This window comes from Mangifera indica, chromosome 17 (genome assembly GCF_011075055.1).
Source record: "Mangifera indica cultivar Alphonso chromosome 17, CATAS_Mindica_2.1, whole genome shotgun sequence".
Lineage (NCBI taxonomy): Eukaryota > Viridiplantae > Streptophyta > Magnoliopsida > Sapindales > Anacardiaceae > Mangifera > Mangifera indica.
The window spans coordinates 5,364,436-5,436,524 of record NC_058153.1 but is presented as its reverse complement, the minus strand read 5'-3'; the positions used below and the strand labels follow the sequence as shown (position 1 = coordinate 5,436,524).

General features: G+C 30.2%; 3 protein-coding genes across 5 annotated transcripts; 1 reads left to right on the top strand and 2 right to left on the bottom strand.

The window, feature by feature from the left end:
• Positions 1-13,955: 13,955 nt before the first annotated feature.
• On the bottom strand, positions 13,956-22,916 carry LOC123201071 (UDP-N-acetylglucosamine transporter UGNT1-like). Its single transcript, XM_044616522.1, has 10 exons — positions 22,722-22,916; positions 20,639-20,715; positions 20,007-20,168; positions 19,773-19,906; positions 16,418-16,548; positions 16,267-16,311; positions 16,097-16,194; positions 15,227-15,334; positions 14,346-14,402; positions 13,956-14,242 (listed from the first exon to the last, which is right to left on the bottom strand). The coding sequence occupies exons 1-10, from the start codon at positions 22,855-22,857 to the stop codon at positions 14,168-14,170; spliced, it is 1,023 nt and encodes a 340-aa protein (XP_044472457.1). The 5' UTR covers positions 22,858-22,916; the 3' UTR covers positions 13,956-14,167.
• Positions 22,917-51,556: 28,640 nt separating this feature from the next.
• On the top strand, positions 51,557-55,395 carry LOC123200522 (cytokinin riboside 5'-monophosphate phosphoribohydrolase LOG8). 2 transcript variants are annotated; one of them, XM_044615711.1, is made up of 8 exons: positions 51,557-51,826; positions 52,206-52,303; positions 52,410-52,440; positions 52,838-52,937; positions 53,109-53,179; positions 53,268-53,411; positions 53,997-54,099; positions 55,048-55,395. In XM_044615711.1, the coding sequence occupies exons 1-7, from the start codon at positions 51,713-51,715 to the stop codon at positions 54,075-54,077; spliced, it is 639 nt and encodes a 212-aa protein (XP_044471646.1). In that variant the 5' UTR covers positions 51,557-51,712; the 3' UTR covers positions 54,078-54,099; positions 55,048-55,395. The 2 variants fall into 2 exon arrangements, with proteins under 2 accessions (XP_044471646.1, XP_044471645.1); XM_044615710.1 differs by lacking the exon at positions 55,048-55,395 and having other exon boundaries at positions 51,558-51,826; positions 53,997-54,270.
• Positions 55,396-56,840: 1,445 nt separating this feature from the next.
• On the bottom strand, positions 56,841-67,889 carry LOC123200520 (probable magnesium transporter NIPA9). 2 transcript variants are annotated; one of them, XM_044615708.1, is made up of 9 exons: positions 67,542-67,889; positions 67,147-67,245; positions 66,760-66,889; positions 66,410-66,502; positions 65,296-65,348; positions 65,111-65,169; positions 58,297-58,417; positions 57,842-57,990; positions 56,841-57,437 (listed from the first exon to the last, which is right to left on the bottom strand). In XM_044615708.1, the coding sequence occupies exons 1-9, from the start codon at positions 67,650-67,652 to the stop codon at positions 57,218-57,220; spliced, it is 1,035 nt and encodes a 344-aa protein (XP_044471643.1). In that variant the 5' UTR covers positions 67,653-67,889; the 3' UTR covers positions 56,841-57,217. The 2 variants fall into 2 exon arrangements, with proteins under 2 accessions (XP_044471643.1, XP_044471644.1); XM_044615709.1 differs by having other exon boundaries at positions 65,296-65,352; positions 66,414-66,502; positions 67,542-67,886.
• Positions 67,890-72,089: the final 4,200 nt, after the last annotated feature.

The following is a 72,089-nucleotide window of genomic DNA, read 5'->3' as shown; positions in this document are numbered from 1 at the left end:
TATGATTTAATTTGGCTTAGAGTACGGTTTAAACTTATTAAAATTATTTATTTTTAAATATATATTATTTGATAAAATTAATTAAATTATAGTTTTTTAGAATATAATATAAACATATAAATTGAATATGAAAAATATATATAATATGTGTGTATGGAAAATAACAAAATAAATTAAAAAATAAGTTATACATCTAATTGTTTATTGAAAAATTTTATTAAATATAATTATATATATGTATTTAAAAAAATACGATTTATAATTTGGTTTGATTTGAAAATTATTTAAATTGAAAACTGTTTTTTAAAGATTTATCAACTTAAACCACATCATAATTATTAAGTGATTTGGTCTGATTTTGAATCAAATTATGCACATGTCTCCTTGGAACTTAATAATTCTTAAAACCATTTCCAAGAAGTCACTGCAAATTTTGTAATGTATGTGGGATTACCATCAGTGAAATTTTCAACAGTGTTGCCACAAAACTAGGACATTGTGCTTAGACCTTTGTGCTTGCCACCAAAAAGTTTAAGCTTCAATTTCATAAGGGGACAAATATAGTTAGGCCAACTGGGAATTGTTGAGATGTTAAGTTGAAGACAACCAAGTTAAACAAAACACCACCTCTATTCTTGAAAAGATTAAACTTGTCATTTCATCAGCAGCAGCAGCATTAGGTTTGATATGAACAAAATATCAGGTGTAATTTGAAAGAATTAATTAACATTGTAAAAGAATCTCATAATGCTTGAATGTTGATAGAAAAAAATAAAAAAGGCGCAGGATTAGGTGAATGTTTGCTGGAGATCATCAGTCTTAGCAGTAAGATTCTCATATAAGACATGATTTTATTGCACTTAATTGATTGTGTCTTCAAATATAATATTTAATAAGTCTCTTGAGATACAAGTTAATGGGATTTAACATGTCTAGCGGCAAAGGTGCTACAAATGTTAGATTAGAAAGCATAACACCATAATTTGGCTGTTTTTTCATCAACTTTTAGTATTTGGTCATTAATAGAAAACAATCAAACTATATATACCTATTTTTTAATACCCAATTGATTATTCTGATGAAATATCCTCGTATTATTAGATGATGTTAAGTTAATATTCATAACTGGATATACCACGTTTCTCAATAGGAAAAGTTATTCATGCCATGTAAGTATTTAAATGAAAAATCTTGAGTGGGATGCCCAAATCTTATCATTTGTATACCTGTCTAATCATATCTTATTATATATAAATTTAGTTTCATCTTTGTCACCTGACTGTCATAATGATTGACATTCAACATGCCAGCCAAAATTTGATCAATTTAACATGTGAATAGTCTTTGGCATACGCATTGAAGCTACATGGGTCAACATATTTGAATTACAAATATCATGTGATTGAATAGACGCCGCAAATGTATTTAAGTTTGTATACCCTTCACCTTTAACATGTTTTTAAGTGTCGTTTGTGAACATTCTTATACATATTTTACTTCAAAATTCAGTAGAAGTATGGCTACTGAAACTCGAAATATTTCTTTGTTCTTTCTGAGTTTCTCCTACTTTACAGAAAGCTCATACAGCGTGTACAAAAATTTAAATCAGAGGGAGATGGATGCTATGCTACCCATTTACATTTACAGACATGAACCATATAACAATAAAAAGTTCGGAGTTAGCCCAAAGAACAAGTGGATTGAATTAGACTTAACTGGCCGAATGGTGAAAGGCAATTAATATCCAGTTGAAAAGGGGAGAGAGTCTATCTTTTCTTCTTTTTTTTTTTTTAATAATTGGAACCGTAGGATAAAGCTCGGGAGCCCACAACCACCTAAATCCATTACTGCGAACCAAGCAAATCAGGGGCATTCAAACCCTTGCTATTTACGAATGACCCTTGATCTTCGAGACAATCTATCTTGTCAGATTGTGTTATTGTAAATTTACTTTCAGAAAACTAATATAAAGAGAAATAATTGCACAAACTGAAACAAAAACTCCAACAGTTCAGCACTAGCATAACTCTACATCCACGAAATAGGCCTAAAAAAATGGAGTAAAAATGCACAGGCCTAAATTGTTACATGAATATACTGAATTTGTATATGGGATTTAATCAATCCACCTATTTTCTCGGAATATTAAACATCAAAATTACTTTCAGTTGATCCTTGGTCAGGGTTATGAAGAAACATCACAAATACAAAACATCAATATGTACCAAGGGCTTGTAAATATTGTTTGTGAGAAAGTTCAATTTCAATAGCGCAAATATTAATAAGATATGCTAAATTTCAGAAGTACAACTGAACAAATGCAATATCTTCTTTTTTTCGCTTTACTGTTTCAATAGAAACTTGGATTAAAGACTGTTCAGCATCAGTAAGCTCGGATCATGGTTTGTGATACAAGTAAAAGAATACCTGTTGTAACTGCACAGTGATGTACAAATATGACCAAAATATAGCCAATCACAGCAGAATTAAAACAGCCAAGGGATTCAGCAATTTCGCAAAAGGCCTGTTCATCATCTAGGTTGAAATATACTATCAAATGTCAATAGAAGGATCGATCGTGAAATCATGCATGCATGCACTTACTGTTGTGGAATATGAAAATGACTACATTGGATAATTTGCAGACAATTCAAATGCTATTGAGTATGAGTAGATTTAAACAAATATATCAGGAATATTAAATCTGCATCAGCCTCATATCCTCCGAGAAATATTTAATTAATTCTCAAAATATATGTATAGTGGTGCAAGCGTTCATACTTACATGGACATCTCTTAGAGACTGTTTGGGATTGGAACCGGAAAATCAGCAACACCGCTTTCAGCTGTGAGACAGGGGAGAATAAAGAAAAGAAAGCTATGTATACAGATAAATTATACAAACTTATATGTAAAAAGAACTGATTAGATGATAGTTTATGATTGAATGATAGAAATGTAGTATTACTCCATTGGAAATAGGGTTCGTAGTCATATAGCCCAAAATAATCAATCAACATAAGATAATCATGGATAAAATGATAACAGTAATTCCTAGGAAAGCAAATGGATTTCCAACACAAAGTGATATTGGCGCGGCTCAATCTGAGATCGTATTTACAACTTCCATATGTAAATCCGTCTTGGATTGAACCTCACCAATATCGCTTTCTTTGCTTCCTAATCAACCAGAATATTCTGCAAGTAAGAAACCACTTGAAGTTCTTCCACCATGAATGCAACAAAGAAACATATCCCATGTAGTAAGAATAAGTTTGAGAGGGTATTTTGGATTTATAGTTGCGGGGTTTGGTACCACTGACAGAAAAAGGAAAAGAAAAAGGAGTTAAATAAAGAATCGGAGAAAATAGATACGGTCCCATATGTTGTGGCTAATAAAAGACATAAAAAATGCTAACTCTTGTGGTGTCCCAAAGGATAATCAAGATGTTAACTTAGTGGAATAGAAGGTGGAAGTGGTGCTTCTGTTGACTGTTGGCCCCGGCCATGGTGGCGATGTGGGATCGCCTAATAATTAATATCAGCATGAATTAATCGAATCAAAACAAATAAATATCTATAAACGCCATGTTATCAAGATGGATTCACAATCAATCCATCATAATTCTTGTACATAAGAAAATAAAACAAAAGTAAGAGAGCATGAAGAAATGAAATTTGCTTAGTTTGGTAAAGCAAACATAAGCAAAGAGAGAGAGAGGAATGGATGAATGCGAAGGGCAATGGAGGCAGAGAAGCAAAGAATGAATGTAAATAGAGGAGGGGTTTTGCCTCGGGATGGGGAGGTGAAGAAGGTGAGTGGAATGATGTCAAAGGGAGCATTTTACTTTTAGGGCTTGCCATGCTTGGTTTCTACTCAATCAAAATCAAAACTCATTCATTCCTTTGCGCATGCATCTGAAATATTCTCCTTCAAATAACGCAAACAACTTCTTTCAAAATCTTCCCTTTTTTATAATTATTATTTATTTAAATACTTGCCTTTTCCTTTCATGTCATGCTTGCATTTCATTAATATATCTAACCCTAAACCTGCTCCCTAACGCAATCACACACTTGGCTTATATGTATACGTATAAACAAATCCTTCCTTATCAATTCATGTATTCATTAAATATATATGTTCAAATAAAATGCATAATACTTAAACAGGATTTAAATTAATCCACATAAAGCATTTGCTTATGTTCTTTTTATTCAAATAATTTGAATTGCGTAATTAATTACAATCAAATTAATTAAGTTGCTCATATATTGTGGAGAGAATTTGCACTCCGTCTGATCTTCATAGGGCTTTTAATTCATAGAGCTTTTAATGGAGATTATTGAAGATTAAAATCTCACATCTAATAAAAACAATATAAGTGAGTGATATATAAGTATGATAAATTAGACTTTAACATAAATGAATTGGTTTTGTATAATATGAGTTTCGATCAAAACCAAATAGGCGGACCTAACAACCTAAAACAATTTAAACCTAATAGCCTAAAGGAAAAATCTCATATATAATAAAAACAATATAAGTGAATAATATATAAGTGTGATAAATTAAACATTAACATAAACTAATTGGTTTAGTATAATATACAATATATTTCAACAGAGAACTTTAGATTATGTATTGAGTATTTTCAATTAGATATTAACAGGGTGTGTACTGTAAAATAAGAGAAACGATATTAAATGAGCAATGACCCATTTTATTTATTCTTCAATGAAATGACACCTTTTCAGTTGTTAAGAAATTGTGACAAAATACCTTTGAATATGATAATATCTCTATATATTCACTTTATCTTCATAAAATCTTAAGTTTTTCCCTAAGGATCTTAAGTCTTTTACCAAATCCCTTTGTTCTTATTGCATCTCAAGTTTTTAAATTTAAGGTAACATCCTTCAACTCCTATTTTGAAAATAGTAACGATGTTATAGAGTTTATTGTTCATGGTTTAATTGTTGCATTTTTAATCAGATCCATGAGTATTGGTGCAATCTCCAAAAAAACTATGGTTTTCAAACCTTTGTTATTGGTATCAGCTAGAAAAATTAGGTTGTATGTATTATGAAAGTTGGCTAAAAAAGGGGTGTTGGCCAATTTTTATTTGATATATTTTTCACATTATTTGAGCCAAATCAAATATACTTCTCTTATTGTGTTGTGTTAATGTTTAGTATGTCATATGATTTGAGAACAATAGAGGATTATACATAATGTTATGAAAAGATGATTTTTAGTTAATTGATTATGTTGATTGGGTATTAGACAAACTTTTTTAAACATATATTTGAATTATTTTTAGTCAATTTTCTCTTCACTTACTTGTTGGTGTGTATCACGGACTAAAAACATCACATGCATAACAGAAGTGTAAAATTAAAACTTTAAACATGATATTCATCCATGAATTTACTAGGATTAGATTATGTACATAGTATGCATAATTTACAAACACAACCATTGAATGTTTGAGCACTTACTCACGTTTGGAGGTTCTTTTATCTTTAATGGTGATCTAATGTGAAAATTGCTCTTTAATTCAATGTTGGTTGGCATCGAGGTGAAAATTGCCCTCAACCAAGAGGTTTTAAGGGCACTAGGGGTCAACTAGAACCCCTTAAGAAAGGTGAAAAACGTATATGAGAATTTTTTAGAAGTGATAAAAATTATACAACTTGCCATACAATTTGTTTATATACAACCCTCAAAATAGGCATTCCAAAGGGGTAGAACACCTATTACATGTGTGATATAGTTAGAACAACTATATGACACATCATCCAAATGATTGTTCTAAAAGCATGAACGATCATTCATGTGATAGTCTATCAATCAACACTAATTCAATTATTAATGAATGAGATATACAATAAGATATTGAATAAGGTTAACTAGGGATAAAGAACGATCGTTCCTTTGATTAGAATGCTTGTTCATGCTAACTTGACACTTATCTAATATTCAAATATCCTTTATCAAATTTGGATAAATTTAACTCTCAATTATTCATCCTAACCCCTCCATTTTTTGGTTATTTTAGTTTGACCCCTTAAGTAGATAATATCTCATTTAAGTCTAGTAATCTAATAGAGATTCTGACACATTCACTCTATATGACCCAAGGCTTATAGACCTCATGATTGACCTTTTGTGTGTAACCCATAGGTTCTCTATCATGTTGACAATGAGCGAATTCATGAAGTATCTATAATTCATCAAACATTCATATATAAACCAAGATTGGTTTTTAATAAGACATTATAATCACTCAAATGATAATTTGTCAGTGATTGATAAGAACTTATTAACAATACAATTATTATACAATTTGATCTTTACATCAATTGATATCTTATTAAGGTCGAATCACAAAAGTAGTGTCTACCTTAAATTATCTTTGATTTCCATTACCTAACTTATATAGCAATGGCCAAATAATAATTGATTGAGTGACAACTAATGACCAATATGACATAGATTCAAGTAGTCATCAACACTTATCAATGATAGAATTATTTAATTGTATACTAAGAGTAATGAATTCTTTATTGATTTACTATAGTCTTTATATATCTTTCAATATAACTAATCACCACCATTTTAATAATATTTTCTAAAAGACTATGTTTGGTTGGTATCAAATCATCTCGATATATGTACAAGACAATCTAGAAATTTTAAGTCAAAGGATTACATGTATTATCATTTTTTTGGTGATGTGTTCACAAATACTAAAATTATCATCCATATAGAATCCTCTTGGCATTTCAGTCTGTTGAACATGTTTGTCCAACATATACCTATGTGTTAAACCAAGTTGTCACTAAACAATCTTGACACATGAGATTTGTCACTATCTTTTGGTAGAATCATTCAACACTACAATAGTCCTAATTATATTATATGTGTGCTAGGTTAAAGTAATACCGAGATTACAAATGATTTTAGAATAGTCACCATATATGCACATAAGGTCTTCACGATTAATGTTACGCAATGATTTTCTTGTTATGGTTCTACAATCTTAGGGATATTTATCTAATTACATAAAGGAAAACTACAACAAACAATGGTCATTTTCATTGATATACACATGGCACAAGTTACACAATAATACTAATACATCAACTAGACTATTGACCTTAGAGCACCTACTTTAACATTACTATATTGGGTAGTGAATGTTTAATACAACATATGATTTGAGGATAGTAGAGGACTGTAAACAATGTTATGGGGAGGTAATTTTAGTTATTTATGCTGGTTGGTTTGGTTAGTAATGAGGGGTTGCATATAATGTCATGGTAAAGTCTAACACAAGCACCTTTTGACTCTAGTCATTAACTAAAACTTCACCCTAACATTGTATGCAACCTTACCCTAATTGATATTACATTTCCATGTTATTTAATCACACTCTTGATATCCATTTGTAGAATGAAATGTTTTCTTTGGATCGATTTTGCCATATCAAGGGATCATGCCTCATTATAGATATAGTACATTTAGCTTATTTTGCAAATTTAGTATTTTTCCCATGAATGTCATTATATTGAATGTAACATGTCTAACAACACCTCTTTTGTGTCAGATAATTGAATGTGATATCAACTTAACATTCCCTACAGAATACAATAAGAGAAATAAACCAACACATACAGACCATATTAAGCTTAGTTGTAGTCCAAATATATTAAATAAAAGTTGATTAAATTTGAACTCATTTGGTTGAAACACCCTATTTAGCCAAATAAACAAAACTTTGTTGGCCAAAAGTTAGCTAACACCTCTTTTTTGGCCAATGTTTTCTTGTAATACATAAAATGTAGTATTTTTTTCTTTTGCAATACCCATGTAGCCTTTATTTATCTGTTGAGATATATTTTTTAAGCTAGCATTTTTTTATCAATACCATTGGTATTGATTAGAAAAATAAGTCTTAATAAACGTTAGTTTTTTAGACAATACTTATGGATCTAACCGAAAAAACACATTGAGTGAACCCTAAACAATCTTCAAAAGTTTTGAATAAGATTTGAAAAATATTACTTTAAATTGGATAACTTGAGATCTAATAAGGATAGAGTGATCCAATGAAATACTTCAAATTTGATGAATATGGAAAGGAGTGAGGAACTTAAGATTCAATTTTGGATGGAGAGAAGTGGAATGTAGAAATACAAGGACGGTGAGGAGTGAAGATGGAGAGTAGTGAAGATAGAATGAATCTAGAGTGAAGATGGAGAGTAGTGAAGATAGAATGAATCTATAGTGAGGTTAGAGTAGCATTATATATACAAATTTGTACACAAATGATGATATATCACAATGTGATTAAGTGTTATTTTATCTATAATTCAAAGTTACTCAATCACATAATGACATGTTATCATTTATATACAAGTTTGTTTATATTATTTTATTGGGCAAGTTTATTGGATAAGTTTATTGGATTTGTCATAAAACTTTGTTAACAATGGGGAAAATGCTATTTATTTAGAGAAAAAAAATGTATTATTTTCAATAATTTGTCAAAAATATAAATTTAAGATAATATTACACTTCTACAAAATTTACACAAAGTCTTACTTGCTTATAAAGTGACTTGAAAGAATATGTTGGGTAAATTAAAATAAAGGCCAAAAGACTATTTCCCACCCAAGGTTTGATATAAACCAAATTTCTCATTTGTTAACTATCAAAAATTTAAATATCCACTCGTCTATTAGATTTCATTATTGCTGTCAAGAGTAGAATTGTCATTTAGAAATTTTATTTAAACACATATTTTGAATTATTAAAAATTTTTTTTTTTTGCCCCCTAACCTCATATTTTTCAGATTTGAAAACTGATATTTTCCCCCTAAGTCCAGGTTTTAAACTCTCTTTTTTTTTTTTTTCCAATATAGTGGCCCCCCAACGTTTTAAAACATTTCAATTTCCCCTTCTTTCTCCCTTAGTTTCCAGATTGGATAATCGATGACTATTCGTTGTCTCTAACCATCGGCTCTCTCCCTTTCGGCCACTCTCCCTCCCTTCTCTTACTGTCTTTGTCTTAGATGAAGATAACTGGAGTGGCAATGGAGAGCAACCGACAAGGTGGGAGGGAGAGACTGACAATCAGTGGCGGCGAATTGTCATTGGAGAGAAGGAGAAAGGAAGACTAGGGTACAATTAAAAATTTTTAAATATTTGGGGGGCGGCTATAATGGAAAAAAAGGATGATAATTTAAAATCTTAGACTTGGGGGGGGGGGGGGCAGGGGAGGAACTCAGTTTTTAAATTTGAAAAATATGAGATTAGAGAGCAAAAATAAACATTTTAAAACTTTATGGTATCCTAAAATATGAGTTTAAATAAAATTTCAAAATAATAATTTTACTCTTAACAATAAATGTGAAATTTAATATATGAGTGAATATTTAGATTTTTTATAGTTAGCGGGTGGAAAGGGGTTTGCATCAAACCTTAGGTGGGAAATAATCATTTGCCTTAAAATAAAATGTAAGTCATGCAGAAAAGTTTTCAAGAAGTCTTAGCGTAGAAATGGTAATAATCATGTAGGTTAACCGTTTTAATGTATGAGAAGAAGTGGAAGTTGAGGAAAAGAGAAAAAGAAGAGAGAGAATCTCGGGAACAGGAGTGCAGAATGTCAGCGAAAGGATTGTCTAGAAAGAAGTTTCCAAAAGAAATTAAAGGGTACGTATAAAGTTTTAGTGGGCATCTTAATTTGTTTTCACACAAATTTAACATCACCAAATTTATAGATTGCTAGGCAAATGACAAACAACACCGGAGACACCGGCGATAAAGCAGCCCTGCCTTGGGCCTGCACTGGGGAACATACTCCTTGGTTTTGCTTCAACTTTTTTACCACCAAACTTATATATTCACTCTTTCTTTTTTCTTAATTTTGAAGATTTTGGGAAGAGTAAAAGAACCCTTTTCTTCTTTTTAGTTTAAAGTTTTTGTTTCTTTGTTTCCTCTCTCGTTCATGATTTGGGGCGATAAGTTCGCGTGCCACTACCCAAATAGATTCCCCCACGCCTTAAACCATTCATTTCACTCCTTATTTCATCACCAGATCCTAGGACTTTCCTCGTCTTGCATTGCCAAAGGTGGAGTAATGCTTAATTTACGCATGCATGTTGTCACCAAAATGACTTTTGCAACCTATTCTTGTTGATGGATGAACAAGAATGTGCTTAATTAATGGTAAACTATGTATATAGATTCAAAAAGGATAATTTAAGAATTATTTTTAAAATTAAAATTAGATAATTAATCGATGATAAAGTAGTATAAATTTTTCAGTATGACTTATGGTAGCCTAGAAGCAGCAAACATGAATAGTGGGGGCATAAACCAAGTTGAGAAGAGATATTGATTAAAGGGGTGGGCAAAGAAATATCCATGTTCCACTCCTCCGCATATTTCTTTGAGCTTTAATGGGGCCATCTTTGCTCTTATTTTATCAACAAAGATAGCAGAAATTCCTATCTTAATGCTCATAATTTTTTCTTTTGGTAAAGAAGTATGTATAAACAGTAGAAACAAGACGGACCTCGAAACAAGAAACCCCGAAAAATAACCTATGCTCATCTCTGCCAGAAAGGCAAAGATAGTAAATCTCCATACAAAAAACCCTAAGTCAACAAAAAAGTAAACTCCGATCATATCGTAGGACACTTCTCAAGGTTATGACCGATCCAAATCAACGAAAGCAAAAGATTACCCTCTTTGGAAGATCTATCAAAGTTCCCACAATACTTAGAATTTATTACATAGACATCATGCACTTTTGAATTATAAGTTTCCTCTCCATTGTGATTTGCCATTGTTTTTTAGTAGCTTTCTGGGGTTAGCGTGCTCGTTCTCATAGTACGGTATTGCATTTTTTTTTCCAATTAATCTGCTTTAAAAGAGTGTTGATTGATTATAATAGGTCAATGGAACTGAAGTGAAGTTTGAACTTTTGAAAATGTAATTAATGGGTATGTTTCATTTATGCATGGCAATTTGGCCAAAATCATTAGTCAGCTTGTGGAGACAAGACAGACTCCAGTGATCTCTTGGACCTCCCAAAATATTTTCTCACCAACAAAAGAAGAAACCCTTTTGCAAAAGGATTCAAATTCACCTTTTTCGGGAGGCATTAACTGTGAGAGGCAACTGAAGCATCATAGGTCAATCTCAGATTCAAAGGTATTGCATGCTTTACACAAATTGAAAGAAAGATATGATATATAATAATACTGTCTCAAATGTCAGGCTATATTACTTTTGACGTACATTCTACTTTGAACAAAACAGTAACTTATCCACTGATGGACAGGCATTAAACATAATGAAATAAAATAAAGCTGTGAAAATCTTCAAATGGTGAAAAAAAGTTAATGGATTATGTATACAGTGTTCACTATCAGTCATTTCTATAAAGCTTTAATGCTGAAAGCACCTCTCTCATTCATTATTCCATTTCATGTTAGCATCAATAGATGGTCCTAAGATAATCAAACTTGAACCTAGTCTTTGTCAAATAGAGAAGGAACATTAGAAATGGTTCTGAAATACCTTAATCGATACCTTTCTACACATGGTCCAACCTTGCATAATTTGGTTCGGACAGTGACTGGATTCAATGCTCATTTGAAAAAAAAAAAAAAAAAAAGAAGAGAGGTCTTGACAGCAGTAAAACCCAATTTTAGAATTAAATATGATAACGTATGTCATCAGATAGTATTTATATCATATCAGTTCAACTTTCAGATCAGAGACTCACAACTTCAACTTGGCCTAAATTAGAATTGTGTTAAAATTTTTCAACCCTAATAAAACTTGAACAATATTTTGGTTAATCTAAGACAACTCGAAATGACCTGAAATCGTCTATTATTCCACTTTTCTAAGTGTTTTTAATGTTTTAATTTATTTATCAAATTACTCTAATTTATTATTAACAAAACACACAACATAACACTTTTCTTGTTTATAAATAGCCCGAAAAATTATATATCGATGACTTTTAAAACACATCAACAATTTTAGCAAACAAATGTCATTCTCACTATTAAAAAATAAAATTAATTTTAAATAAAATAAAAAATAATAAAAATAACTACAATTATATAAAGATACAGTTATATATAATATGTAAGGACTTCAACTGCAATTAATACTTGTCATTTTGATAATTTTTTCAATTTACGCTTAACAAATTCTATTACAATAACATTTTTTAAACATTTAAATCAATTTAATTGGTTTCGTATCAACTTAAACATGACATGATCTAGTTTTGAGTCATGTTATGTTGATTTGATCTAAACTTTGTGCAAAAAACAAAACACTCAATCATTCTGCAAAGTTCTTGTGGTATTTTAAGTTGGGTTAACTAGTCATGTTAAAAATGGTAACACAATTTAAAACTACACGCGATTCGATATAAGGCCTCCAGTTTTGGAGCTAGCCAAACTTAGTGGTGGCTCAAGTACAGGATTAATTGTAGATGCCGCACAGGTTCGCTGACTCTACCAGCAACAAAATGCATTAGACCATATAATTTGTGAGGACAAGAGTATACATATACAGATAATTCTAATTATCGGTAACTGAAATTAGTTTTTATAGTTGTCATAAATGTAAAGACAAAGGAATCAATAAGTTTAATTCCAGCACTACAACTTTAATGTACTAAGATTTGCTATGTTGTTATTAGCTCAATAAAGATAACGGGTCCATGGAAACAATTAGATTGAATTAAATTAGAGAAGACAATCTCAATTTACAAAGTCAATCGAATAAATCATTGGCCAATGGACTTATCCCCACCTAAAGTTCATTGTATTCTTAAAGTGATATTTTTTAACTATTAAAAATTCAAACACCTGTGAGTGATTAAATTAAAGGGCATCAGTTAAGTTTCAAGGTTAAAATCATTATTTAATATTAAAAATAATAAAATATTTTCATTTTCTTTCTAGGTTTAGAAAACTAACAATTCATTCCTATGATTAAATTTTGAGATGTTACATTTTTCCTCCTAGGTTTTTTTTTCTTTTCTCCCCCTTTTTTTAGGTGTCGTCACCGACCAGTTCTCTCTCCCTCCCCTTTCATTGTAATTTTTGACGTTTTTTCCTCATTTTCGTCATTGGATGTATTCGTCTTCTTCCAGTGAAAAATACGTCTTTGTCATTAGACGAAGATAATTCATCTTCGTCCGGTGGTAAAGACGTTGTTTTCATCATTGGAAGAAGACAAAAACAAATCATTTTCATCACAAGAAGCAGTGACGAAGACTTTTGGTGATGATGATAAGGAAAAGGTGTTGAAAATTACAATGAAAGAGAGGGAGAGAGAACTAGCCGGTGACAACACTAGAAAAAGGAGAGGGAGAAAAGAAAAAGACCTAGGGGAAAAATTTAAATATTTTAAAGTTTAATCATAAAGATAAATTATTAGCTTTATAAATTTAAAGGGGAAATAGACAATTTTAACATGAGCCGTTAATTATAATCACCCACAGGTAAGTGTTTGAGTTTTTAATAGTTAAGAGATACCCCTTTGGACATACCATGAAATTTGGGTGGAATAAGTCCTTTAACCTGAATCCTACTTGCCTGGTAAACTTATGCTTTTACACCTTACTCAAACGCTTGTTAAGCAAAGTCACAAAAGAAACTCAATAAAAAAGTTGACTCAATAATTTATATCTGCTCCTGAGACATTTAGCTCCATTTATGCATAAATGCAAAGGAGGGAACGGTTTAATTCTCAAACCAAATAGAACCCATGAAGATAATGTTGGTTAGACCAATCAATTCTATACTCTATAGAAGAATCAAGTATAAAAAATAAACAGAAATTAGGCGAAATAAAAATATTCGCTACTTCCACTTTCACTAATAAAGTTTTTGAAGAAGAATCTTATCATTCAACTAAGAGTAAGAGGGTTTCTAGGATCATTGAGATCCCGGATTTTCTGTAATGAAAACACTAGAAGAGATATCGATCCATCCTCTAATAAATCGTTGCAGAATCTTTGATAATATGCATTTATGCAGAGAATCTTGGTCCTGAGTCAAAATTTGGCAGCCAATGCAGCTAGCAGCAGCTGTACAAGGCTCTCTAGCAATAGCATGACATTTATATTCCCCACAGCTTACAGAAAGCATACAAACAGGAGCCCATGAAACCAAGAGATTGACCGATAACATTCAACTGAAAGCAAAAAAGGGCAGTAGTCGGCACAAGAAAATAAGTGGTTTAAGCTTGTTACGCAAAGGTATCATATACTGTAACAACAAATACAGTTTATACTCACCAAATCAAATGGAAGTCCTCCAAACAACAGCCAGCCCAGAACTATTGTAAAAAAGTCCTACAGTAGCAAAAATAGAAGCTCACAATCAGTCATGAGATGAGCAGTTTAAGGGCAGAGATCAGGAAAGAATATTTAACAGATGTTTCAAAGAACGATAATAAATGGTTACACTTTATTAAAGAGAAACAAGCTTAATATTGGTAAAGTTTCCAGCCCTCCTTGCCTACTTTAGGATCTATTCCTCTGTCGGAATATACTTCCGTCCAGCAAATATGATTTGCCAGGACTACTCGTTAGTTATGATACCGAAATTTAATAACAAAATTGTCAATGTAACTCAGAAGTAGCACAGGCAAAATCAATTGAGAATGCTAAAATGTCACAGAAATCTATGAATAAGATGGTTAATGTTCAAGCGACTTGACTTACTAGAACAAAAACAATATTATTCCAGCAAATTTAAAGATTATAATTTTAAATTGCAAAAATAAATAAGGGTGGAGATAGGGCTGGATTCAAGCCAAGCCGAGCCAAGCTAGAGCGAGCTCGGCTCGGTTCATATATAGTTGGCTCAAGTTCAAGCTCGAGTTTGGCTAAGGCCGGCTCGAATTTGGCTCGAATTCGATTCGGCTCATTTTTCGTTATCAAAACAACGTCGTTTTAATACATATTGATCAAAACGACGTCGTTTTGTATCAAAAATTTTAATTAAAAAATCTGACGAGTAGCTCGAGCTCGACCGAGCTCAGCTAAGGCCAGCTCGTTTCGGGCTTGATCGAGCCGAGCTCAAGCTATCTCGGTTCGAATCCAACCTTAGGTGGAGGGTAGCTTTCACATCTGCATGTTTGTAGGATAGCACAAGCTAAACATGCATTACAAACCTTCAAATTGCCGCAAATTGTCTGTGTCAGTGCTGAGTTGAGGGTTGTGTTCAAAAATACAAAATAGTTTATTGAGAAAGCCATGATACAGGAAAGAAGCATCACAACCTGCAGACATTTCAACACAAAAATGTTTAGTTAGACCAAGGACTCAACCTCTGATTCAGTAGTTATATTGAATGTCCCAAATTTAGTAAACACTACTATGTTGGCTCCTGATGACGGTGCAATAGAAGCTTAACGTCTTCAACTTGAATTTCTAAAGTTGAAGATATCAAACATATAGAAGAAAAGAGTTGATTCCAATAATGCTAGGGTAAAATGGCAATTGTGGTAAACTTCGATATAACAAATTAGACAAAGGAGAGATAACTTTTCAAAAGAGAAAGCACAGATCTTTTTAGGGTTTGTTATCATGATGGTAAATCTCACAATTGAGCAAAAGTAGATATTTACAAGAGTCAAAGAAACAATATCTTATACAAATATGCAATACAGAATATTGAAACAAGAGTAAACTGCAATGATACCCTTAATGTCTAATTTTAGAATAACATGCTGTATAGGCAGATAAAGTTACAGTTACAGAGTCATCTCTTTTTGTCAATGACAACTGGTTGGAAGGAACAACAGTTTAAAAATAGTTAGGACAAATACTTCAACAGATGAAATACCAAAAAGGGGGAAATAGTAGGAAAACTAGAAGAAATGCTAGATAAATAAATGCAGGCATTAATGCACACAATCAGTTCAAACATTTGATGCACCAATTGCTATATCAAATTAACAAAATCAAGAAAAGGGGAGCGACCTGGTTATGTGTAGAAAAAAAATGAGAAAAGCAGTTATCAACTCCAGAAAAGGAAGTACCTGAAAGCCTGGGTAGAATAGAAAGGGAAAGTTCATAGTGACTTCCAGATCACCTTTGAAAGATGTCCAGAACAGCAAAATTGGTGCACATATTAATCCTATAAACAACAGGTAAGTAGATTAATCAACTGAGCTGCGAAGGAAAAAATATGTTGGACTTTACATCTTACCATTGCACCACATAAGGCCGAAGCTATTCAGGCCACTGGATTTACCTGGAAAACATCGAAGATTACACCATAAATTTATGTGAAAAGAAGAAAAGATATAATCCTTCAAATAAGAAATGATATGTGAAATAGCATAAGAAAAAAATAGTACCAATACGAGCAATGGATGCAAGATATATTGCTGTACAGATGTTCGCTATGAAAACAACAGCATAACCATAGGCATCAAATGACAAGTCCCGAGCTCCAGCAATGATTGCACCAAGTATAATAGTCCCCACACTGATGAAATCCTTGAATTTATTCCACTAAGACGGCGACCAGCCACATGTATATATAAAAGATAATTCTATCATAGATAACAGCATATGCAATGACATTCTAAGCCATGCAGTTGAGACTACTTTATTTCCCATCCTAAGATAGTACAAGAAACTGACAACTCTATCTGTGGATACATAATATAGGCCTTCAGAATTTTGACTGACAAAGCCAATTAAAAATCCTTTTGGCATCCAAATTGCATGACTTATTCCATCATCAAATTCAACTTCTGAGGATGATGTGACTACTAAATCAGGAAACTCAAACTTATAACAAGTTTGACAATGGGTAAAGAACACAAAGGAACAACTTTACTTGGTTTTTGTATTCCAGTTTGTTGAATTACAGCTTTTGGCACCTATACAACGGCCAATGAAAATTGCAAAAACTTGTTGCCCCCTTAATTCCTTTTCACATAAGTAATCGTGGGTAAAAAATGAGAAAACAATGTGTAAGCAAAGACTCCTAACAGAATACAGGTTATGACATTTGTTTTCCCTCTAAATAAAGACTTATTCTAATAATCCACAGATCATACCAAATGGAAACCATCTTCCTGAAAATAAACTTAACAAATTAATTATCTACTGTTCTACATTATATTTGATTTCATATTTAACAATTAATTTTTTAAGTGGTTATTTTAGCTATTATCAAGTATTTAATTGTAACTGTTAAAAACATTATAAACATTACCCCATGGCAAGAAATATCATTATGATAGTAGTAATACTTCTTTGTCTAATCTGGAAAATACCCAAAAGATATAGCGTGATCCTTCGTAGAAAAATTGTAATATATAATTTTTTTTATGTAAAAAATTTATTGAGGGATTTTACATTGAAGAATTCTTGTCCTTACAAATTTCAAAAGGATATGATTAGATAAATATGGAGGTAAAATTATATTAAAGAATTTTAAGATTAAAGGAATTCTTATTCTTCAAATTAAGAAAAAAAATAAGATATATATATATATAAAATGAATTAAAGGGATTTTAACATAAAGGAATTCTTATCTCTATATTCTGATTTCATTAATTCCAAGAAGTTTACCATTCCAACAAAGACTAAATTTCTACATTTTTTGCAGTTGGAGGAAAGGTAAAAGGGTGTATCAATTCAATAAGTGGCTTGGAATTTGAGTAAATTTAAGAAATTTGCCTATTTCTTTTATTGAATTTTGATGATTTAGGTTTTAATTGTGTTGGATTAGTATCAAGGGTAGAATTGTGCATGTGCATATTAGACACTAAAATTCTGGATAGTATTTATATATGGATTTTGTTGAATTTTTTGAAAATGGAATTGAATTAAATTAAATTCTAAAATTTTTCTAAATGTTCATTGATAATTCTTATCAAATCATATAAAAATTTTTTGATTTTATTATGAGTTTATAAATAACTAAAAATTATAGAATAGGGACTATCCAACAAAGATTCTGAAATTTTAATAGTTCAATACTATGCCTTGGTTAAGCATTTTAAAAATCAAATTGAGTTAATTTATGTTCGAAAATTTTGGTGGAGGCTTACTAAGATGTTTATTAAATATCATAAAAATTATTACACGTTTGAATTCTGAATAATTATATAAATTATTAAAAATCTTAGAATAATGACTGTTTAGTAAAAATTCTAAATTTTGGAACGTTTTGATCAAGTGGTTTGATTCAATTATTTCTTAAATTATTTCTAAAGATTTTATTATATGTCTTTTCAGTTATAGCAAAATTTCATTAATTTTTTATATTTATATAAATTATTAAAAACGTTAGAACAGGGTCCAGTAAAGATTCTCAAATACTAGACAATTTTATAATTTGACTTGGACAAATATTTTGAATATGAAATCGAATTAAATTAGATTGGAAAAATTTTCTATAGGTTTTCTTATGTGTTTGCAATAGGAGTTATCCAGTAAAGAGTTTGTAATCTAGACAATGTTGATATTTTGTTTTTACTGAATGTACATTTTGGAGAGGAAAATGAATTTTGTTTGTTTTGAAAATATTTAGGGAATTTTAATATAATATGTAATGAATTGTGTTTTATATTGAAAATGTTCTTACAATGAACTATGTTATGAAATTCATTTTATAAAGTTACATAATTTATGTTATGATTTTAACATATGACGATATGCTGGGATTATCCAATGTTTTAATCTAAAATATTTTGAAAAGTGTTTTTTAAAGATATTTTCTATAAAATAAACTTATGTTATTTTATATGTTTTCAAGACAAATGAATAGGATGAATTTCTTGAACAATTTTTTTCATATGTTTTTCAGAGACAAATGTTTGTTAGTAAGAAAAGATTTATAAGATTTGTTTGGCCAAATGTATATAATAAAAATGAATAAGACAAATTGATAAATATAACGATATTATAAAACATTTAGGAGCATATAATGAATAATGAATATTAATGATGAAAGACCTACGAACCTATGATAAATATGAATACGATGAAAAGTTTATAAACCTATGATGAATATGAGTATAATAAAAGGTTAAAATTTAATTCTTGGTTTTTCTTATGATTAATGATCAAGAAAGAAAAGAAACTTGTATTTTATAATATATTATTTACGAAGTTATAAATTATGTTTGCTTTTACTTACCAAGTTGACGGCTGACTCTTTGTTTCTATCATTTTGTAGAATAAGTTTTCTAGAATAACTAAAATGTGTAGAATAAATTGAAATCGAGACAAGTAAAGAGATTGAAGATTCTGATTCTTAATATCTAGAATTTACTGATTATGAATTATGTAATTGTGCATGATTATTTATAAGACTTTGATCGTCTTCAATTATTTTTTTGGAATTATTATCTAAGAGGAATTTAGAAACGGTTATAATGTGGAAATATTCTTTTTCTTTAAATAGTCATGAACTTGGGGCGTTACAAAAAAGTTCTGCAAGTTATAAAAAAGGGACTGAACAGTTTCTTTTAGATACTAATAATGTTTGATAGCTTTTAGATAATCATAAGAGAACTCTTAGTTATAAGCACTACGAGGAACATGCAATACACTAGGACTAGGAGTTAAATAACTAGCTATGGAGCATTCTGCAGATCCACAGGGACAGTATTGAAACAACAGATGAAGTTCTCCTACTTCCGGTAACATATAAGGTTTAGCCATCAGAAGAAAGTTAAAAAGGTAGTGTACCTGCCAACAACAGCGAGTGAGTGTTTCTGCCCTGTCAGCAGATACTCCACAATCATCGTAAAAGCTACTGTGGTCCGCCTGAGGGTGGTGTACATGGGAACATTTATGCCTCGCACAGCTTCCATTGTGATCAGCTTTCAATAAAATAAGACAAATATTGAGAGTATTTCATAGATATATCTAAGCCTTCACCAAAGAAAGCTTGTGAACTATTGTATACCAGAAGATACATACCATATATAGCAAATATGCTATTGCTAGAGGAAGGGTACCGATTAATGTCTCCAATGGTACTAGGGTAAATGGATTATAAGTGATGCTCTGTGGGTCAACATCTGTGAAAGAGATGACCTTCCAGCATCTCAATGCATAAAGAATCGAACATGAACATAGCATCTAGCAAACAAAATATAAAATGCACAAGTCAACTAATGAAGTAGCCAGAGATAAGAAATACCAGATATAGGTATCAAAACTTGTGACAGGTGGATAAAAGTGAAGGTTCAAACTAAAAAGCATAGGGTGTACAAAATACATGCATAAACAGGAATGATGATGTTTGAGGAATTGAACTAAATATGCACATGTAAATGAAATATATAAAAAGCAAAACAGATAATTACACCTGCTAAAGATCAAGATAATAGATTTTAATCTAGCATTCCAGCTTATTTAGCAAACAACATCCAGAATCTTGGAAGAAAAAGAAGGAAAACTATTATGCTAAAGTGGCAAAAGCATTGCAGTAAGTCATCACTTGTTAGCTGGACAGCTAACACCTTAGAACTTGAAAATATATCATCTAGTAAATGACCCAAATTTAATACATTGTCTACTAAATGAAACAAATTTGGCGAGTAGGCTACCTGAAAAAGTGTGATGACATTCACACATGGGAAACTATATGAAGAAAGAGCTGCTTTGTTGAACATAACCAAGAGAACTGCAAATTGGAGGAAAAAGCAAGATCATACTAGTCATAACTGTGATGTGTTAAGGACAGTAATAGAAAGCTTGTTCAATAAACAATTTAACCCAGTAAATTATCATTCTCATATCAATCTATATTCTATCACAAGGTAGAAAAAAAACAACGTGAACAACTCCACGGTGAACAGGAAGTATAAGGAGGTAAAAATTGAGACTTATTAGTAACAATTAAATAGTGAATCATTTATGCTTATAACTTTTTACTGCTAACTATCTGCAGCAGTCGTTGGTTTCTTTTCATGCCACGTGTAGTGTTTATGTGGATGATGTCATGCATTTTGGATCTTCACTTTGTATTGTCGAAGTACATAAATATGGGACACGCTTTGTGAAGAGAAGTCTGCAACTGCTGCAGAGCTCTCCTTTCTATATTAATTACAAAATTTGTAATTAAAAGAACAGAATAAAATATAAAGTGAATAGTTGATGAACCATTGTGGCATTGGTATCTTTTTTCAACCAGCATCCCCTCACCCAAATCAAGCCCAAAAACTTCAATCTTAGGTTGAGAGACCAATTAAGACAGTGAATAGCTACTCATGGCATGGGTGCTCACCAACTGAAAAATCAAAACTCAAGGAAGAGACAGTTGAACAAAACACAATGAAAAAAATTACAGAAAGGATGATAAAAATCTCTTCCAGCAAGGGGTTCTCTTATTGTTATTTTAATGATAAGAAACCAAAACTGCCTGCACTAAGATTGCCTGTTCTCAACACAGATTTTATTAAGGATTAACTTAATCAGTAAACATCCGAATTCACCAATTTAAATGAATAAGGCAAGTAAACCTAGAGGAGGGATTGTTTATCACACTGTTATTAGACAACCTAAGGATGCTTAGTTATAAACAAAGTACTCCTTGGATAAATTAGACTTTCTCTAATTCAAAACCATTTAACAGTCATGCTTGACCTCAAAATAACATCCAACATACTGCTGTGCGTAATACTTTCTTAATCTCACATTCTTATGGATAAATGGTTAGAAAATCAAAATGGTCATTGTTAGTCTTGGGTATTTCTTCGGTATTTCGATTTACCTGTTCACTTGCATTGCATCCTAGCTTTGATGTGAATTTTTCTGAATCTTCTAGCTCCATAATAGTTCTAAAAATCCAGCTCTTCATATCTCCAATATTCTTGCATCTCATATACTGTTTTATCAACAAAAACTACAATTCACGAGATATCTCATGTAATGCTCTTAACCACACCTCCACCTATGTAAAACAATAGATGCTCAATTGTCTGGAAAGTAAGAGCACATTGCAACTGAAAATTCATCTGTCTAAAATTCAGTTCTGTCTCACAATAATTTTCTCATTTGTCACTCCATCTCAAATGTCCCCAATGACATCAACAAATTCACTAGACATTCTAACTCATATTAAGAGGCCAACTGCAACATCTCGCCAAAGATCCTACTCTGCAACATGAAAGATTCTACCAATTTCTTTCTTCTTCCAAGTTTAGAACCATTTTCTTCTTGCCCAAGCATACCAAAAAAATTAAGTATCTAATCCTCAAAATTCTTAAAAATCTCCCCTTTAATTATTCACAAACACACCTATATATGGCTGAATGGCAGAATCAACAGTATATTTAACAAATTAAATACAGACAGGTCGTACTTTTACCCAATCACTCTTTCAAAATTGAAAAATACAGAGTCATAATTTTAAACAACAAAATTAACACAAACAATAAATTTAAACAACTTCACTTGCTTTCTACATTTCATCACTCATAAGGAACTTAAAACTCTCCTCTTCCCCACATTTTCTCATCAAACAAATAAAGCATAACCAAACATAATACAACAGCAACATTTTCACAGAAAATCCCACCAACAATACAACAAAAAGTTTTCATTCCATAGCAACTTTCAGGGTATAAAGTACATGGAAAGTCCTTTCATGAAATGACTCCAAACATATAAAAGAAAAAAAGGTATTACCAGCAGAAGCCATGTATGAGACTGCTGCATAGACTCCTTTTTTAGTCATGGCAGAACCCTTTGACTGCTCTTGGCTTTTCAATGAACCGTCGTTTAGTGTCACTGGTAATCCTTCAATTTTAACTGAAGAAGCCATTATTTTGTTTTATTTCTTTCAAGTATCAAAAATATACAATTTTTGTATTTCAGAATGAAGCACAAAAAAAGAAGAAAAGGCACAAGAGTTTCCCAGTTGTGTAGTGAGTGATCAGTGTCTGAGTGGCAGAGACACATGGCTTGCCTTTTGGAAGTGAGGGTCCACTTATATTAGGTAAAAACATTAATATATACTTTTTTTTTAATTACTTAATTAGGTAAAAACATTAATATATACTTTTTTTTTCATTACTTAATTAGGTAAAAACATTAATTTATACCTTTTTTTTGTCATTTCTTTTCTCTTTTTAATATTTCTTCTTAATACACTTGCCAAATAAATTAATTTCAAATAACTCTATTATTAGCATAGATTGAATTTCTTTTCTCATCATATCGACACAGTGTGAAGTTTAAAAAAAATAAAAGAGCAATATTATTTTTTTATAACTGAGATTCTATCTGTATTTGTTCAATGAATAAATCTAAAATATAGTGATTAGACTTGCAATTACTGTATCAGATAAGTTAAGATTTTACAAGAGTTATAAAGGGTCTAACCCAAACTTTTACTTTGGGTGTACAAATAATATATTATCATGTGATTGAGTATTACTTAAATTTTAATTTAAAATTATTTAATTATATAATGATATATCATATTGATTAAGTGTACGCATAATTTTATTAAATTAAAATAGGGATGATATTTCAATATTCATATAAGTTAAAATATAATATGGGGTTGTATTAGAATATTGGAGAAGATATGTTTTTAATTTGTATGAGGTTATATACCAATTTTAGATCTTTGAAAATCAAATATATAATCAAAATAACTAAAAAGGAATCAAATCAATGGAATAAAAAAAGGATATTCATACCATATTTTAATAGGGAAGATATCAATATTACTAATATGATATAAATTAAAGAATAATGTGTTATTTCATACAATTATTTTCAAATTTGTTGCAAGAGAAATTAAATGTTGAAACCATTTTATGATGAGTAATATTCATGTGTAAATAATAAGTCTAAATTTGTGCATAAATAATAACATATCATTATATGATTACAAATTATTTTAATTTTAATTTAAAATCACTCAATTATATAGTAATATGTCGTTATTTGTAAACAAATTTATAAAAATTAAGTCACAAAATTGGATAGATGAAATGATGCTTGTGTCAAGGTTGTATTAGTTTTTGTTTAAGAAACATCTCTCACATATTGGGTGTTTTTTTGTATATTTACGAAATATTCGGATTGTGTTTTTTGTTACGAAATCATTTGGGGGCTAGATAAATATTTCCTCTTTTACCCTAAGTTTAAAAGAAGATAGAAAATGCCCAATTGACGGCTTTGGTTAGCGTTTAGAAAAGAAGATATAATTTACAAACACTACCCAAAAAACTGGTCTTATTGATTTTCATTTGGTTAAAATGATTCTCATTTTGCTAATTTTGAGCAAATGGGATAAGCATAACAATTTTACAACATTATACCCTTCAAATAAATTATTTACAGAGTCAAGTATGACAATTCTTGAAGATTTTGATGATAAAAGGGGTTAACTATTATCTTTATTACGTGAGGGGAACAATTTACCTCATAGTAAAAAAAATCTTAATAAAATGGGAATTACATATTGCTCTCTAAATTGTTGTTTAAATACCATTTATCTCAGTAATTTAAAAAAAAAAAAAAAAACAAATGACATGCTGATCCTTACATTTAACTAGGTAAATAAAGCCTATTGCAAGCATCTAAATTGCTATAGAAAAATTTTTAATGCTCCTATATTTCTCTAATAAAACTATATATATATATATATATATATATATATATATATATATATATATATATATATATATATATATATATATATATATATATATATATATATATATAAAATATTTAATCAGATATTAAAATAAAGTGTTATCATGTGGCTAAATAATTTTAAATTAATAAAATTATAAAATAATATTCTTTAATTTAGATAATTTACTATTATATAAAATTAAATTAAATAAAACAATAACAATATTAATTCATAAAAAGTCTTTATTCAATTACTTTATCAAGTTTACTCTTTTCAAAACCATCTGGGCAAAGGTTGTCAGACTAAAGATTGAAAATAAAATGCTATTCCACCTTTCTAATGCAACCAAAAAAGAATGTTCCATTTCATTTGACTAGACAATGGCACCCACCCAAAAAGTATTTACAATTTGGAGAAAATTCAACTTTAGCATAACTCAAAAATAGACAACACAATCCTAATTCAACATGTATTTATATTGTAGCTGATGAAAGTGATATCCAAAAAGTGAATAAATATATAATTGACATCATGCGATTAGACACATAATTTATTTGTGAATCAACTCAAAATATAGTAAAAAGTCCTTAAACTTAGAAAAAGAGAGGATACATCTTAGTAATTTTGTAATACAATTAATATAATTATAACTGTTATATCTAGCAAATACATGATAATGATTATAACACAATTATCTCCCCTTCACCAGGATAACATGATTGAAAACTTCTTTTTAGATAACTAGATTGGATGCATTAGGATTTAGGACAAATCTCTTATATGATCTCTTTAATTAACCTAAACTCTTGAACCTATAAATGAGAGATCATACAAAAATAGAAGGAAATGGTTGAAAAACTCTTCTAAGAGCTCTTTTGAATTATTTACTATTATTCTTTTGAATTTTAATCAAAGTACATAATAATAGATCTAGATTCTCAAATAGTGGGTCAAACCACTTTAAAAAGGTTTGAGTAAATGGTACTTCTCATTGTGTGAGATCAAACCTATGGTTTTGTGTACTTCTCATTGGTTCAATTTTTCGCATTAACAATTTGACGTTAGAAGGAGAGCCTCCAAAATCTTCCTCTTTTTTTAGGTAAGGCACATGCATTTCATTAATCTTTGGCAAAACTTGTTAAGAGTAGATACTTAGAGTCAAATCATTTTGGCTATGTAAATTGTATAATGTTTATTCATTAATAAAATGAAATTCTCTTTTACTTTTTTTTCCATATATTTATATATGTCAAGACAAATATTCTTAGAATAATAAAATTTTGATGATGGAATGAAGTCTGTATTGATTGTGAGAACCCTATAAGCACATTAAGTGACCATTTTAAAAATGTCTGTAGCTATAGTATTATATTGACCAAAGGCACAAATATTACAATAAGACTATTATCATGTTGCATGACCATACTGATCAAGACGTAGTAATGGAACTCACATGTCAGGTTTGTTTATTGACAACCTGGTACAATATATGAGACACTTGTTGTATGAAAATTTATCAAACTAACCTGCCAGAGGATTCAGTGTCTATAAAACAAATCCTCTAATGAATCGTAATGCACGTGATTCTTGACTTGAGATTACTAGAGCATCTTGTGCACTAGTTAATATAATTTGATGCTACTCAATGTAGTCCTTAATCTAGGGCCAAGACAGTAATAGTTGATTGCTTTGAGAAACATACTAAGGTTATTTGTGGATCAACAAAAAATTCATTACTCTTATTTATAAGATAAGATATATTAACAAACAATTCTATGAATCAAGAAATGACTACTTAAAATCTATAACCATGGTAGGATTGAGTTGTTGCTCAAACCAATTCTCTTTGATCATTGTTTTAGAAATCAAATAATGTAAGTTAAGGAATGTTATAAGGTAGACATTACTTTTTTACCTTAACATTGATGAGATATCAAATAATGAAGGGATTTGATTGCATGTCACACCCACAAGTATGCTATAAGGGCATTTTAGTTATTTAGAATTAATAAATTAAATTATGTATATGCATTGAAGTTAAGGTGCTTGGTACAATTGTGCATGTTAGGAGTGCATGCCTATACATGCAATAAAAAGTGTTAAATAGTCATTTCTTGCATGAATTGCAAAATTGTTCAAGTATTGAAGGTTGTACGACCGTGCATATGGTGGTGAACACCCGCACATCCGATAAGGATAAACAATGCTAGTTGGTCACCATGAACAACCATGTATGAAGGTGTGTGCAATTGTGCATGGAATTTGAATTATGGATAACATGATCCTAGAGATCACGAAATGTGATTATCAACAAAAACAAAGCGGACGACTGTGTAAGGAGGCTACACAACCATGATCGACATTATTAGTTGAAAAATATAAAGGGTTTAAGTCATGGTTTAGGGCATTGCACATCTCATTATTTCCTAGAACAAACAAAGAGAAACTTGGGAGATAAAGCGAGTTCAATCCACTTGTGAGACTCTAGAAAGGACCAAACTATTAGAAGATCAACATCACCATGTGAAGAGCAAGTAGATCATTGGAAGACAAGTGAAGTTTTATCATCCTTTCTTGGTTTGAATGCTTTGTAATGACGCATGATAGTTGAACGCTTGTGAATGATGATGAATATGTAATATGGTAAACTAGTTTAGTTTTGTGACATGTATATGTAGGTGACATTGGACTATAAGCATGATATTTGGAAATATGCACACTGTCTTTTGATATGGATCAAAATATGTAAACATGTGTCATGGGATGATATATGTGACTTGGACAGTAGAGATTTACTTTCCTTACATTAAGAAATAGAGCTTGATTGCCAAAAAATGTTAAAAAGATGGTCGTGCATGTGTAAGGTTGAAGACAACATAGTTGAATCCCTAAACTGTTTTTGTTGGGTTGATTAGAGAATTGGTTATTGTTGTTTGTTATGAGGTTGATTTGATGTTTGTTTTTGTTTGAATATTGTTGTTGAATTTGTTTGGACAATTGATTATGGTTGGAATAAGAACTTTAGTGTTGGTTTTGCTCACACGGTGTTTGGGAAATACTAAAATAGCCTATGTGGATTGTTGTTTGGGTTGCACACAATATGTTCGAGAAATTGCCTATGTGTTGTTGGTTTTGTTGCACTCCCACCCAATCTCTAACCTGCAATTCACATCTCAACTTCTAGATTTGTCAACTCTCCTTAGATTTTTTCGACAACTGATAAATGAAAAAAGAGAAGGTAGAAAAAAGAAAGAAAATAGGAAGACAAAAGAAAAATATAAAGTAATTAGTGTAAAGGTGTAATATTTTTGTATTATTATGAGTGTAAGAAATATAGAATTATATATATTTTGTATAAAGTGACAAAATGATGTTTTGACCATTTAATCTAATTATGATTTTAATAAATAAGCGAGAAGATAAACTTTTTCAACTTAAAATATGCAAAATTAGGGTGGAAAATAGTCTTTAAGCTTTATCTCAATTCAAAAATATTAACAAACATAGTTCTTTAACATTTTTATTAATCTCGATATTTCTCTGCATTTATATATATATATATATATATATATATATATATATATATATATATATATATATATATATATATATATATATAAAATAGGCAAACCATTAAGTCTCATACCTTTTTAGGCCAAATGAGTTTAATTTTACCTTTCTAATCAAATGAGATAGTCTTTACTGATTTTTCCCTTAGTGTTAAAAACCAAAACAAAAGTCACTCAAATGCAGAAGTTACTATTCATGCAAAATTCATCGTGAACAATAACTTTTACGTTTGCATGAACTGTAGCTTTTGCATTTGCATTTGTGTGATTGTATTTTTGTGCATTTGCACAAAGTTTTTATCTCTGTTGAAGAGGATTCTTTCGGGTAAAATCTGGTCAAATCACAAGTATTAAATGATAAAAAATGTCAAATAAATCATCACAATACCGTTTATAAGATTTTACAACCAAAATATGAGTTTCTTAAAAAGAGGGTGGTGAAGGAGAAGGTAAATATAATGGAAATGGTATTATTGGCACAAAATATAAGTTTGCTTAAAATGTAAAACTCAACTTGTTTTTGCCTAAAAAAGTAAAGAGTAATACTATGTGTACCCACTTTGGGTACACAAATATATACACACTCATATGTGTCATCATATGATTGGTTATTATTTTATTTTTAATTCAAAATCATTCAATCATATGATGACACTTATAAATGTGTACACATTTGTGTATCCAAAGTGGGTACACATAGTTTTATTGAAAAGTAAACCCAATCATACTTGTTCCATTTCTACTGAAACGAAATAAAACATGATAAAAATAATAAATTAATTGTTTTGAAATTAATTGATGCAATGCAATGTAATTAAGATATTGGAAAATAAAATTATAACTTGGAAATTTGGGAAATTTGAATACTTACAACTTGCTTATCCAAAAGTCTTCAAAATCCATATGAGAAATTTTCTAGAGAATTTTTATTAATATCAAAGGAATGCTATTACAAAGGACTTGGTTCTCTTCCGAGAACATTCATTCATTTATACAAAAAATTTTGAACTATTGCAGAAGCACAATAATTTCAAGTTTCTATTTCTTTACAGGAATTATTGCCCAAATTTTCAGCTTTGCATGGAATCTTGCAAAAAATTTTTAGTTTTGCAGAGGAACTTTTAGCTTTGCAGGAAATTTGAGCATCTTTGTAGTAGACCTTTCGACTATTGGTTTCACATAGTAAATTTGTAGAAATAATGCGGCTTCAGCTTTTGTAGAAGGAGACCTTTTCTCTCTATCATCTTGTAGAGAGTAAAAACATGTTTTATTTACTTTGCATTCTAGAAGCATAAGAGAAAAACATTTCTTTTACTTAGTGATCTTCACAAGATTCTTCAATCTTTGTAATTTTAACAAAGATCATGCTTAATTTATTTTGCATCAAAAAGGGGTTTTTTTTTTTTTTAAGGAATCTTTGGCTTTTGTCTCATCTCTTTTGCTTTTGCTTTCGCTTTCAAGATAGCCAAGTGGATGTCACATTCTTTAATTAATTTTGAGAATGATTTTGACCTAACAGGGTATTGTTTGGATCAATTCAAATGGCAAAGGAATTTTGTAGAGATCTTTTAATGCCAAAAATTTATCAATTCTTTGGGAATCCATAAGGATTTTGAGTTTGATATATTGTTTGAGCATTTCTTACCCCAACATCCTGAGCCAATGGCTTTTTGGGAAATTTACCTTGATTGAATCATTTTGAAAATATTAGAAGATTCCGTAGCAATCATCCTCATTGCTTTGGGCATAGTTGATTGATGAATTTAAGTTTTCATTGCTTGACTCTTCTTCATCCTGTAATTGAGATAACAAGTTTTTTAACTAAGGAAGATAAAGTCATTAATTTGCTTTGGAGAAACTTTGCGATTTCTTGAGTAATTACATTTGTCATTAAAGTAGTTTTGGATAAATAAGATTGATTTTTTTTTTGTTACATGGGAATCAATGTTTTTAAAACTTGACCAGTAATCGAACTGGTTGTCTCACTGATTCATGATTCGATCGGTTCAACCGGTTCCTAAATTATAATATATTTCTTGAATACTATCAAATATTTATCACATTTTTTAAATATAAATAATATGTATTTAAACATAATGATTTAATATCACTCATCTAGCTTTCTTCTATTAAAAAAACTTGTATAAATACTTGACTTATTTCAACTCTTATTTCTAATTAACGTTTGTTTATTTTTAATAACTCTTCTCTCTTTAATTAATATTTATTTATCTTTAATGACAACTATTTAACTTCCAACCATTTAGTTAATTATACTCTTATAATGTTATCCACTACTATTTTAATTTTTCTTTCTTTATAAACACACACACACACACACACACACACACACACATATATATATATATATATATAAACGACAAAAATTGATCTTTTTTTAGACAAACTAGACCAGATCATGACCTGGTTCACGGTTTAACTGACAAGTCTGGTCTGGTTTTAATAACACTGATGAGAACAATCATACTTTTCTTATCACTTTACTTTGAACTTTCTTATCAATTGGGAACTTGGGTACTTGAACCAATAATCTCATAATCTCATGAAAGAATCTATGAAATATGAAATCTTGATGAGAAATGAAGAGTTGGTTTAAAATAAGCTTCTTTTTTAGGACATTTGAAATTTGCTTTGAAAAATTTGTAAGATTCTTGAACAATTTTTGGGAAGATATCTGCTATGAGACCAAATAACATCTACTATTTGATAAACTAGAATGAGAATTTAAAAATTGTGCTTCTTTTGAAGTAAATCATCCGTGAGTGCATGAATTGATCATTTTGACAAAAAGGGCATGAAACCATGTATTTGGGCAATCTCAATATGTATAATTAGAATGGTCAAATATTTGGGAGAATTTCTTTGGTCTTGAAAGATCTTTGCCCAAATCAGAAAGACTAAGAATTTTCATGATCTGCAAAATTGAATGAGTTATGAAATTGGGATTTTTTTTACTTTGATAATGTTTGAATTCACAAGAGTCGAAATCAACTAAAATAAATTCATAAAATTTTTTGGTTTTTCTCAAATCACTTGGGATGTAATGAAATCCCTTTGGAAAAATATTTTTTATCAAAATTTTTGGATCTTCAGTCTGAAATTCATTTTCCAAGAGCAGGACATTTGTTGAAGCTTCTTTTGAAAAATATTTTTGTCTTGGTCATAAGGTTTTGAGAGTAATTGTAGTAGGTTCAAATTCTTTAGTTTTAGAAAGAAAAATTTTCAACTGCTTTTTTCATGTCATTGAAAGAAATTTTTTCAATATTTTTATATCTTGATAAAATATTTGGATTTAAAAGAGCAATTTTGAGGACTTGTTCTAAGATTTGTTCTATGATTTGTCTTTTTCTTCCTTTAGTGTTTTCTTCAACAATGGCCATAACCATTTTTGGAGTTTGTTGAAAAGACTTGGATTCTTTGTTCTAAGACTTGGTTACAACAATTGTCTTAACCATTTGACTTGGATTCTTTGTTCTTTGGAGCTCAAGGGAGAGCTGGTTGAGATAATGACTTTTTGCTTTTGGTTTTTGTCTTTCATTTTTGTTCCTTCTTGAGAAACAATTTCAAACCAAGTTTTGGAAATTTTGGATATAGTATGTCTTTGATTGTTTTTGGGTTGAGCTAGTTTTGGGTGGCATAATTCACCTCCCCTAAAGAAATTCCCTGATGGAAAAACCAGATGAGGAATTAACTTCTTCTTTAATATGTTCAATTTCAAAATAAAAAACATATAAGATTGTTTGTCATCGTGCAAAAAATTATTTTAATGCAATATTTTGAACATCTTTTTATAAAACGTTTTTTGCAACTTTGCAATCAATATGTAAAAGAAATTTTTGATTTAATAAATCACTTTGAATTTTGACATGCACAAAACAATAGGTAAAATTTCTTTTTTGATGGTAGAGTAACTTTGTTAAGTTGGATTCCAAGCTTTTGAGGTAAATTGAATAATTTGTTCTTTTTCATCTTTTATTTGTTTTAGAATTCCTTCATAACATATGTTTGAGGCATCAATCTCTACAATTTTAAATGCCTGAGGATTAACTATGTAAAGGCAAGACAATTGGATAATTTGTCTTTTTATTTATTTGATTATATTAGTGTGAACATTTGTCCAATGTTTTGAGTTCTTTTTTAACCTTTCATATAAATATTTGCATAATTGACTCAATTTGGGATAAAAATCCATGATGTAATTGAGACTTCCCAAAAATCTTTATAATTAGTTTTTATTAGTTATTTGATCATGAAATTTATTTCCAAATTCTATTGATCTTTTAATAAGTATTATTGTACCATTGTTTATGTTATGTTCTAAAAGTCCTATATTTGTTTGAAAGAGATTTATTTTTGTTTTTGACGCAACTAATCCATTTTGTTTAATTATATGAATAAATATTCTAATATGCTTAAAATGTTGATCTATATTAGATAAATAAATTAGAACATCATCTATATATATAATTATAAATTTTGAATATGGGTTGAAAATTTCATTCATTATTTTTTGAAATTCTAATAGAGTATTTTTTAACTCAAATGACATCACATTCCATTTATATTGTCCAAGTGGTATTCTGAATATAGTTTTGTACATGTCCTTTTGGTCATTTTGTATTTTTTAGAATCAATATTTCATATCAAATTTTGAGAATATTTTAACATTGCATAATTTTTGTAACAGGTTTTTTTTATTCGGTATTGAATACCTTATCCATTTTAAAACTTTGTTTAAAGGTTGTGATTTATGACTAATGTTGGGACTCCTCTTTCTAATTCAATATTTTTTTGGACATAAAAAGTTAAACAACTCCAAGGAGATTTGTTTGGCCTTATTAATTTCTTTTGTAATAAATCATTAATCTCTTTTTTATAGTGTTCTTCTAGCTCATCATTCATTTGGATTGGTCTTGCTTTTGTGAAAATATCTTTTTTATCAAAAGAATTTTTATAGGATAATCCTATTATATGTTTCTTTCTTTCCCAAAAAGTATTTGAGATATCAGAACATATTTGATTTTTTATTTAAGTTTTTAAATTTGAAATTTTTGATTGGATCTGTTTTCATTGGAGTTGGTCTTCAATTTTTTATTGTTTTAATTCATCTTTAAGATATTGTATATGTTTTTCTTTATTTTGTATAATATTATTTACTTCTTTTTTCTAGGTGGATATTTCTTGGAGAATGTTAAGATTTCTTTTTATTAGTTTATAAATAAATTCAAAAATTATTTCTTCTTCCATTATATTAGTTCTAATTCCATTTTCATCAATTATGAATGGTTGTAGTAACTTTATAAAAGGTGTACCTAGAATCATTGTTTTTAATAAATTTTTTAGTAGAACAAAAGTTATTTTAAAACGAATGTCTTTATTGCAAACTTTTACATCTTTTAGCTTATACTTAATGTAAAGTTTTGAACCATTAATTAACCTTACTGATTTGAAAGTTTTTTCATAATAATTTGTGGGTATTAATCCTTTTTGAATATAATTTAGGTCTGCTTGAGTATTAAATAAGACAATTGTGTTTTAGACAAACTCATTATTTATTATTATTTTTATTTTTACATTCTATTTTCAATATGGTATTAGTGCTACTATGTTGAGAAATTCTTCTTGGGTTTTTTCTTCTTCTCATTTAGATTCACTATTTTCCATTTTCTATTTTCCTTTTAATGAATTAATTATTTGTGAATTAATTTTTGTTGTTATTTTAATTCTTTAATTTCATATTTAATTTGTTGAATTTCTTTGGTCAAATCTTCCAAAGTTGGTTTCTCTTTGTCATTTTTTCAAATTTGTTAAAAATACCTTTGAAACTATAAGCTTTGTGAATTTTAACTTTCTTTTCAAGTTTCTCAGTTGTTGATTTTATTTTTTCTAAATATTCTTTATGGAGGTTAGAATCTTCAATTTTGTTTACTACTTCTAATAAAAATTATTGATCTTTTGTTAAGACATTTATTTCATTTTCACTTGAACCTTCTATTTCATCAATTTGAACACTTAAGTCTGATATTTATTTTTTGAAGGATTCACTATTAGAACATTCTACCGTTAACATTTTTGATTTGGTTAAAACTTTTTTGTCTAATTTTAATTCTTTAATCTTTTCGCTTAATTGACAATATTTTGAAGTATGACCTTATTTCACATCTCCAACATGTGTATTGTTTATAAGGTTTTGGAGCTGATTTTTGTTCTTTTTTGTTGTGTTTTTTATAGGTGAATTTTCTTTTATTATTTGTGAATTTTCTTTTAGGGTATGATTTTGTTTTGCTACATTAACCATTACGATCTCTAGATTTTTTATTTTTTCTGGGTTTTTTAAGTAAGGGTTTTTTTGTTGAGACTCAAATTGTTTCACAAAAATGTTTCTAATTCTCCACCTAATTGTTTTCTTTCTTTTTGTGTTTGGTAAGCTAACTTTTCATCCTTGCATATTTTCATTCCAAGTTTTTGTATAAAAATACATAATTATCCATAAGTCAGATCATCATAAGGAATTACTTTATCATATTGTTTTATAATTTTTTTCTCTAACTTTTTCTCCTAGGATGTTTAGTAATCTGGCTAAAAATTTGATATTCCAATAAGTTTTGTCATTATCTGACATTTACATTACTTTTATGAAAAACGTTTCTTTGTATCACCTGTAAGAGTTTTACATTTTAAGTTTATCAATGTTGCTTGACTTTTATTTTTAATATTTGTAGGATATTCTACAAAATGATAGGTGATTGTAAATATCAAAGTATTTACTGCATCTTTGATAGTTTTTCCTTCATCATTTAAGATTGAGGTTCCATTGTCATTAACTTTTACAACATTCAATATTAAATTTTGTTGATCTTCTTTGAGATGACTGTCCCACTAAGCTTTTACAAAGCCAATGAATCCAACAATTAACAAATAGGCTATTGTTTCATCTAAGAAATCAAGTTTTGTTCCATAAGCATTGCTTATCATTGTCATTTGTTGTAACATTGTAATGATATTGTAATCAGGCATTGCATCTATATTCTACTTATTAATTGAATTAGCATTATATTTTTTTGTTGAATTAATGGTGATTTTTCTAACATACGATTAGGTGTCAAGGTTCTTGGATAATACATTTTTTGGGGGTTTTTCTCTAATTCATTTTGTTTATTTGTAGTAAATTATTTCCAGATAAAGTTGATTGATTGTATAACATATCTTTAGAAGAATTTGTTTGTTCTATAAAACTGGCTATTTTGGATGTGACAGATAGAAGAGGTATTATGAGCAATTAGATTTGAGCTGTCAAGAACAAGTGGTATTAGAGCTACTCAACTAAAGATGGCAAGTTTTAGCGAAATCACCATTCACGAAGGTCTTGAGAAGGAAAAGAAAGCACCAGATGTAGGGAGGCAAAGCAAAGAAAAGTCACAGGACACCATCTCATACATAAATGCTAGACTTGCAAGGTTGGAACTAGCTTTCGAGGACAAATTTGACCAAATAGGGGAACTTGGCGAATGCACCAAGAAACTTGAAGACAACCAATAAAAGTTACGAGAGAAGACACAAGGTGCACTCAATGTCATTGTTGAATCATGTTTGAACCAAGGTAACCAACTAAGAGACTCTCTTCTTGCTACTATTAATGTTTTGTGTGGTAAAGTTGTAACTTTACAAGAGAAAGTTACAACGTTGGAAACTAGGTTGGGTTAGGTGTAAGACAACTGGGCCATTTGCAAAATAGCTGTAACACAGGGATAAGCCATTGCAACAACAGTCACAATAAAACTTTCTAAGGCTGACTTATCTAAGCTAAAGGTATACAAAGGGACTAGAAACGCTAAGGAGATCGATAATTTCCTATAGGGCATGAAACAATTCTTTCGCACTATCAATGTTGAAGAGGGCGCCGATAAGATTGACCACGCTGCAATTTACCTTAACGATTCCACTATAGTTTTGCAATGCCAAAGGCATACAAAAATGGAGTAAGGCAATAGTAGCATTGCAACATAGGACGAGCTCAAATGTGAACTCAAGTGACAATTCTACTCGAAAAATGTTGAACATAAGGCCAAAGCAAAACTTCATCAACTTTCTCACAAGGGCAACATGAAAGACTATGTCAAGGAGTTTTTTGAATTGATATTGGAGATCAACAACTTTCCCAATAGTGAAGTGTTGTTTTGCTTTATGAATGGGTTATAACCATGGGCTAAGGTCAAGATCCAACGGAGAGGAGCTTAAGATCTCAACGCAACCAGTAATTGTCGAGTCACTTGTCAAGTACAAGAAGTTAGAAAAGAGTAAAGACCAGAAGCTTGGCAAGGGCAAGAGTGGGGAAAACCACCACCATTCCAAGAGAGAGCCCAACACCATCATAAGTATAAAGGCAAGGCTGTTCAAAAAGATGAGAGAGACCATAGGGACAAAAGCTGCTAGAAAGGGCCACCAAAGTGTTTCTTGTGTGACAGGGCACATGTAGTTAGGAAGTGTCCAAAAAGGGGTAAATCGACAGCCCTCGTGGAAGACCATCTAGACCTACAACCATAACAAGAGCCCTAAGTAGGTTCACTGTAGATTTTGAGTGCCTTCAAAGCTAAGGTAGAGGTGCCAAAATCTAAGAAGTTAGGGCAGCTTTATGTAGTAACCCAAATTAGGGACCAGGAGATACATGCCCTTGTTGACACGAGCGCATCCCACAACTTTATGGAACAGAAAAGAGCCGAGTAACTAGGCCTCCAGTATAAGCAAGGGTAAGGATGGCTCAAGGTAGTCAACTCCACACCAAAGGCAATTTACAACATTACACAGGGGGTTTGTGTATGTTTGGGTGAATGGTCAAATATACTTGATTTTTTTTTTGTTCCCATGGATAATCATCCTATTATGCTTGGTATAGAGTTTATAGATCAAGTCAGGACAGTGCCCATTCCTTTTGCCCATACTATGATGATTCTAAACGAAGGAAAGACTAGCATGGTGCCCTTTTCATGTGAAGGAGTGCTCATGACTAGAACATTTTGAACCTTGTAGTTTACGAAAGGCCTTAAGAGAGTTAAACCTACTTTCCTTGCAACCCTTAAGGAAAAGTCATGCCATGAGCCAACTGACCTACCCATGGACATCCAAGACACCTTAGAAAAGTTCAAAATGTCATGCCACTAAAATTACCTAAGCCCTTCTAGTCACAACGGGAAGTTGATCATCATATTGAGTTGGAACTAGGGACCAAACCGCCTGCTGTTATGCCTTACCAAATGACACCTCCCAAGCTAGAGGAATTAAAGAAGCAACTTAAGGAGATGCTAGATGTCGTGTTCATTCAACCATCAAAAGCACTCTATGGAGCACTAGTGTTATTTCAGAAGAAACACGATAGATCCCTCATATTATGCATTGACTACTAGGCTCTTAACAACATCACCATCAAGAAAATGTAATTGAACCCTCTCATTGCCAACCTTTTCGACTAGCTTGGAGATGACCGCTGGTTCACAAAGCTAGATTTGTTGTCCGAGTACTACCAAGTTAGAATAGCCCAAGAAAACGTGCCCAAGACAATGTGTGTCGCTAGGTATGGGTCATTTGAATTTCTTGAAATGTCTTTTGGTTTGAGTAACGCCCCAACAACCTTCTACACTCCTATGAACAAGGTTTTTCATCCCTTTCTTGATTGCTTTGTCGTAGTGTATTTGGATGATATTATAATTTACAACAAGACACTGCCCGAGCACATCCAACACCTTTGACAAGTTTTTCAAGTGTTACGAGACAATCAACTCTACGTCATAATAAGTTATTTCTTTAGAAATTATACCCCCACACACACACACACATATATATAAAAATAGTTTCTCTTACTACTAGTTGTAGTATTGATCATATCGAGTTAACTTCAACATAGCCCACTGTCTTTATGGGATGGGTTGTGTCTAGGCTAATTAATTGACACACATATCTAACGTAGTCAACGTCTTAACATGTCAAGACCCACGACATGACCGAGGGTCTCCTATATTATGCCTCTTTGTGTCTTTAGCAAATTGGCATGTAAAATTATATATCTTTTTATAGATTTTTTTATTATTTGTTAACAAGATATACCGAACAAACTAACAAGTCTTGCACCAAAACCCTGACAAAGCCTACCTGACCCATGGGTCATGCCAAAAATAGGACCTGGTGCCATTGTGGGCCAGCCCAACCCCCTTCCATCTCTACTTTCGTGATGTAAGTTGTAACTATATCATATTTAGGTATCATGGAATAAAATATTATTTCAATTCAATAAATAAGCCCAACAATATTCCCAGCTGATGTTGATATAATTATACTGGGACAATCTTTACCAGAGAAAGTTCATCTGAATATTTATATTGTCTGTGGGCCAAGCAAATAAGACTTCAAAAGAGCAAAGCACAACTGCATTATCATTTGTTGAAGCCTAATACATCTCAACCACAAAGTGTAGCTTGTGGCATTTTTCCTGAGGAACATTTTAAAGGACGTGCAGCAAGAGCAAAGAGCAACTGTTGTGAGGCATTACGACAATATGTCTGCAATTGCTATAATAAGAATCTACCCTCCCATGTACAGCAGATCAAGGCATATTGAACTTCGTCGTCAATTCATCATGAAGCTTGTTGAAGAAAAACAAATATAGATGAAGAGATACCATCATGCCAATATTTTTATATGAATATATTGCATATTTTTACATGAATATATACACACACACACACACATTCACGCACAATATATTCATGGCATTTGATTAAAGGAAAATATTATATGCAGAGGACAGAAATTTAACCTAACAAAGAAGGCCATATGATTACAGGACAAATGATTCGTTCATCATAGATAAATTGAAAAATACATCTTACCCCAAATGAATATGCATGAAAACACCATGGAATTATCCTAAACCTGCTTCAACTTTTCCTTTGCCTCTAATGGAATTTTAATGATCGAAAGATTTTGTTCTTGACAAAGAGCGAAAATTCTTTCCCTTATCTTTTTCTTCACTTGAAATCATTCTTTGATCAATGAAAGAGCTTGCTCTTGACAGAGAGAAATTACTCTGAGTCTTTTTATGGCCATACGTTGAGATTTGATTTCCCTTCTTGTCATAAATAATTGCACCTTCTTCATCCGGTTTACACCTTTCTCCTAATAAAATAGTCTTCGTCCAAACAGAATCCTCATCCGATTTAAACTTCCCCTTCTTTTTCTGATCATGGTTCTTCAACGTTGATAAAGTCCTCGACATTTTCATGTTCACACTAGACATTTTCATGCTCACACTTGTTTCAATTTTTCGCACGGTGGATTGTCTCTTGATATTGCTGCAAGAATAAGTATGTGTCAATTTCTTCATAGCTGGCGGTAATGGCAGTTCTTTAATTTCTGGTTGGACATCTTCAGTGGTGGGTGGCGGTGGCGGTGGAGGTGGCGATGTGATAGTTGTTTCTGTTGCATCAGACAAATTTTGCGGTGACGCTGATGCTGATGGAGATTCAGACTGTTTTCTTCCAAAACATAAGGAGAAATTAAAACAATACATGATACAATTTTGATGAGATCATAGCGAACATGGTGACAATGATTATAAGGAGAAATCATGGTCATAGTTAAAACAATACATGATACAATTTTGATAATATATATATATTTTTACACTAAAAATGTTTATGGGTTCTTGTTTGTTTCATTTGAAGCTGTAAAAATGGCAACAGCACAACTGATCGAGCAGGTTGGGTTGTTTAGAAGTAGTTTTCATGAAATGAAAGAGAGAGTGTTCCGAAACTGAATGCTTCATTTAAGGATTTAGCAGAAAAAGAAAAACAAAAAGTAGAGGTGCAGAATTTTGATAGCATTCTTTATAACTGATATTGTGTTATCACACATTATTAATATATAAGTTTATTTGTTTTAGAATAGAGCATATGATAAAGATTTTAAATTTGTTTTATGTCATATATCATCATAATTAATTTAAAAGTAAATTCCAATAAATTAGTTATACGAAGAGCTGATAATTTTCAATATGATCCATTAACCCGACAAGATATGATATGAAAAAATCGGGTTAGCGTTAAGTTTTTTTGACATGAAATTTATTTTCAGTTAACTTTTTTTAATATAAAATTTATTTTAAATCAAACTAATACAATTCAAAATTAAATTAGATAGTGTTAGGATTCACACGAAAGTAACTCGAAATAACCCAAATCAATTCAAATGTTTTGGAGAAATATTGTTTTAATCGAATTTGTTAGGGATAAATTATAGAAATATTGAAAGGCAATATCAACAATATTTGAAATCTTTATAAATTGTATATAGTTGTATTTTTATATAATTGTAATTACTTATATTATTTTTTACTTGTTTTTAAATATTTTATTTTATTATTAAATAAGAAGAATGTGATTTGATTACCCAAATTATTTATATGTTTTAAACGTCACCAATCTTGGTTATTCATTAACAAAAATGAATGATAGTTGAACAAATTGATTTTTCAATTTTTTAAAAATGAGAAATCATGGTTTCATGACTTACATCAAAGATTAAGGTGGAAGATGGTACCTATAAAATAACAACAATGTTATATGTATATACATGTAAGTATATAATTGTGTATACAAATGACGTGTTATTAAATGATTAAATATTATTTTATCTTTAATTTAAAATTACCTAATTAAATAATAATACATCATTTATATATCCAATTGTAGACTCAAAGTGTATAACATAGTTTTATTAATAAAATAATTCTCTATAAGGGCATTTGGTTATCGGTAGTCAAAAATTATCTTAATAATCTATCTTTAATTACTTATATTATCTTGATATGATAAATAATATAAATGATAATCTAATTATTACTTTCACTTTAATTATTAAAATTTTAATAAGGTAATTTTAATTTTGTTACAATTATATCTTTATTAATTTTTTTAGATTAAAATATTCTCACTATTAATTAATATAACAAGTAATATGAAATATATTTTAAAATAATTAAACTTAAGAATATTTAAGTAAAATAATATTTTAATATTTTTTATTATATCAAACCAAACATGATAATTATTCATACTTACTTATACTTATTAATTTTTATCAAATATAAAATAATTTATATACATTCATTTTTATTAAATATAATAATAATAATTTATATTTAATAAATTTAAAAATATTTTATTTTTTTAATAATATTTTATTTTTAATAATAAAAGGTTGAATCATTGTATCCCAGGAACTTTTTTTTTTTTTAAAATCTTTTTGAGTGTTAGTCCCGGCAAATTAAATCAAACTGGGCCTAAAGGTTTTCTAAGATGGGCTTACGTCCTTTTATTGGGCTGAACTTCTACATTTTTAGTCAACTGGCCCATAGCTTCTTATGAGGCCTCGAAGTTCAAGCAATAGAAGATATATCAAGTATTTTCGTCAAGGGGAATGTTTTTGTGAAAGATCAACTCCAAAATTATGGTGAATTATAGTCTTAATATATCAGGATTTTTTTCCCTCTGGAATTTAAAAAATATTTAAATAATTGGTTAATCCGATAGTTTTTATGGTTTACAAACCATAATATCCCTCGTTTCATCTTGAATTTATTTTTTGATAATTAGAGATTTTGTCCGTATTTATTAGATAAATAAATTTAAGATACAGTGATCAAACTTATAATCATTATATCAGATAAGTTAATATTTCACAAATATGACGAAAATGCGAACTCAAATCTTTATATTAAAAATTCAAATATTTCATCAGTTTTAATAATTTTTGAGGTCATCCCATCTTGAATTTTATAAGCCAAAAAGTCATACCTTTTGTCTCATAGGTGGCAAAACTTGAAAATCAACATCTTCACTTAGAATCTAATTTTAATCAATTAATGTCATTTTGTGTAAAAACATAGACATGCAAACCCACAAAAAAACGTTTTTATTCCAAAACTACTAACCATTCAATCTCAGGGTCCACTAAAAAAGTAGCGTTATATGTATTATTTTTTTGCATAACTTTATTATTATATGATTACATGATTTTAAATTAAAAATAAAATAATATATAATCATATAATAATATATTATCTATGTGTCTAATTATATACTCAAAAGTATCTATACGTATTATTATTTTCTTATAATAAAATTATATGTACATATTTTTTATATATAATTTATGTACATAGATGATATGTCATTATATGATTAAATGATTTTAAATTAAAGATAAAAAAATATCTAATTATATAATGATAAATCATCTATATGTTTAAATTATATACACAATATTATTTTATTTTTTAAATATATAATATTGGTGAAAAAGAAGGATAACTTTCTTTATAGGGGCCTTGTTCATTTTGTCATCGTGACCATTTTAGGTAGAAGATGTGTGGCCTCATCATGATAGAATTTGAGGTACTTCATGATTCACATTTAAATTTAAAATTTTATATATATTTAGCTTTCTCCTTTTTTAAAGTTGTAAATGAAAGTCATCATGGCAATTAGGCATCTTCTGAATAAGTATATTTTTTTTTTCTTACTAAAATTTAACAATAAAACTATATATTTATATCTATTTTGAATATATAAATATATATGTATGTATATTATTATATAATTAAATTAAGATTAAAATAATATTCAATTATATGATGATCTATATAAATATGTATATATTTATATATACAAAATAGATACAACTATGTTTTAATTGCTTTGATTACTTGATTCAGATTTAGTGTTTTGTAATCCAGAACCAATGCAACAATTTTAACTTTTATATTATTCATAAATTCACTTTGTTCATGCCTTTTTCTTTAAATACTTTATTGGAAGAATTGTTTTTTGATATAAAAGAGACTAGCATGCTCTACAGTCTCGGTGTCCACACGAGTTAGTTGTGCACTAGTTCCTTGTTAGCCTTAGACAAACATTGCAGCATTAACATCACCACTCATGTCGTATGATTACAATTAGGAGATAACTCTAATATCATATGAGACTTGATAAAAACTCTGATATCATATAATATAAATTTTAAGAAAATCATACTTCAAAAATTAGTTATTGAAATTAAAGAGTCTAAGTACATATAAACACCATACTAGAAACTCATACTTTATAATATAAAACACAAGTCTCATACCTTGTATTTGAGATTCTAACATATGGAGGTCCTACCAGGAGTATGACTAAAAAAAATTATAGTCTTCTGTATATATACACTTTTGGGTACATAATGAAGTAAGTAGATGATATATCATTATATAATTGAATGTTACTTTATCTTTAATTTAAAATTATTTAATCATTTGATAATATATAATTTATATATTCATAAATGCGTAACTATAGTTTTATTGAATTTATATACATAATATGAGCAGAGTCAGCACTGGCTAAAAGTGAGACACTGCCCTCCCTAGGCGTTTCAAAAGATCCACAAAGTTGTAATTATACTTCAATAAATTCACAAAATTTCTAAATTATTCAATGCAAGATAGACAAGTAGAATAAATAGATTATAAATAAATAAGATCCATGTTATAAAATTTTAATTAAATTCTTACATGTTAAAAATTAGAAAATTCATTTTTTGGCAAAACTTATTAACTTAGAGAAATTATCTTAAATGTGACAATTTTATCTCCCATAATTTTCCAATTTTAGTTGTTTTTACTGGTAAAAATACCCTTAAATCTAAACAAAAGCCTTTGTTTGCCAAACAATCATCTCCATATTTATTCACCAGATCTTTTCCTCTTAATTTGATCTCTCCATTTTATGAAATCTGTGTAATATTCTTTTACATATAATAGTTAAATCAAGATTTTGTTTTTACAAAGTTACAATGAAAATCATGGTAAAATGCCTCTAGGTAGGCTGATTTCACAAATGAATACAAAATTTCTCTCTAATGAATACAAGTAAAGGTGCAAGAGAGATGAACATTAGAGTATAAATTGTTAGGATGAGTATTTAAAATTGAATAATATATTAGGGCAATTCTTTAACCCTCAATTGATTCCAAAGACTTCATTTTATATTGAAATTAAGTCTCAGAAGTCAAAATAACTATCGCATAACAAAATTTACTTATTTTACTTTGAAAATGATATATTTTTCGTTTTTGTTACGTTAAACAGTTATTCGTTGATCTTACGAAAGAATTTTTAAAAAACTAAAATTTACCAATGGTCAATCTTTCTTTAGCACCAAAACTTAGAATGGGCAACTTGATTTCACCAATGGGTATTATTTCTTACATTGATCCCTTTTGAAAAATGTTTAAGACTAACGGGCACTTGAACAAATTTAATTTTTTGCTTGTACGACTATCACTAACTTGCATGCATCAAAGAGGAGCGGGTGTTCATGGCTTGTTGACTTTGCTCTCAAGTTGGGTTCTCTTTGAAGCGAACAAACCATAATTAATGGTTTCACTTTTTGAATAGCGGTTTAGACTTTGAATTGAATGGGCATCCATTCAATGTGAATGAGTTTCACCGTACTATTAAAATTTATCCAAAATGTTTAAGGTGATAAAAGAGATTCGTTCAGTTAAGTTCATTTTTTTCAATCAAACAATTCTTCAAATCAAACTCATCTCATTCAATTAAGCAATTTTTAAAATCAAACTTTGTCATTATCTCTAATTAAAATTACTAATTACCATTTATTTTTGTATTATCCTAATGTATAATTAATTAGATCTTTAATTTTCAAAATTCTATTATTATTTGACTAACATCAAAGTTATACACTATATATATCTTTTTTGTTATACCTAATGCAAAATGAGTGATAATTCTTATCATCTACGATTATTCCTTTCCTTTAATTTCATTACGAGGCTCTAAAGAACAAGGGTAACGAGTCATGCATGCCATTGAACAATTATCCATTTGCCAATGAACAAGCATTCATCATCTTGTTTCTTGCAATTTTTAAGATTTCTCCATTTTTGGTATGACTTGAGGCATACCTTAGATAAGTTAGCACGTTTTGCTTATTTTTGTGATCATCAAAACTTGATTGAATAGAAAACCCACTCTGGCTTATGATTTGAAGATGATGTGAATGATAAAGTAGGCCAAATGGGTCTTGTTTAGATTCAAAGATATTCTGTCAATAAAATATAGTAAAATTAGAAAAGTGTTACTCACTAGGAGAGAATGTTAAAAATACTAGATTTTAATTTAAGGATTCAAATATTATCGTTTGATATAATTTTCCATAACTATAGTTTTTATAATAAAACTATGTGTATAAAAAAAATGTAAAATTTTATATACAAAAAATTATGTGTTATTATATAACTGATTATTATTTTATCTCTAATTTAAAATAATTAAATCACATGATGATATATCATTATTTATGCACGTAACACTACTCATAGTTTTAATGCAAAAAATTTTTCTTATTAACATAGACAATCATTCTATTTAATTTAGGTTACCTTTAAGATATTAATAAAACTATATACATAAATAATATATGTAACTTTATGCTTAAATCATAACATATCATGATGTGAGCGAATATTATTTTATCTTTAATTTAAAACTATCCAATCATATAATTACATGTCATTGTTTGTATATAAAATTATGTATATTATTTATACATATAATACTATTCTATGAATATTAACAATGAGCACTCTAAGAATATCGAATCAACTTGATTGAGGAATTGTTATTTATTGAATAAAAATAGTAATTATTATTCTATTAAATTTTCTAAAGTATGTCACTTTCCTATTTGGCCCCTCTCCTTACTTGAACTTCTGCTCTACCATTGAACTATAAAGATTGTTTAATTTTGGCACATTTTTTAATAATATATAAACAATAAAATTATATATATCTATTTTAGATACACAAATATATATATACTTATATGTGATATCATATAATTAGGTGATTTTAAATTAATAATAAAATAACATATAATTATATAATAACAAATATAAATGTGTATACGTTTATATACGTAAAGTGAATATACATGGTATTGTTCATATATAAAATCCTTTAGTTACAAAATAATTAAAACGTTTTTACCATGGTTTCAGCATGTGTCTCATGTAACTTTATTTTTATAAGTGTATATTAAACATGTTCTTTTAACACTTAGAGGGCGTCTGATTTGGGTAATATTTTATTACCAAAATTGATAGAGTACTTTGAAAATTATTAAGAATAAATTATTATTATGTTTGCTAAAATTTGTTAAAAATGAGTAGATATAAATAATTATTGTGTTCAGTTAAAAGTAATAAATGAATACTAGCATATTATTTTATTTAAATATGCTTGGGTATAATTATTCTAAAATATTTTTTATGTTATTTGTTATATTAATTGAAAATGAAATTATTTTTATCTCAAAAAATTAATAAATAAGGATATAATTATAGTAAAATTAAAATTATTTTGATAATCTTTTAATACCTAAAGTGAGATTGTCACCTTTATTACCTATGACATTATCATTGATAATAGAATATTATCATAATATTTTATTACTAATAAATCAAACAAGATAATATAAATAATAAAAGATAGATTATCAGAGTAATTTTTATAAAACTCCAACCAAACACCTTAGATTATTGTACCCTTTCTTTACATGCTGCTGAGGAGGCATTCGGTTCAGGAAATGTTTTATTACCAAAATTAAAAGATTAACTAGAAGATAGATTACGTAAAAAATTATTGGGAATAAATTATTACTATGTTTGATAAAATTTGAAAGGTATAAACAATTATTGTGTTTGGTTAAAGGTAATAAAAAAATACTGATAAATTATTTTACTTAAATATCCTAGAGTATAACTATTCTAAAATATTTTTTATATTACTTATTATATTAATTGAAAATAAGGTTATTTTTTTCAAAAAAATTAATAAATAAAATATAATTATAATAAAATCAATATTATTTTGATAATTTTTTAATACCTAAAGTAAATGTGATAATCAGATTACTACTTATAATACATATAATGTCATTATTGATAATATAAAATTATCGTAATATTTTATTATTGACAAAACAAACAAAATAATATATATAAGACAAAATAGATTATCAAGATAATCATTATTACATATAAATCAAATGACCCCTAAAAGAATTATCAGATGACAATGGTTTCATATCACGTGGTATCAAATAAATTATTATTTTGATAAATAAAAAATATTTATTATATATTTTGTACCAAGTATGAGGTGTACATTTATTGTCACTAACACACCTTAAAACAATATGTAGAACCTGTTTGCCCACAAAATACTTTTGACGCTTTTATTATGTTAATGTACTTGAAAGGAAAAAGTACTTCAATTATCTTTTACACATTTAAGTTCTTTCCATGTTAATAGTTTCGTACTTTAAACAAAGCGTTGGATCAATCCTATGCAAAGGGGCAACATATAGGAATTGTGCCCTCTAGCAAGACATGCAGGTAGAAGTCTCTTGACCGGAGACAACCTCGTAAGTCACCTTTTATCTTTATGACATGTCTACATAAAAAAAATTAGTTACTTTCTTATCAAATGAATACTAGTCAAAGGTAAATTTTGAATTTGAGTTGTGACAGCTAAAACTGTAATATTTTTCTTTTAATCTTATAAATATAAATGATTATGCAATTGGAAGGAGGCATAGAAGGACATTCAAGAGATACCCTAAAATAGGCAAAATTTTTATCAGAATATACATATATAACCTTGTTAGAGATCTCTAGTAATCAGTGTCGTCCTTACAACACTCTTTTAGTAATTTCTATATAAACTCTATCAGAATATTTTTTTCATAGCTAAATAATATAACTGTTGACATAGGCTTTCAAACTGTAAGTCAAACCATGTTAAAAATTTGCTGTGAGTCAAATTATATTAAAAAACTATCTCATTTTTTATGATTATCTCACTCTCATATATAAACACAAGATTACTTAACTAATTTTAATAATCGTTATCGTAGTATACGTTGCACAAGGTTCAAAATTACGTACTTTTAGATGATGAAGAAAAAATACATCAATAATTTAGTGTTATAAGGAAGGCCCTTGCTAAGAGTGTTTATGTATCATTAATCTCTGACATACTATTCTATTAATATCTTGCAGAAGATGACCAAAATCTAAAATCTTTCAATATTAGATAGAGCATCCTTTCTAGGCTTTGGTAGAAAAATGCTTAAGAATGCCTCAAACAATCATATCCCCAAAAACATGTTGACACAACATATAAATGACTTACATCATATAGGTTCATAAACTCAACATATGGATTACTCTAAAGTGTAGAGTTTAACTCACCAAGAGTAAACGACTTACATCATAGTGGTATTGCTTATGGCATGAATTTGATTTTTGGAGTGAGGATGTCCATCCACCTCAAGCATGTTTGCTCACACTATGAATATGTCATTTCTCAACATGTAGACAATTATTAACGTGTGGAAATTAACTCACATGAGAAAAACTCACGTTGCAAAGACATCATCTAGCAATATGCAAAGTCAAACTCATGTTATGTTGATTGGTCAAGAGCGTGTAGATCATAATAACCCATGATTCATCGCCATCAATTATTGATGAATAGAGATCTACTTAAATCTCAACTGAGAATGTGCAATTCAGCTAACTTTTAACATGTGGCTAGCACCTCACTACGAGCAAAAAACTCACATCATAGTAGTGACTTTCTTCAATATGTAACCATTAACTCACACTCGAAAAGAAAAATCAACTAACCTTGATCCCTCCAAATGATAAGTTGTAACGAGAACACTTTTCATATGACTATCACCCTACAAACATGAGCAACAAAAAGATGCATCCAAACTCACACCACTTCATAGTGGTTTTTCATTTGATTATAACAAGAGAGGTGACTTATGTCACCAAGCTTCTAGTTAAGAACACAACATCTACTTAACATCTCACACGTTAGTACTATAACTAATTTCATTAGGTGAGACAACCCTAGATACAAGACTTGTAAGTTAGATTTACATGACCACCTAAATATACGCATATCATTCAAAATCAAGAAGTTTGCTTACAAGATAATTAACTATATACATAAGACATTGCAACAACAACTAGCTCAATACTCAAAATTCAATCAGGTTGAAGGGCACCAAGACCTTTCATGCTCAATATCTTGGTTTGAGTATAAAGGTTCATGTAAAGGGAGAGGGCATGAAGAGACATATAAAAGATATTATAAGATAGATGAGAGCATTCCTTCGATAATCGTTGTATAAACTCTATTAAAACACTTTCTCTAAAACTAAATAACATTACCGTGAACTTAAACTCTGAAGTAATGACCATGTTAAAAATCTCTCTTATCCTTATGATTCACCCTCATATATTATATACATATATAAGTTCAAAGTTACACTACAAGAATGTTGGGATTTGTACGTCACAAATCCATATCTTAACCATCGACATATCCCTTAAAAAAACCGCTCACATTAATAAAATTCATAATTTTTTTTATTGTTAAAGAAATTATAAATTTTATCAAGTTATCTCCATCATTTTGTAAATATAAATCTATAGATGGGATTTGGGCATATGCAACCAAGTCAAAATAATTTTTATTTTTTTACAATATGAAGATCTAAATTTAGCTATAAACTCTAGGTTTGTATTAAATAAACCAACAAAAGGATATAATCTCAAATATATAATCAATAAAACTACGTACATAAATAATAATATATCACTATATGATTATATATTATTTTACCTCAAATTTAAAATTATTAAATCACATGATGATATATTATTATTTATGTATAAAATTGTGCATATTATTATGCACATAACAATAATTATATATAAGAGCAATACTATGTGTACCCACTTTATATATATAAAGATATACATATTTATATATATCATTATATAATTAGTTGTTATTTTATCTTAAATTCAAAATTAACCAATTATGTAATGACACACGTAAATATACATATTTTTATACTCAAAATAAATACATATAATTTTATTATATATATAAAAAATACCGGATTATATTTAAAACTATACTAGATCTTATATTCTAACATCTAATAATCTAATTATGGCAGGTTAAACCATTGTTACTTAAAAATCAATATGGCTATTTTTGTCATGTTATATTTCATTGATGGCAATTAGATAAATTAACGTAATTTTATAACCATTTCTGTCTATTAATGGAATTAAAAATAGTGAAAATAAATATATAAAAGAATTTCTCAAATAAGAATTTCGGGAAAATAAAACTTTCTTTCACGAATTTTTTTTTTATAAGAATTCCCAACCAAAATATTCTCTATACGAAATGTTTAGTGTTATCTATTTATTTAACTTTATCTTAATTTTATTAGTATAATATTTACATATTTCTCATCACATGTAATCCTATAATTCATCTTTATACATATTTTAACACCGTACAATGTTTCATGTAGTATATTTATTTAAAATATATAAATAGATATATATTTAATATATATATTATTATGTACTTAATAATTTTATATTAAAAATAAAATAATATTTAACCACCTAATTATATAATAAAATATATCAAATATTTATTTATTTATATATTTAAACTAAGTAACGGTAGTATTGCTCAAATTACCCATTATTTAGATAAAAAAAATTTAGATAATTTTTAGGCATAATATTATTGACTTATTGCGTGTAATCTTACACATTTTACCAAATTTTAGTATTTAATTGACTACATAAATTATTATGTAATTAAATAATTTTAAATTATATATAAAATAATATTCAAATATATAATGATACATTTTATTTCAAATATTTAAATCCAATTTGGTAGAAAGTTGACCTATTTTGAAACAAGCCAAAATGGAATTAATTAGCATTATGTCAAGTGTTCACAGTTTGGGAAGATTATACTACATAAAAGGAAGTTTCCATTTAATTTTGGCTTTGGCTCCTTGTTATGGCCACTCATTATCATTATTACTATTCAAAGTAGCCTTAAATATTCTGAGATTTGACTATAATCAATATTAAGAAAATCTTAAAGCCGGCACAGAGACCATGAACAAGAAAGGAGCTGGAACATGTGGGCTGCTCATGTTTATCAATATAATAGTCGCCTTTATTTGTTTTTATCTTATTGCTTTATTTATCAAATTCGCATTTACTTACCATATATTGCTTTTTGTTTTATTAACATAAAACTCTGCTTTTGTTTGCTTTCGTATTCATTTCATAAAATAAAGTTCCAATACAAGCAAAGCAAACATTTCTATTTTCTTGTATTGGTTTAGTTTGGTTTTCATTCAAATGATTAAAAATTTGATTACATAAATTAAAGTGCTTTTTTTGAGGGATTGTCAATGGAAGAAGGATACATAAGAAGCAAGTTCAAAAGGATGTGTGTGTTCTGTGGAAGCAACTCTGGCCACAGAAAAGTCTTCAGTGATGCTGCTCTTGAATTGGGCAATGAACTGGTTTGTTGTTTCCTTATCTTTTTTTTCATAAATAAATTTACTTTTTTGTGTTTTTAGGAGATGGGCTTGAGTGAAAGTATGATAGATGGTAGAACTCAACCGTGTATTGGTTTATAGTTTCTGGTCCAGAATCCTCAGTTTATACTGTCTATTTCTTTTTGTGTTTACTATCAAGATATGACATTTGTGCTTGATTTATTGAACTGGGATTGCTCTGTTTGTTGATCATATATTCAGTTGATTTTGGCTGTAGAACACTGACTTTTATGTGATTTTGCTGCTATATTTCATGAGTTTTGGATTGAGTGTTTGATGTATTGAACTGGGTGAGCCTTTTTTGGGATGTATGGACTCTGTCTTCAATGAACTTGGATTACAGGTGAGGAGAAAGATAGACTTGGTGTATGGTGGAGGAAGTGTTGGGTTAATGGGTTTGATATCCCAGACTGTTTATGGTGGAGGTTGTCATGTACTTGGGTAACTTAAACATTCCCCTTAATCCTTCAGTTTCCGCCTTAAAAAGGAAGCAAGGCGTTTCCTTATCACACTTACTGCAAAGCTAATGGCTGCTGTTCAAATGCAGGATTATTCCAAAAGCTCTCATGCCGCTTGAGGTGTGCATAATCTCATTCATAAACTAAAATCTTTAATGAGTATGTTTGGCTTTATCTGAATTTACTTGTTCTTTTCCAAAATCCCTACAATTAAAAAATATTAATCATATTGTTCTTATTTGGGATTTATTTGAGCATTAAGTCTTTATGTATCCAGATTTCTCAAATTTTCATATACTCTTCAGAGTTCCATTCTCTTTGTCCATTATTTTCCGTACTATCATTAATCATATTTTGAATGCTTGATTTTTCATGTCAATTTATTTATTTCAGTTGTTATATGAAACAATAAAATTGTTCCCCTCTGAAATATAGAACAATATCATGTCTTTAGTGAACTGAAATTTTGCCATCAATTGAACTTTAGTAAATCATGTTTGGGCATCTCACTCAACAGATATCTGGAGAAACTGTTGGAGAAATGAAAACTGTTTTAGACATGCATGAGCGTAAAGCTGCAATGGCCCGAGAAGCTGATGCTTTTATTGCACTTCCTGGTAATAAACATGAATATCTTTCATAATGATTTTGAAAAGCAAAGAACTATTGAATGCAGTATTGAGTTTCCTGATAAGAAAAGTAAAATTTTTGCTACTTAAGAATCATAGCTTTGAAATATATTTGCATACTATACTTGCTAATGATAGTGAGGGAGTTTGTTGTTTTAGGGGGATATGGTACCATGGAAGAGCTGTTGGAGATGATAACCTGGTCCCAACTTGGAATCCATAAGAAACCGGTAACCAATGAACCTGCTGTTTTGAAGAACAGAAATAGGCAAAACGCTCCTTCATATATACTTGTAACTGGGTATTTTAACTCTACAGGTAGGTCTGCTAAATGTTGATGGGTACTATAATTTTTTGCTTGCGTTATTTGACAATGGCGTCGAAGAAGGTTTCATCAAACCGGGTGCTCGGCAGATAATTATTTCTGCTCCTACTGCCAAAGAACTTCTGGAAAAGATGGAGGTAAAAGCTTAACTAAACTCCTCTTTTTCTACATTCATCAATCAGGAATGTTTAGTGAAAGGAATTGAAGAACATAATGCAAGTCAGTATCCAATAATGGTTGATCTTTTTTGTGTGTTTCCCTTCCTCCACACTGTGGAATGTTGGAAATTAATTCAGCAACTTTCATGTTAAAAGGTCACTGGAATAACCTACCCATTACCAGGATTTAAATCAGCTTGTTTGATGAGGTTACCATTTTGGACTAAACATTTTAAATTTTGAAATAAAATTCTGATTGGTGCTTTGACTTGAGTACCAAAACACCCCACATTTCTGCCCCCAATTGTCTGTCTATTGCCATGAGGACAAATTATCAACTTATGTTGTTTTATTGTTTATATTTCTTTTGGCTATGGTTCCTTTTCTAAGTGTTGATATTTATATTTTTTATTATTATATTTTCTTTCTTACTTAAAGCCAGAAAAAGGGTGGCTTTCCCTGCATTATACTTTATTAAAAATCCTAGTTCCCAGTTCTTAGGAGATATCTGTTTACAATTTCTTCCAAGCACACTTTAATATATCAAGTTGCTAAAATTTACAGGAATACACTCCTTCTCATGAACATGTTGCTTCCCATGAAAGCTGGCAGATGGAGCAACTCGGTGATTATCCAAGGCAATAAAATGTGTAGTAAAATAGTGGTGGTAGGTTTTTTCCTGAATCGATTTCTGATGTGATTCATCATTATTTGAGTTGTGAACAAGTATCTATTCAAATGGGGCAAATAATGTCCATTACCATGTACTTTTGTCGTTATTTGTGGTTTGAATTCTATTTAAAGTATCATTGCTGTCTTACAACATATTTTCAGTACAGTCAATTTGCCCACTATTCCTCAGCCATATCTAATTGTTACCCCCTTATTAAAGGGCAGGGATTCTTTGAAATGCAAACACATGGTTACACATTATAGTGCAGAATCTTCTAGTAGGCATTAAAATGATGGTCACACTGTTTACTAGTCTATAGATTAGGAGGGTTACATGGAAACAGCTTTATTTTTATCAGTTAAAGCTTTCAATTTCAAGCACTTCAATCTGACTTTAACTAGGAAATGTGCACTATTCTTTAACAAATAATAACACTATTAAGTGAATTTTCTGTACTAAATAGCAATGTCACTCTTGATGGCATTCCTTGAAGAAGCACTAGCACATACATGCCTTTTGAGGGTGGAAGTAGAGTCACAAGTGAGGTTGTCTTGTCCAACTTGATCTAGAAGCTTCTCATGGCAGATTGCTGCTACTAATATCGTTGGACCTGAAGTTCTGACACATCTATAGTTGAAATGAGAATCAACTCTTAGAAGCCATATGCCCAAGCACTCTTCTCTCACTGCATCACCTTGTAGAGGAGAAAATTTTTTTGTCTAGGCATTACCCTTGTCAGTAATAACAATGTTAGTGAACCTAAAATCACTGGTCAATGGGAGGGTAGGGGAGACTGATTTCTTGCTCAAAGCATTATTCTTCCCAGCATTCACTTTTTTGCCATCTTAAGAAGGTATCTTGATTTTGGCTATTACAGTTATTCTCTATATGTGAGAGAAAATGAAATGAAGAAATGACTTAAATGTTTCTACAATTTTGCAGATCATACTATAGCTTCAAACGGTTACTCTTTGCTGCTCTCATAGTATATTATGGAGCTCACTGACTCCATCTTGAGAGAAGTTACAAAGATATTTCCTTAAGAGGTTGAAAGGACATCTTGATTTATGGTATCCAGCTAGATATATATGGACAGCTGGAATTTTCATTTGTACCTATTTAGATTCTAACCTGCTAAGTATTCTTAGTAGTTTCTAGATGATGTTCCACTTAAATTACACTTGAAGCAATAGCTGAGGCTTCTTTTTCCTCCTTTTGTATGTTTTCTAAGAGGAGTTGAAATGGAGCTATTTTTTTGAACTTCAAAAGAGAAATTATTGCTTCATCGCATGTCTACTCCTCCCTACATCCTCCTGCCCACCATGCGTCCCCCCCACTCTATCTTTCCCATGAAAAGACATCGTCGGCTATTAGGAATATGTCCTCATGCGGTGGAATTTCATGTGGGCGCATTTTTGTAGTGAATTCTTCTTCCTCTCCTTTTGAGGCATAGAAACTTGGTACAGTATACTCATCCGGTGTGAACCACTTTCAGTTAGAATTGGCATGGAAAGCTTGTGATTTTCTAATTCTGATAGAGCACTTTACTTAATGATTGAATTACTTTTTCTTCTTGATGAATTCTTACAAGAAACATGTTCCATCAACTAGGAGATTAGTGAATGCCAAATTGGAGAGTGGCAATGAAAGAGTTGAGTTATTGTCTCTGCCTGTGGCATCTTTAGTTTATTTGGCATGGTAGAGAGCAAGTGGCAGTCCTTAAAGACTGTGCAATGTTTGTCTTAAAGTTGTAATCCTTGCCCATACAGGTAAGCAGGCTACCACCAGGAAAAAAATTTGTCCAAAAACTAGGGAACCCAACTTATCTGTCATTCTTGGGAAACTCATTTCTTATTTCAGTAGCTTTCAAAGGTAAGTAACAGCAACTCACTAGAAACCTCGGATATCTTGTTGACGTATAAAACTGTAAGACACCAAACGTTTAAGCAGTTTTGCTATTAATTTCCCAAAACTAGTAAAAAAAATAAGTTAGCTTTTTTCCTTTGTTGGTTGCAATCTGTTTCATTTTACCACCATATGGGCCATTAAAGATTTGATGGCATTTAGGTCCTGTATGTTAGGTCATGGAATATGCAACAGCAGTGGCTCTGGCTCATGTCAAAGTCACAGTGGACCTGTATATGTTATCATATCAAGAACATGTGTTAAAGGTGGAGATGGTTGTTGCCCATCATGGGTCCCTCTTATTGTCAGGTTTATGCATTCATAATAGGCCACTGCAATAATTGAAAAGCCATCTACTGTTCTGCTGTTGCTGCTCCAAGGACTCCAAAAACAAGCAGCATTTGTTCCATCCAGACATTTCTTGTCCTTGTTTCATCGTGCCTACTTTCAACTTGGTTTGCTGTAAAGATGAAAGCATAGTTTGATTATGTGCTTCCTGTGCACTGTGTTAAAGGAAATTGTTCTGTTTCAGTAAAGTTAATTGACTGATGTTATAGTCTGACCCTACATTGAATTATGTATATGTCACACTGCAGCGACCTAATTAAGTCAATTACATAACTTACTTTGGTGTGGAAAAGGCTTTTCAAACCTTTGGAAAGAACAAGACATACGGAATTTTGTAGTCCTTTGGTTGAGCCTGCCAGCAAGATGTCTCTGTTTCTGGTAAATTATTGCCAGTCCTCGATGTAGTGTTCTTGGAGTCCATTGTTTTTTAGTACAAAGCCAAAGGATACTCAGACACTCTGCTCTTGGTAGGGACAATATTATAAGACCATGAAAGCTGTAACTTCTTATTTCCCCCAGAAAAAAGAATAAAACATTCTGCCTCAACCTTTCACCCAAAAATTCCAATCTTGTTTACAGTCACAAAAAACATCACAAAGTACAGTCATTACAAATGATTTAGACTTAAAGAAACAGCTGGGTAGAAGAAGGGTGATGAGATTTCACAAAACATGCTTCAAGACATCGCATTGTAGGAATGATAAAAGACCTGTCATGCCCTTTGATAAACAAAAAAGTAGACAGTTACTGTACACCTTGGGTTCAAGAAAAGCCATCTGCTTCTTTGTAGAGCATGAAAGCGAGCTAACCAGAAAATTCGTATATAAGCATTTGTAGCGATATTCTAGCCATTTTGTGGTCAAGCTTTCGCCTTTGCTGAAGATGATATCAGATTATGCAAGGTTGATGCCTGTATAACAGCACTGGGGCTTGGATCCTTGGCACGCTGAGACAGAGATCGCCTAGGAGTGAAGTTTCTATCTACCCCACTCTGCAGAACTTGTTGCAGTGGTTGGGGAAGGTGACACATAAGCCGTGAGGAACTTACAAGTAAAATCACACCTACCATGATAAGTAGCCTGCAATTGAATATTTTTCTAGTAAATAATAATCTCTGACAATTATCTTAATCTGACCATTGAACCCCAATAAGCAAAGTCATCTTTGAAAAAGGAATTAGCAAGGAGAGGAGGACCTAACATTTAACAATTAGAGGCTCTTGCAGTGAGTGAATACATATGAACATCACCCTGAATTTTTTACCAAAAACATAGAAGTTGTTCAAATGGCAGTGTCTCCAGATCAAAGGATATAAAAACTGCTCATACGATTTTATAAATCCTCCATGGGGCCCTTAACCATGTTATTTTGCTACATGCATCAGGAATCAAACCATATGAAACAAGACCCCACCCTTGACTTCAATATACTTTTTCTTTTCTAACAAAGAAATTAGCAAAATACAGGTTGTGCCTTTAATTACCATCCAAGCAGAAGTGAAAGACGAGCAGTTGGTGCTGAAGGCAATCGTTCACCCAAAGCAAGCATACCAGCAAGTACACCAGTAATAATTGATGAGACAGCAGCACATGTAGAAACTACAATGGCCCTTCCATGCTTTAGACCCCGAGTCTGTTAAAGGGAGTACACAATCATGTCTATAATTGTATAATGGTGTCTTTAGAAGGGAGTAACAAAGTCATATTCATAATTGTTGGCTCAAATTTGTGCAAATCCTTAAGAACACGAGCAGAGAAACACAACTGGTGTGAAATATGGGTAGAAATGTGGAAACTTAAATAACACAGAAAGCAATCAAATATAACTGTGGTCATCTTAGATGGCCAGCAATTCTACTGGGGCTAAAAAGATAGAAGGTAAAAGTACTCTCCGGCAACACAAATACATTTAAATTTAAATCTAGCAAGTTTTCTATACCTGGTAGTAAAATCCAGTACCACTACAACATATGCTGATAGAAATGCATACAGGAACTAGAATACTGGGGAAGCCCTGCTCCAAGAAGATGAATCCCATCTTTGATATAACAGATGCCATCCTGAAATTTATCAGATACAGGAGTATTTAAACCAAAGATTTAAAAGACAAAAGCATGTACAAGTAATGAACACTTGCTGCATAAATAAATTTAAAAAAAAGAGTAGCAGACTATAATGTAGTACACAATGATCTAACAGAGATTCAAGGACAAGGCAGGCAATCTGAGCAAAGCCATTATATCATGTAGTATAATGTATTGTGACCTCAACTAAGGTTTAGCCTAAGAAAAATCACGTCATCCTGGTTTAAAATGTTGGAAGATTTGATTCGGCTCCAGTTTAAAAAGTATTGATTGAGTCAGTTGATTAGGAAAAGAATATTGCAATATTGTATTTTGCTAGCAACCTACAGAATCCACCTAAACACACAATATTCCTGCCCAAATTACGCACACACAATCCAGAAAAGGAGACTCTGAAACAACCACAACAAAATTTCTATATATCTCCAATCCAACTAAACCTGTGTTTAGCAAAACTAAGAAAACAGCAGACGAATAGCAGTAAAGAGAAACGAAAATATTCTGGCAACAGAAGTGTCAGATCCTCCCAGGCGGATAACCCTTTTCCAAATTTTTTCCTAATTCATTCCTCCCTTTTTCTCTTTCATCTTCCCTTTTATATGATTGTTTGTCTCTCCATTCCATCATTTCTCTCGTGTTCACTTATGCCATCTTTTTTATCACCTTTTTAGTTGATTCCAGCTAGCCACGCAACAAATTTGTCCTCTGCTCTTGCCTTTGTTTCTTGTACACCCTAGGTTCTAGCATATTTCCTTTTTTCTTTTTGATTTTATTTCCTTTTGTAAAGATTGTATTTCCTTAAATTAGTATAACATCTTTGTATAAATTCCCCTGATGAATGAATAAAAAGGTGTGGAAAAAAATCATTCAAACCGAGAAAACATTGTTTCATGGTATCAGAGGACAGTTTCAGAAAACAAAACAAACCTATTTGCTAAGACTGTCCACAATTGCAAAGGAGGAGAAACAAGAATGCTAGTGAAGGTTATGCGTCTACTACAGTCCTGCCAAAAATTGTCTATCTTCAGAATCTACTGGTGAAGACTATGCTCATCGGAAACCTACCAGAAAACGATGCATTAAGTTTGATTGGTCTGCCATGGTTCTAGGGATTTTGACTATGTCAAAATACCTAATGTCTTAGGGGTTAATTGCAATTGATTTAGGGGGTAATCCCTCATGTCTTGCATTTGATTTAAGGGCTTATCCCACATCAACCAAAATCTCTAATTTCTTGCATTTGATTTAGGAATAAAATTCACCAATCATTGGAAATTACAATAACTTTTAAGTATGGAATTAGGAGCTCAACTCAAATATAAATAAGGGGCTTTTTTTTTCAAGTTAGCATCATCAATAAATTTTCTTGTATTATTGATTCAATTAAATAAAATCAATTTTTCATAAATTTTTTAGTCCTTTGTGAGTAAGTGTGACTCCCATGAACCATAAGATAGGCAAGAGAAAGAATCAAGTTCAGAAGCAAGACTCAACATCCAAGTTTTGACTCCTCAAGGGATAACCGACAAAGTTCATCCATGCAATTCCCCCAAAACAACATATTACCCATCAATAAGCAACAAGTTTGCATCATTATTTCTATCCACAAAACTTGTCGATGAAGACTATGATTCTCGAAATAGTGCCAAAAACCTACCAATCATCACCAACTTGCCAGAAAAAGTCTCAAACTCCAAAAATTTGAAGATCTAACCCCAAGTAGTGTCAATCCTTGATCAGAAATTAGAAACCACCTCAAAATTGCCAATCCACATATTTCTACAGTCAATCTACACTACAATCTCAAAAAGCAATCGAGGGACTCTTGTCAACCAAAAGATCTCACCTCTATAGTCAACCAAGAGACCAGAAACATCACCAACCAAAGTTTGTCACCACAAATCTTAGGAGGTCCAAACAAAATCAAACATGAATTCATGTTCCTTTTAAGAGGGCACTTAAAGGCTATATATGGAGGAAGAAATGCAAAATAAAACTCAAACAGTGGTTGAGTCATCGACAATCAATTCAACTACGCCAACAAATATTTTAGCATCAACTAAATGAGACTAATTTTTGCAAATGATTTCAATATGTTATGTTGGTTATTAGAGGAAAAGGAAAAATAAGATACTTGATAGGAGGGATAAATAAAACCTTATCCATGGATGTCGAGTATAAAATCTAGGAAGTGAAAAATTCCATTGTGATGGTGTGGCTTATAAATTCGATAGAGCCAAAAAATGGGCATACATTTATGTTCCACCAAACAATTCGGGATATTTGAAAAAGAGTACAACAAATTTATTTTGATTTGGATAATCCGTTGTTAGTATATGCCCTAGGAATCAAACGTGTTATCAGTTTTAGAGAGTTTCATCTTATATAAATAATTTTATTAATAAAAGAAGTGTTATGTTTTTCACATGTGTATTATGCTTCACTTTATATATTTATTTGTTAAATATATTAAAAATATGTGAATTGTCTGGAATCTAGATGATACGAATTTTTGGAAGATCTAATCATGGAAACATTCCCTACCAACGTGATACCAATTAGGCAATAACATTGCACAGTAGATATATCGAATGTCTCCATTGACAATCATAAGATAATATTAGTGCAAGTGACCATAAAAGTCATATCATTAGAGTATTAGTGCATATTAACGATTAGTGAACCGTTTTTCTAATATGACCAATTACAATAAATCACATGAACATTCAAAATATAGTCAATGATTTGTCGTTGACTATCATAAGATAATAAGTGCAGGTAACTATGAAACTCATATCACTTCTCATGATATTTTTTGTCAAAGCACATAAAGGAAAAACCAACACCTTGAAGTTGCTAATTCTTTGATGTATTTGAGCCTTGTTCCCCAATGTTACTAGGGTAAAGCCAATCTTGTAGCCCCTTACCTAATTAACCAATTTCCTTTCAAGGTCATACAATTTTGTACCCATTGAATGTTATTTTGTCTCATTATCCCTATGTTCATGTACTCAACAAAGTAGCACCAAAAATATGAGCACCTTACCATGTTTATAGCCATAACCCACACTGTCATAAGTTACAACCTAAAGCGTTAAAATGTCTTTTGTTGAATATTCACCTACTCAACAAGGATACAAAATGCTATTACCCACTTACGCGAAAATTCCTCATAAGCTTAAATATATCTTTCCTAGAGGATCAACTTTACTATTCCAATGCTACTCTTCAATGGGAGACAAGTGAAGAGAAATATTGGGACTACAATATCATTACCAATCTCTCATTCTATACTTGAACCTAAACTAGAGTCACTTGAATCCAAACCAAAATCAGAGCCTACACCTGCACTAGAACCTTTTGTTGACAACCAACCTATAACCATTCAGATAGAATTTGCTCCTGAACTACCTACAATCATACTTGGACCTAAACCAGTCGCTAATGCAAAGAGAGGTAAAGTTACACAAAAATCAATTATAGTTTACTCCAAGAGATCTAAGCCAGTTTCTCAAGACTATTAGATGTCCAAACTAAAGAAACGTCTTGAAGATAGATCAATAACAAAGACTGATTTGGATCTTCCAATCGCACTTAGGAAAGGTGAGGTCTTGCACCAAACATCTGCTTTTAGTTTCTTGACATATTCTAAATTGCCTTCCAATTTCAGAACATCCATTATAACAATTGTCGAGGTAAGAATACCAAAAGAAATTCAAAGGGCCTAAAAAGATCCAAAATAGAGTGCAACACTTGATGAAGAAATGAGAGCTTTGGTTAACAACGATACATGGATGTGGTAGATTTACATGAAAATAAAAAGACTGTAAGATGAAAATGGGTATTTATAGGTTAAATACATGGCTGATGGTAGCATCGAAAGGCATAAAGCAAGGTTGGTGAAACAAGGTATTACATAGGCTTATGGAATTAACTACAAAGAGACTTTTGCTCCTCTAGCAAAACTAAATTCTATTCCAATACTATTATCTATTGCAGTTGACCTTGATTAGGAGCTCATACAAAATTGGACTAGTTCAATAGAAGATAAATACTCCACCTTAGATTTTTTATAAAAATTATGGGGTAATTTAGTAATTTGGTGATAAAAATACAATCAGTAGTTGCCCAAAGTAGTGTTGAGACTGAGTTTAGAGTAATTGCTCAAGGAATTTGTGAGTTGATCTAGTTAGAAAGAATTCTCGAAGACTTATAACTATTTTTTTGTGAGAAATCCTACTTTTCTCTATAGTGATAGTAGATCTACCACTAGTATAATGCATACCTCGGTTCAACATGATTGAACAAGACATGTAAGAACAGAAAGAAATTTTATCAAGAGAGAATTGAAAGACGAATCAAACTAACATTCATTCCATCCACAACACAAGAAGCAAACATTTTGACCAAAGTCATGCTAAAACTAGGTTTTGAATCATCAATACAAAAGCTAAGAATAATTGACATCTATTCACAAACTTGAGGTTGAGTGTTGGAAGATTTGATTTATTTCAAATTTAAAAAGTAGATTAAGAAAAAGTCGTCAAAAAATAATGTGATCTATAGAAGACCAAGAACGTGCGATCTAATAATGGAAGACTATAAAAAGAGTTTGGTAAGGTGGAAAGTATTGAAAACGTTAAAAACACAAACCAAAGGCAAGAGGGATGACGTGACAACCAGTGATGACATGAAAATGATGTGACGGCCATAAAAAACAATCAAATGGCATGGAACATGATTGGTGACGTGTACACTTAACAGAATATGATAAGGAGGCTTGCTTAGGTGGAAATTCATGTGAAGAAAATAAGAAAATTCAATTGAAATTCAGTTTCTTAGTATTTCTAGTTTTTTAATGGTTTAGGAGTTGTATTTGCTTTAAGAGTCTGAGTTTTATTTGTTTTAGGAATCATAATTAAGTTAAAATATTATTTAAAAATTTCGATAGAATAAAGAGTTGTAATTTTAGTTAAACAAGGAGAATTTAATAAGAATTAATAAAGTCTTATGTATGACATATATCTTTGAATTTGTGCAGATACTTTTCTGGCCATACCAAAAATGAAGATGGAATCACTCAGTTTAAAGCAGGAAGGACCAGTGTTGGTGATGCTGTAGATGGAGCCATTAAAATTTTGACTATTGCTGTATGTTCTATTATTTTTCATTTCATAGGTTCTCATGTGCTTGCAAGCTTGTCTATGCTTCCCTTTGTTTGTGACTGATATCTGATATCCTGCAGGTTACTATTGTTGTAGTTGCAGTTCCTGAAGGGCTTCCCCTGGCTGTTACCTTAACATATGTCTATCTGTTCAAAATTCTTTTATATTCTCAATCTGTTTATGTATGTAGTGGAAGTCACCTGGTTTTGACAATATTACACACTATTTTATGTCGCAATCTACGCATAGTTTCAATGTGCATGTATATTTATTGTTCTTCCCTTTGTTTCCCTTTTCTTAGTTGTTCTTATTTTCTCTGAATATGATGCAGACTTGCCTATTCAATGAGGAAAATGATGGCAGACAAAGCGCTGGTATTATAAATTCTTTTATCCTTGTTCTTCAAATGAATTCTACATATCTTAATTCATTGTGAAACGCAGGTAATTAGGACTATTAATGGGAGTCCTAATTGTAAAAGAAATCCTATTTTGCTACCTTGTAAAACGAATTTAAGCAATTAGAGTTTGATGAATTATTTCATAAAGTGCTATTTGCCTTTATTCAATTCTTATCTAAGCAATTTATTTGTTTAGTGGTGAATTCCATTTGATTTTTATCACTCTTCTTCTTTCTTTCTTAGAGTATGACGACTCAACCTAGCTACTTCTTGTTTGTGGCAATATTCTTATCAAACAAGGGTTGCTAGTTTTTCTCCCTTTTTTTTTTGTTTGTTCATTGACCCAAAACCCCAAAACCATAAATTTATTATTATTATTATTATTATCGTTTGTTCATTGACCAAAAACCCTAAATTTTTTTTTTATCCCCATCTCAACTTCCTAATTTTTAAAATACTGTTTCCTATTCTTAACTAGGAGATCTTGCAAATGAAGTAAATAGTAATTGTGTAATATTTAAGTTATTGTAGTTCCGTAATTAAAGATCTTTTTCCTATAAGGAAAAGCTGATTCTCATGTAATTTTGTAAGATGACTCTCAGCTCATATTTATGCATTTCTCCCACGATTAATTTTATTCGGTAAAGGATAGATTGGATTATACAATCATGCACCTGAGAATAAGAATGAAAGACATGTCTATCTAAGACATATCCATGCAATAATAGAAATTTAAAATCTCCCTTGTACCAGGACACATCCATGTAATAATAGAAATTTAAGATATCCCTAGTATTAGGACACATCTATGTACTAATAGAAGTTTAAGTCTCCTTAGCATTAGGAGACATCCATGTAAAATAGAATTCTAGCCTTTCTCTGGAAGTACTAACTTTTTCCCTAGAAATTTTAATAGAGTCATCAACTGTAGAGGAAGTTTCAGCCTATTTTGATGAGTCCACTTGTAATCAGAGGTCAAGTTTCAAAAGTCAAAATGCAATCTTCCCTAGATTGTGACAATGTCCCTAAGGAACAAATTGGTGAATCATTCAAAAAGCAACGATAACACAATATCTGCATAAATCTAGAAGTAAGAAATCATACCCAAACAAAATGCCAGATTCCAGACCATATATAATTTCTTCAACAACTTCAAAATCCATCTGCAAGAAACAATACTGTCAATGAGGCAGAAGGGGAGAAGAGAAAATGCCACTTCTGCAAGCACCAATTATTGTGACGAAGAGGCATGATCCTTTAGAAACTAGCAAAGAGTACATGGAATTTACCATCTCTTGCTCTCTTCGCTGACGTTTAAAAATACGAAGCCACCCATTAAGGACTGCCTGTTCCAAAAGTCAATCATTATATGGATAATAAACAAAATTTATTTAAAACAACCACCCCAATTGTGTGGAGACAGATAAATAAATGAACGGAATCTTAAAATACAAATATAATGGAATAGAAAAAAACAATAAAGCATTGAAAATTGATAATGCTCCTTTTGAATTTAGGTGGCCTAATATTGGCAATAAATATTAACCATTCACAACACTGCTTCTCCCATCATGTGCATACAATGTCAAGCCATTTATGGAAAGCCTCAGAAGGAACTACTACATCAAATTATATTTCCTTGAAAAAGATCAACATTGCCATAAATAGCCATAACAAGATAAACTCAAATTTGATAACAAAATGAAACAAGATTGATGGAAGATCAAGCAACACAACAAAAGGAAAATCAACATAAATGAAACTTGTAATAATACATATACGACATCGTCTTGGCCAATGACATATGCTTTTAGAAAGTAAGAGCCTTAAGAAGGAAGATATAGTTAATTGTTAGGTTTGAAATATACTGAAAAGAGAAGTACTTACATGACACTAATATTCCAAACTGAATTTAGAAAGATATGTTACCAATGAGTTTAGGCAAACAAGAAATCATTATTTGATGTGATACAAAGATTAAATTCTATATTAAAATTTTTTTCTTTGTATAGACTTCAGTGGTGAAATGGTTCATAGAGCCAAGGATAAGTCGTTCATTTAAGGCATTGTTCAATTGAATTTAGAAAAATAATATCACATTAGAAGATATATTATACATTATAGGTCAAGTCTCTCAGGCAACTTTATGAAGTTTATGCATTTGACAGCTATTCACTTAAGAGGACCTACTCCCCAGTTCCCCTCTTGCTTATCTTTCCGCCTATAAGGAACTTTTTTTATTATTAAGAAGTGACACAAACAACAAAATTTTTCAATAGATACATGTTCTTCAAACCAGAATCTTATAACGATTATAGAACTTAACACATACAAATATGCCTACGCAATATTCTTGACACTAACAAATAATACAAATATCAGAAGGTGCACACGAAGAGGTACCTACAAACAATAGGGAAATGATGAAAGCTAGCCACGGTAACTGAAAAATGGATATTGAAGAAGCCTCTTGCTCCTCACCACCAGCACCAACTCCTGAAAATACAGAAATGACAACAAACCATAGTTCCATAATGTCATTCGAAAGGCGAACGTGGGTTAGTCTTGGTCACATTTGTTCAAAGATTGGATACGATAGCTCGACAAAAGCTATATTGCAGAAAACTTGAAACAACAAAATTAGACCATTCTTTATTTTGAACTTCAAATAGTCATAACAACTTAAGCATTTTGGAGAAGTTTCATACAAACGTAATCAATTCGACATGTCATAGATAAAGAACTAGCATTACCTATGGTGCCAATGCCTGCCAAAGTAATTCCCATCCAGTCAATAGCATTCATAACCTCCTTCAGGTAAAAATGGGAAAAAATAGAGAGAATGGCAAGCCCACATCCAGAAACTGGTTGAATAACAGACACCTGACATAATATGAAAAGGTTAACAAGTTAAAGAACATACACAACTTTATCATAAGATCAATGACAAGATAAAGACATTGCCCAAAAAAGGCATCTAGATATGTAGTTATCCACCTCAAGCATTCCAGAAATTATAAAGGTCATAACTTTGCACGTGTACAGAAAATCTAATAAGAAATTCTAGAGCTCCAATGAATACGTACAAGTTAATCCAAATGAAAAATTATATTATGAGAAGTTGAAGTAGATAGACTTACAGGAGCTTGAGATAATGCCCTCAACATAAGGATAGCTCCAACTATGTCCAACAAAAAACCAATCAACCATGCTTTATTAACCAAATAAGCCCTTATCACCTACAAAGACACAAACACAACTGAACTTTCAGAAAAACTGGAATACTACATGAATCGCAGACATGGGGAGCTTCAAAAAACTACATTGGCATCTCCCATTCCACGCTCCCAAACACATAAAAAATTAGAACTTTCAAGTTTACAAACAAAAGAATAAAAAACCCACTTCTGAACTCAAAGATTAGTTCCATTAAAGTAATTAGATTTAACGAAAACCAGCATAAACAGCATTCCCAGCAATTCAAAAACAAATCCTATCCTTCTCTTATGAATTTCTGCTTTGACATTTCATTCACCTTGAGCTTGAAAGAGATGGGAGGAAGAATGACGGTGCCCTTCTTCTGGAGAACTTTTCCAATATTATTACCGGCGGTTGCAGCTAACGTTAAAAATATGGATTCCCACATCGCTCTCTCTGTTTCTTGTGAACCGAAACCCGATTCCGACAAAACAAGAAATCTTTGATGAGATGGGTTGTTGGTGAGTCTGCAAAAGTTGGATTTAGGCTTCTAATTGGACGCTCATCGCGGTGAGGAAAGAACAAATTTTTATTATTAAGATATTACTAATCGCAACAATCTCTCTTCCTCTCTCTATTTTTTTTTTTTTCTTTTCAACTCTCTTCCGAAACACTTTCGTTTTAATAAGGAAAACCACTATTTTCCACCGAAATTTTGCTAAAATTACAAGCTATTACGCTTTTTACAATAGAGACACACAAAAATATCATTTATTATTTCCGATGGTCTCTATTTATTCCCAAAACTTTTCAAAATTCATTATTGCCCCTCATTCATAAAAAAATAAATTTTAAATTTTAAAAACAGTAATGGGAGGGCACTCATTCAATGTGGACAACCCTTTAATTGCACTACTAGTATAATGCAATTCAACCGAAATCACACCATTTCGGTGTGTTTTCAACTAAAATCAAACTATTTCATTATTATTTTAGTTGAAATTTTATTGAAATAATGTGTTTCCAATTTAATCACATAATTTTAATGCAATTATAATTTTAATTTCAATTGTAATTGGTATTATTACAAAATTGAGACTAGTCAAAGTGACAGTTAAGATTTTTATTTTTTTCAATTAAAAATTTAAAATTTAAAAGTTGGAAAAAGACCTTAATTAAGGGTGTAAGTGAATTAATTATATAATATTTACATAATCTAAAAACTGGCAAAAATATCTTTTGAATGTCACACCAATAGGTACACATAAGGCGTCAATAAGGCCTAATCTGAAAGGGCCTTACTCAATACCGTAGCATATTGAGCCGGATCCATAGGTCTTCCAAATTGGGTTGTAGACCTAGGTATTAGGTCCATGAGTTGGCCCGACCTAACCAATACTATTAAAATATTGAAAAAAAAATTTACATAACAGAACAAGCCAGAACGACTTCTACCATACTGGTAGAAGTCATTCAAAGGCTACTTGTTTGTTTTAATTTAAATTTTTTTTCTCTTATATAAACAACCCAAATCTTCTCTATTTTATAATTTTATCTACAAATCTCTCGATCTCAATTTTTTTTTTATATTCTCAATCTAATTTTCTCTTATCAACTTTCTTTTAAAAACTATATGAATTCGCAAACAATAATTCTTAATGTTCATAATTTCGTTTTCATTTCAATTTTATCATTACAAAATATTACAAACGGATCCAAGGTTAAATAAATTTAATCCATTTGAATATTATCATATTGACATTGATGATATTATTGATGATGCACAAGGTAGAATATGTGAAATATTAATAGGTGAAAATAGTACAGACACAAGTTCGTATTTAATAGAGAAAAAAGAAAACAAATGTCAATAGTATAGAAGCACTTCAATCAAATACAAGAAACAATCTAAGGAAAATTAATTTGTCGAGCAGTATGTAAACATTGTGATTTTTGTTTAACATGTGTAAGTACAACTAGCATGAGACATTTTTGACAATACATTATTGATTATTGTAAAAAAATTTCACACGAGTTTAGAGGACAAAAACAAATTACATTCACCCTACCGCAATTTGTTGGTCCCAGCATCAGTTCAACAAAAGGTCTAAGTGATTTCAGACTTATAGAAGAAATGTCAATTTCCCTATAAGATCAAATAAAGATATGAGATTACATGGCAGGTATGTAGTTACTTTTAATCAACCCTTTTAGTTATGTAGAAGTCGAATTTTTAGAATGGATAATGCAAAATAATGTTCAATCAACATTTAAAAGAATTCTTAAATCAACTTTTAAATCAGACATTTTGAAAAATTATGAACTAATGAAATTAAAAGTTATTAGAAAATTAAGTAATTTTAATAGTGTTATTTCAATAACTTCTTATGTATGGATAACTACAAATCAAAATATAAGGTACCTATGTGTAATTGTCTATTACATTAATTTTGATTGAAAGTTATGCAAAAAAAATTATTGTATTTAGAAATCTAAAATATTTGTATGATGCTCTTACAATTTTTTGTGTATTAACAAATATTTTTTAAAAATACAAAATTAATAATTATATGTTTTTTTAATTACTTTTAATAATGTCAAAAATAATAATAAAGTTATTGAATACATGTATAATCATTTATCTCCTTCATTTAATAGAAAATTATTTTATATTAAATGTGCATGTCATGTTATTAATTTAATAGCTCAAGAAGTCTTAAGTCTAACTAAAAAATATATATAAATAATTAGATATGTCACTGCATACATTTCATCATTCACATCACAAGAACAAATATATCATCAATTATATAAATCAATGGGATAGAGACAAAAAAATTAAAACTAAATATTAAAACTAGGTGAAATTCAACATACCTCATGTTGAAAGCATACAAAACTTCTATAACAAGCTACTTCAATATCTAATCAAAAGATTCAACAAATCATGTTTTTTGGCACATCAAGATTGAGAGATAGTTACGGCTCTAATGAACATGTTAAAATCATTAAAGACAATCACAGATCATTACTCAAGTATGTGTTATTCAACTATTTGTTTAATAATATATAATATGGTAAAAATAAGTAATCTTTTTAAAAAACATAGGTCTCATCATATTTTTCAAAATATATCTAAACAAATAGAACAAAAATTTTAAAAATATTGGAGTGATCTTTTTTAGCTACCATCTTAGATCTTAGGACAAAAACTAATAGACTACAAAATTTATTTAATATTATTAATGAAAATTTGTCAATTAATAGCAATGTTAATTCTGTTGAATATGTTCAAAATTTTTTACTTAGAATGCATAGTATTTATGAATAAAAATATGGAATGACTAAACGTACTTCAAAATCAAAGGTAAGTTCTAGTAGTTCAGACAAAAAAAATTACGCATATAGTTGCTCTTGCGAAAAGGTAAGCACCTGCAAGTCAAAGAACAAATTATAGTTAATTTTACAACTATATCAACATTAACCATTATCCAAAAATTGTTCAACGATATAATGCTTAAAAACTAGATATTTTGGCATGGTGGAAAGACAGGACAAAAACTTTTCTTGTGTTTGTTGCTATGCGTGAGATCTACTAATACCTCTGATGTCAACTGTAGCATCGGAATCTGTTTTTAATGTAGATAAATACGTGTTAGATGATAGACAATTCAATTTATATCAAAACATGGTCAAAATGATCTTTTGTATGAAAGATTGAGTGAAAGTTGATTTCAAATTACATAATCAGGAGGCAAAGAATATCTTTGAATAATTCAGAAATCTGGGCATTAAGGACGAGTAGATAAGTGATATGATATATATATTTTATTTATGTTTGTAATTATACAATATGTAAATTAATTTCTTTATACTATATTATAATATTTTTCACTATGTAAGCACAGTATTCCTCTACTATAAGTAAAGGATTATCAATAAAATATTCAGGGTATTGTCTTCAGTTTTAATAAGTGAAAAATAATGTATGCTTAAATTTATTTAAATGCTTTGACTCGTGGGCCAACTCGACTTGATTAAGGTCTGACTTGAACGCACATCATTGTATGAGCCTAAGGCCAATGGGCTTGATAGGTTGAGTAAGAGCAGGAGCCGAAGCTGACCCAACCTATTGCCACCTCTAGGTATGCACTAAAGGTAATTTGGTGTTTTTGCTTTTGATTTAATTTTGTGTATAAGTGTTATGTAAAGGGCATTGTATGACCGTGCACATCAAGAATGCACACCTGTGCATGTGCAATGAAAGGTAGAATGGATATTTTGTGTATATTGCATAATAGTGTTTAAGTATTGAAGAATGTACAATCATGTATGAAGATGGTGGATGCTCATATACTTGATAAAAATGAACAATGTCAACTGGTTACCACGAACGTTTATGCATAAAGAGATATATGGTCGTATATAGCCCCAAAGGATATTTAATTCACAAGGATTTTCGTCATTACTTGATACTACTCTAAACAAGCATAACCCCAAAAGATCTTATGCAAATGGTCAATTATGTCTTAATCAGACAAACTGTTAGTTTGCATATTAAGAGTCAACTTCATCCTCGATGCAAGTTTTGCTTCATATTCGTGGTTTTCATAAGTGTCAAATTCCCTCATTTGAGTGCTATGTTTAGGCTCAATAGGTGAATCTTGCACGATAATATACAAGATTTTTTTCTTTTCTAATACAACTCGAAAACGCCGATACTAGTCAAGATGTTTAGTGTTCAACCGAAACCCATTTTCAAATATACTTTGGAAAGCAGGGACATATGTTAAATCCATTCTACAAAACAAAATTAAAGAAAGTCATATTTTGAAAAGCAGGGACACAAGTGTTGCAGCAATTGATTATTCTCCACACCAAATTC

Excerpts from the sequence above, each read along its gene's own strand:
- LOC123200522 (XM_044615711.1), top strand. The coding sequence starts at position 51,713 with ATGGAAGAAGGATACATAAGAAGCAAGTTCAAAAGGATGTGTGTGTTC. Across the intron at positions 52,441-52,837 it reads AAGCTCTCATGCCGCTTGAG|ATATCTGGAGAAACTGTTGG; the intron begins GTGTGCATAATC and ends CTCACTCAACAG. Across the intron at positions 53,412-53,996 it reads AACTTCTGGAAAAGATGGAG|GAATACACTCCTTCTCATGA; the intron begins GTAAAAGCTTAA and ends TAAAATTTACAG.
- LOC123201071 (XM_044616522.1), bottom strand. The coding sequence starts at position 22,857 with ATGGCTTCTTCAGTTAAAATTGAAGGATTACCAGTGACACTAAACGAC. Across the intron at positions 20,716-22,721 it reads CTCATACATGGCTTCTGCTG|TTCTCTTGGTTATGTTCAAC; the intron begins GTAATACCTTTT and ends TCCAATTTGCAG. Across the intron at positions 20,169-20,638 it reads ATGTCATCACACTTTTTCAG|ATGCTATGTTCATGTTCGAT; the intron begins GTAGCCTACTCG and ends TTTGTTTGCTAG.
- LOC123200520 (XM_044615708.1), bottom strand. The coding sequence starts at position 67,652 with ATGTGGGAATCCATATTTTTAACGTTAGCTGCAACCGCCGGTAATAAT. Across the intron at positions 67,246-67,541 it reads CCATCTCTTTCAAGCTCAAG|GTGATAAGGGCTTATTTGGT; the intron begins GTGAATGAAATG and ends GTGTCTTTGTAG. Across the intron at positions 66,890-67,146 it reads GGGCATTATCTCAAGCTCCT|GTGTCTGTTATTCAACCAGT; the intron begins GTAAGTCTATCT and ends ATATTATGTCAG.